The sequence below is a fragment of the Macrosteles quadrilineatus genome, unplaced genomic scaffold (genome assembly GCF_028750875.1).
Source record: "Macrosteles quadrilineatus isolate MER2022 unplaced genomic scaffold, UCM_ALF_1.0 Scaffold_9__3_contigs__length_116548681, whole genome shotgun sequence".
NCBI lineage: Eukaryota > Metazoa > Arthropoda > Insecta > Hemiptera > Cicadellidae > Macrosteles > Macrosteles quadrilineatus.
In genome coordinates, this window is record NW_026542602.1 from 85,830,227 (window position 1) to 85,902,315 (window position 72,089).

The 72,089-nt window shown below is 33.0% G+C and overlaps 1 long non-coding RNA gene across 1 annotated transcript; it reads right to left on the bottom strand.

Moving 5' to 3' along the window:
• Positions 1-34,949: 34,949 nt before the first annotated feature.
• LOC129002518 (uncharacterized) lies at positions 34,950-52,150 on the bottom strand. Its single transcript, XR_008491585.1, has 3 exons — positions 52,054-52,150; positions 48,829-48,934; positions 34,950-35,183 (listed from the first exon to the last, which is right to left on the bottom strand). It is a non-coding gene; the product is annotated as an uncharacterized LOC129002518 (long non-coding RNA).
• Positions 52,151-72,089: the final 19,939 nt, after the last annotated feature.

The window sequence follows — 72,089 nt, forward strand, 5'->3', positions numbered from 1 at the left end:
AGAGGCCAAAAACGCCATCTGTTCAAATTCATATGTATAATGTACGGTAGCGCGATAACTCGAGAAAAAATCATCCGATTTTGATGAAATTTGGTAAAAACGTGTATAACTAGGTTTATTCGAACGAGTTCGCAAACCAGCGTGATCGGACTATGGAAACAGGGGTTTTTGGGGTAAAAATTGGTTTTTCCCATTTTTGACCTTAAGATCATAAAATTTAACAACTTCTTTCCAAACCATTTTGTAGATCTTAAAGAAGCAAAGAATTTAGTATATTGAAGCGTTATTATGTGCCTAATGGCTATGGATAAAATTTTTTAAAAAATTGTAAATTAAAAATGTCCATGTTATTCTTATGGAGAATAAGTCAACTGTTGTAGTTTGCTTGTTTATATGCATATTTTGATCAAATTTGGAAAATGCATTTATTTCATACCAAACTATTACCATTAAAAAACACTTTTTTACCCTCCCTGTTGCGGCAAAGCTAAGTACTCTTTAAACTAATGCTCTTTAAATAGGGAATAAATGTGATGATTCTGTCCGGACAGTCCCGATTTTTCCCTTAGAGTGGCAACCCTGGGTTATGGGAACAGGTCTTCTGGTAATAATTGGTTTTCATAATTTTTGCCCATCAAAATATTGAATTTCCCAATTTGTTTCCAAAACAACCACAATTTCTTTAGTAGGTCTAAACATAAAGAAACAAATAATTTAGTATTTAAAGTGTTTTCCTACACAGTTATTTGTTCCTTAATAATAAAAAAAAATGTCTATGTTATTATTGGCAAATCTATTAATTTTATACTACTGTAAGCTATAAACAAACATGTTACTATAAAAATACACTTAATTACCCTACCTGTAGCAGAAAACCCAAGAACTTGTTAAAACCTTATGTTATGTAAATTGGAAGCAGCACTGAGAGGCTGAAGGGAAAATTTAAGTAAAAAATTTAATCAGGCAGATCAAAATTAATTTTGTCAGCAAGTTTGTCCGCAGGGGTATTTTTTACCAATATAATTGCTTATGAGTTTACCTAAAAAGGCTACTATGTAAGGAGTTTTGCTTCACATCACTGCCTTAATTGTGCATTTAAGTAGACTAACAGTGAAGACAATATTTCTTGCCTTATGCAAAGTTGTTTGGAATCAATTTTAAAGGTTATTATGAAAATGGTTTTTTTTATTTTCTTAAAAAATCAGCTAGTGTGCTTAGTATTTAAATTTATGTTTAAACTAATAACTTAAACTTACAACTTTTTGACGGAATATTGGTTCTTTCAATTTTTCTTAAAATTGGAGGAACTCCTCCTCAGTCTTCAGAGGTAGACTTTCAATAGGGAAAAATCCCTCTAAGGTGTTCTGAGGGATAGAGCGTTGCTCCCCTTGTCTGTCCAACGTCCTCTTAATATCTTCCACCTTTTTAGTCAAATCCATCACTGCTTCCCACAGCATGCCAATATGTTTGCAGCTTTGGACATCCTTGCAAGCAGAAAAAAAAACATAAAGTTAAGCTAAAATATTACAAGCTTTATTTAGTTAATTAACACAATACAGGATTTATAAGCTTATTATAGTGTTTTTTTTTCTAATGTAGAATTACATGAATAATAGAATTTCCCTAATATGGATGACAATGCAATATTATATGATTTAATTTTCATATTTCTCTTTGGCTACGCCCCATGGGCTTGATTTCATTAGCTCGCTTTCCTAAAAATTTTGATGTCAATTTTAAACAAAATTCCCGATGAGCTAGAGACTTGAAATTTGAAACATAGCTCACAAATGGATGACAATTCAATATTATATCATTTAATTTTCATATTTCCCTTGGGCTACGCCCCATCGGCTTCCAAAATTTCCTTGTTTACATTTTGAAAGCATGTAAATACTGTATATCAATTAATTTAAGTCAGCTGTAAATACTTAAATTTGACAGTTCGAAGAGCAGAGGTTAAGAGGTACAGGTTATGCTCCCAAGAGATTATATATACAAACAAACATTTCAAAATAAAGATAAACAATCTGATTGCAGATATAAAGGTGTTCGTTAATAATGTCAATTGTTATTTATTTAGTATTCTATAAAGTAAACAATAAATTTAATAGATTGATAATTTTATAGTTAGTAGGTAGGCCATACATTCAATCTAATACATAATTATACGAAAAGAAACTCAAATAAACCTTATATTTCCCACATTCCTCTATCTTAATATGATATAGATGCTTGAAATAGATTTAACATCCACACACATTCAAAACAAAAAGTAGAAAATAATTTATGAATTAACACTTATTTAAAACAAAGCTTTTTAAACACACTAAAAAGTAGAAAATAATTTATAAATATGTGAGGAGTATAAATACTTGTAAAATTTAAAATGAAAAACGTGGGGTGTTTGCAATTGATAATAATACATTAGTTCAATAGGTGAACGTAATTGTAAATTATCTATTGCATGCACCCCACGTTTTTTGTTTTAAATCTTACAAGTATTCATACTCTACACATATTTATAAATTATTTTCTACTTTTTAGTGAGTTTTTAAAAAGGTTTTTTTAAAGTTTTTATTCATAAATTATTATTTTATAGGCTGGTCAACTTTATTTGCACTAGGGACTGATAACATTCCTAACAAATACAGATAGCCCAAGGATATTAAAAAGAAAAAGAGGTTGCCTCAGTCACGCGTATGACGTCACCCGCCGACCCAGATCTGTTTACAAATAAATAAATGAAAAACAAACAACAATAACAAAGTACTTGACAGGTGACAGCTGTGTGAATTAAAAGCAGCACCGTCCGGGTCGGCGGGTGACGTCATACGCGCGACTGAGGCAACCTCTTTTTCTTTTTAATAGCCTTGCAGATAGCCTACACATAAAAATATTGAATTTTAGGTGATTAAAAATTTGCTGTGTCAGCTGGTAACTAAATAGAATAAACAAAAATTGAGAAAATCTACCAAAGATGAATTTAAAAGATCAAATGTTTGTAATATCAAACATTAGTTTTAAATAATACTTACCACCAACTATTGCATAGAGACTTGTTATGACAAAGGCTTTTTTATTGTTTCCAGTGATGGCTTTTCCTGTGAGAGAAAATGTCTCTGCCACATTGTCTGACAATATTTTTTTTTAACAGGTTTGCTGCCAGACTTTTAACACTGTTATCATTCAACGTAAGCAGCATCCTGGCCTAGATACAGAAACACAAATAAGTTATTAGTTTATATTTATTCATTCTAATGATGTAGGTATAACCTTTGACTAACAAATTAAATGTACAGTATACCCATTAAGAAAGCACCAAGATAATTGTAATGGATATCAAAGAGAAGGCTGTGAACAAATGGGATTGCTGTTAACTATCTTGTTTTTGCACCATATGTAACAAAGCAATTTTTTATAAAATTTTAGTTTTAGCGAATTTCCCATGAATGGAATTACTGTATAGGGAAAGCTCTTGGGTCTAACGGTATTACTTGGACCCTTTACTTTTTTGTTTTGAGATCCCTAGAGGCCAAAAACGCCATCTGTTCAAATTCATATGTATAATGTACGGTAGCGCGATAACTCGAGAAAAAATCATCCGATTTTGATGAAATTTGGTAAAAACGTGTATAACTAGGTTTATTCGAACGAGTTCGCAAACCAGCGTGATCGGACTATGGAAACAGGGGTTTTTGGGGTAAAAATTGGTTTTTCCCATTTTTGACCTTAAGATCATAAAATTTAACTACTTCTTTCCAAACCATTTTGTAGATCTTAAAGAAGCAAAGAATTTAGTATATTGAAGCGTTATTATGTGCCTAATGGCTATGGATAAAATTTTTAAAAAAATTGTAAATTAAAAATGTCCATGTTATTCTTATGGAGAATAAGTCAACTGTTGTAGTTTGCTTGTTTATATGCATATTTTGATCAAATTTGGAAAATGCATTTATTTCATACCAAACTATTACCATTAAAAAACACTTTTTTACCCTCCCTGTTGCGGCAAAGCTAAGTACTCTTTAAACTAATGCTCTTTAAATAGGGAATAAATGTGATGATTCTGTCCGGACAGTCCCGATTTTTCCCTTAGAGTGGCAACCCTGGGTTATGGGAACAGGTCTTCTGGTAATAATTGGTTTTCATAATTTTTGCCCATCAAAATATTGAATTTCCCAATTTGTTTCCAAAACAACCACAATTTCTTTAGTAGGTCTAAACATAAGGAATGTTATCAGTCCCTAGTGCAAATAAAGTTGACCAGCCTATAAAATAATAATTTATGAATAAAAACTTTAAAAAAACCTTTTTAAAAACTCACTAAAAAGTAGAAAATAATTTATAAATATGTGTAGAGTATGAATACTTGTAAGATTTAAAACAAAAAACGTGGGGTGCATGCAATAGATAATTTACAATTACGTTCACCTATTGAACTAATGTATTATTATCAATTGCAAACACCCCACGTTTTTCATTTTAAATTTTACTAGTATTTATACTCTCCACATATTTATAAATTATTTTCTACTTTTTAGTGTGTTTAAAAAGCTTTGTTTTAAATAAGTGTTAATTCATAAATTATTTTCTACTTTTTGTTTTGAATGTGTGTGGATGTTAAATCTATTTCAAGCATCTATATCATATTAAGATAGAGGAATGTGGGAAATATAAGGTTTATTTGAGTTTCTTTTCGTATAATTATGTATTAGATTGAATGTATGGCCTACCTACTAACTATAAAATTATCAATCTATTAAATTTATTGTTTACTTTATAGAATACTAAATAAATAACAATTGACATTATTAACGAACACCTTTATATCTGCAATCAGATTGTTTATCTTTATTTTGAAATGTTTGTTTGTATATATAATCTCTTGGGAGCATAACCTGTACCTCTTAACCTCTGCTCTTCGAACTGTCAAATTTAAGTATTTACAGCTGACTTAAATTAATTGATATACAGTATTTACATGCTTTCAAAATGTAAACAAGGAAATTTTGGAAGCCGATGGGGCGTAGCCCAAGGGAAATATGAAAATTAAATGATATAATATTGAATTGTCATCCATTTGTGAGCTATGTTTCAAATTTCAAGTCTCTAGCTCATCGGGAATTTTGTTTAAAATTGACATCAAAATTTTTAGGAAAGCGAGCTAATGAAATCAAGCCCATGGGGCGTAGCCAAAGAGAAATATGAAAATTAAATCATATAATATTGCATTGTCATCCATATTAGGGAAATTCTATTATTCATGTAATTCTACATTAGCAAAAAAAAAAACACTATAATAAGCTTATAAATCCTGTATTGTGTTAATTAACTAAATAAAGCTTGTAATATTTTAGCTTAACTTTATGTTTTTTTTCTGCTTGCAAGGATGTCCAAAGCTGCAAACATATTGGCATGCTGTGGGAAGCAGTGATGGATTTGACTAAAAAGGTGGAAGATATTAAGAGGACGTTGGACAGACAAGGGGAGCAACGCTCTATCCCTCAGAACACCTAGAGGGATTTTTCCCTATTGAAAGTCTACCTCTGAAGACTGAGGAGGAGTTCCTCCAATTTTAAGAAAAATTGAAAGAACCAATATTCCGTCAAAAGTTGTAAGTTTAAGTTATTAGTTTAAACATAAATTTAAATACTAAGCACACTAGCTGATTTTTTAAGAAAATAAAAAAAACCATTTTCATAATAACCTTTAAAATTGATTCCAAACAACTTTGCATAAGGCAAGAAATATTGTCTTCACTGTTAGTCTACTTAAATGCACAATTAAGGCAGTGATGTGAAGCAAAACTCCTTACATAGTAGCCTTTTTAGGTAAACTCATAAGCAATTATATTGGTAAAAATACCCCTGCGGACAAACTTGCTGACAAAATTAATTTTGATCTGCCTGATTAAATTTTTTACTTAAATTTTCCCTTCAGCCTCTCAGTGCTGCTTCCAATTTACATAACATAAGGTTTTAACAAGTTCTTGGGTTTTCTGCTACAGGTAGGGTAATTAAGTGTATTTTTATAGTAACATGTTTGTTTATAGCTTACAGTAGTATAAAATTAATAGATTTGCCAATAATAACATAGACATTTTTTTTTATTATTAAGGAACAAATAACTGTGTAGGAAAACACTTTAAATACTAAATTATTTGTTTCTTTATGTTTAGACCTACTAAAGAAATTGTGGTTGTTTTGGAAACAAATTGGGAAATTCAATATTTTGATGGGCAAAAATTATGAAAACCAATTATTACCAGAAGACCTGTTCCCATAACCCAGGGTTGCCACTCTAAGGGAAAAATCGGGACTGTCCGGACAGAATCATCACATTTATTCCCTATTTAAAGAGCATTAGTTTAACAGAGTACTTAGCTTTGCCGCAACAGGGAGGGTAAAAAAGTGTTTTTTAATGGTAATAGTTTGGTATGAAATAAATGCATTTTCCAAATTTGATCAAAATATGCATATAAACAAGCAAACTACAACAGTTGACTTATTCTCCATAAGAATAACATGGACATTTTTAATTACAATTTTTTAAAAAATTTTATCCATAGCCATTAGGCACATAATAACGCTTCAATATACTAAATTCTTTGCTTCTTTAAGATCTACAAAATGGTTTGGAAAGAAGTTGTTAAATTTTATGATCTTAAGGTCAAAAATGGGAAAAACCAATTTTTACCCCAAAAACCCCTGTTTCCATAGTCCGATCACGCTGGTTTGCGAACTCGTTCGAATAAACCTAACTAGGTTTATTCGAACGAGTTCGCAAACCAGCGTGATCGGACTATGGAAACAGGGGTTTTTGGGGTAAAATTGGTTTTTCCCATTTTTGACCTTAAGATCATAAAATTTAACTACTTCTTTCCAAACCATTTTGTAGATCTTAAAGAAGCAAAGAATTTAGTATATTGAAGCGTTATTATGTGCCTAATGGCTATGGATAAAAATTTTTTAAAATTGTAAATTAAAAATGTCCATGTTATTCTTATGGAGAATAAGTCAACTGTTGTAGTTTGCTTGTTTATATGCATATTTTGATCAAATTTGGAAAATGCATTTATTTCATACCAAACTATTACCATTAAAAAAACACTTTTTTACCCTCCCTGTTGCGGCAAAGCTAAGTACTCTTTAAACTAATGCTCTTTAAATAGGGAATAAATGTGATGATTCTGTCCGGACAGTCCCGATTTTTCCCTTAGAGTGGCAACCCTGGGTTATGGGAACAGGTCTTCTGGTAATAATTGGTTTTCATAATTTTTGCCCATCAAAATATTGAATTTCCCAATTTGTTTCCAAAACAACCACAATTTCTTTAGTAGGTCTAAACATAAAGAAACAAATAATTTAGTATTTAAAGTGTTTTCCTACACAGTTATTTGTTCCTTAATAATAAAAAAAAATGTCTATGTTATTATTGGCAAATCTATTAATTTTATACTACTGTAAGCTATAAACAAACATGTTACTATAAAAATACACTTAATTACCCTACCTGTAGCAGAAAACCCAAGAACTTGTTAAAACCTTATGTTATGTAAATTGGAAGCAGCACTGAGAGGCTGAAGGGAAAATTTAAGTAAAAAATTTAATCAGGCAGATCAAAATTAATTTTGTCAGCAAGTTTGTCCGCAGGGGTATTTTTTACCAATATAATTGCTTATGAGTTTACCTAAAAAGGCTACTATGTAAGGAGTTTTGCTTCACATCACTGCCTTAATTGTGCATTTAAGTAGACTAACAGTGAAGACAATATTTCTTGCCTTATGCAAAGTTGTTTGGAATCAATTTTAAAGGTTATTATGAAAATGGTTTTTTTTATTTTCTTAAAAAATCAGCTAGTGTGCTTAGTATTTAAATTTATGTTTAAACTAATAACTTAAACTTACAACTTTTTGACGGAATATTGGTTCTTTCAATTTTTCTTAAAATTGGAGGAACTCCTCCTCAGTCTTCAGAGGTAGACTTTCAATAGGGAAAAATCCCTCTAAGGTGTTCTGAGGATAGAGCGTTGCTCCCCTTGTCTGTCCAACGTCCTCTTAATATCTTCCACCTTTTTAGTCAAATCCATCACTGCTTCCCACAGCATGCCAATATGTTTGCAGCTTTGGACATCCTTGCAAGCTGAAAAAAAAAACATAAAGTTAAGCTAAAATATTACAAGCTTTATTTAGTTAATTAACACAATACAGGATTTATAAGCTTATTATAGTGTTTTTTTTTTTGCTAATGTAGAATTACATGAATAATAGAATTTCCCTAATATGGATGACAATGCAATATTATATAATTTAATTTTCATATTTCTCTTTGGCTACGCCCCATGGGCTTGATTTCATTAGCTCGCTTTCCTAAAAATTTTGATGTCAATTTTAAACAAAATTCCCGATGAGCTAGAGACTTGAAATTTGAAACATAGCTCACAAATGGATGACAATTCAATATTATATCATTTAATTTTCATATTTCCCTTGGGCTACGCCCCATCGGCTTCCAAAATTTCCTTGTTTACATTTTGAAAGCATGTAAATACTGTATATCAATTAATTTAAGTCAGCTGTAAATACTTAAATTTGACAGTTCGAAGAGCAGAGGTTAAGAGGTACAGGTTATGCTCCCAAGAGATTATATATACAAACAAACATTTCAAAATAAAGATAAACAATCTGATTGCAGATATAAAGGTGTTCGTTAATAATGTCAATTGTTATTTATTTAGTATTCTATAAAGTAAACAATAAATTTAATAGATTGATAATTTTATAGTTAGTAGGTAGGCCATACATTCAATCTAATACATAATTATACGAAAAGAAACTCAAATAAACCTTATATTTCCCACATTCCTCTATCTTAATATGATATAGATGCTTGAAATAGATTTAACATCCACACACATTCAAAACAAAAAGTAGAAAATAATTTATGAATTAACACTTATTTAAAACAAAGCTTTTTAAACACACTAAAAAGTAGAAAATAATTTATAAATATGTGGAGAGTATAAATACTAGTAAAATTTAAAATGAAAAACGTGGGGTGTTTGCAATTGATAATAATACATTAGTTCAATAGGTGAACGTAATTGTAAATTATCTATTGCATGCACCCCACGTTTTTTGTTTTAAATCTTACAAGTATTCATACTCTACACATATTTATAAATTATTTTCTACTTTTTAGTGAGTTTTTAAAAAGGTTTTTTTAAAGTTTTTATTCATAAATTATTATTTTATAGGCTGGTCAACTTTATTTGCACTAGATTCCTAACAAATACAGATAGCCCAAGGATATTAAAAAGAAAAAGAGGTTGCCTCAGTCACGCGTATGACGTCACCCGCCGACCCAGATCTGTTTACAAATAAATAAATGAAAAACAAACAACAATAACAAAGTACTTGACAGGTGACAGCTGTGTGAATTAAAAGCAGCACCGTCCGGGTCGGCGGGTGACGTCATACGCGCGACTGAGGCAACCTCTTTTTCTTTTTAATAGCCTTGCAGATAGCCTACACATAAAAATATTAAAAAAAAAATATAGAATAAGTCAACTGTTGTAGTTTGCTTGTTTATATGCATATTTTGATCAAATTTGGAAAATGCATTTATTTCATACCAAACTATTACCATTAAAAAACACTTTTTTACCCTCCCTGTTGCGGCAAAGCTAAGTACTCTTTAAACTAATGCTCTTTAAATAGGGAATAAATGTGATGATTCTGTCCGGACAGTCCCGATTTTTCCCTTAGAGTGGCAACCCTGGGTTATGGGAACAGGTCTTCTGGTAATAATTGGTTTTCATAATTTTTGCCCATCAAAATATTGAATTTCCCAATTTGTTTCCAAAACAACCACAATTTCTTTAGTAGGTCTAAACATAAAGAAACAAATAATTTAGTATTTAAAGTGTTTTCCTACACAGTTATTTGTTCCTTAATAATAAAAAAAATGTCTATGTTATTATTGGCAAATCTATTAATTTTATACTACTGTAAGCTATAAACAAACATGTTACTATAAAAATACACTTAATTACCCTACCTGTAGCAGAAAACCCAAGAACTTGTTAAAACTTATGTTATGTAAATTGGAAGCAGCACTGAGAGGCTGAAGGGAAAATTTAAGTAAAAAATTTAATCAGGCAGATCAAAATTAATTTCTGTCAGCAAGTTTGTCCGCAGGGGTATTTTTTACCAATATAATTGCTTATGAGTTTACCTAAAAAGGCTACTATGTAAGGAGTTTTGCTTCACATCACTGCCTTAATTGTGCATTTAAGTAGACTAACAGTGAAGACAATATTTCTTGCCTTATGCAAAGTTGTTTGGAATCAATTTTAAAGGTTATTATGAAAATGGTTTTTTTTATTTTCTTAAAAAATCAGCTAGTGTGCTTAGTATTTAAATTTATGTTTAAACTAATAACTTAAACTTACAACTTTTTGACGGAATATTGGTTCTTTCAATTTTTCTTAAAATTGGAGGAACTCCTCCTCAGTCTTCAGAGGTAGACTTTCAATAGGGAAAAATCCCTCTAAGGTGTTCTGAGGGATAGAGCGTTGCTCCCCTTGTCTGTCCAACGTCCTCTTAATATCTTCCACCTTTTTAGTCAAATCCATCACTGCTTCCCACAGCATGCCAATATGTTTGCAGCTTTGGACATCCTTGCAAGCTGAAAAAAAAAACATAAAGTTAAGCTAAAATATTACAAGCTTTATTTAGTTAATTAACACAATACAGGATTTATAAGCTTATTATAGTGTTTTTTTTTTTGCTAATGTAGAATTACATGAATAATAGAATTTCCCTAATATGGATGACAATGCAATATTATATAATTTAATTTTCATATTTCTCTTTGGCTACGCCCCATGGGCTTGATTTCATTAGCTCGCTTTCCTAAAAATTTTGATGTCAATTTTAAACAAAATTCCCGATGAGCTAGAGACTTGAAATTTGAAACATAGCTCACAAATGGATGACAATTCAATATTATATCATTTAATTTTCATATTTCCCTTGGGCTACGCCCCATCGGCTTCCAAAATTTCCTTGTTTACATTTTGAAAGCATGTAAATACTGTATATCAATTAATTTAAGTCAGCTGTAAATACTTAAATTTGACAGTTCGAAGAGCAGAGGTTAAGAGGTACAGGTTATGCTCCCAAGAGATTATATATACAAACAAACATTTCAAAATAAAGATAAACAATCTGATTGCAGATATAAAGGTGTTCGTTAATAATGTCAATTGTTATTTATTTAGTATTCTATAAAGTAAACAATAAATTTAATAGATTGATAATTTTATAGTTAGTAGGTAGGCCATACATTCAATCTAATACATAATTATATGAAAAGAAACTCAAATAAACCTTATATTTCCCACATTCCTCTATCTTAATATGATATAGATGCTTGAAATAGATTTAACATCCACACACATTCAAAACAAAAAGTAGAAAATAATTTATGAATTAACACTTATTTAAAACAAAGCTTTTTAAACACACTAAAAAGTAGAAAATAATTTATAAATATGTGGAGAGTATAAATACTTGTAAAATTTAAAATGAAAAACGTGGGGTGTTTGCAATTGATAATAATACATTAGTTCAATAGGTGAACGTAATTGTAAATTATCTATTGCATGCACCCCACGTTTTTTGTTTTAAATCTTACAAGTATTCATACTCTACACATATTTATAAATTATTTTCTACTTTTTAGTGAGTTTTTAAAAAGGTTTTTTTAAAGTTTTTATTCATAAATTATTATTTTATAGGCTGGTCAACTTTATTTGCACTAGGGACTGATAACATTCCTAACAAATACAGATAGCCCAAGGATATTAAAAAGAAAAAGAGGTTGCCTCAGTCACGCGTATGACGTCACCCCGCCGACCCAGATCTGTTTACAAATAAATAAATGAAAAACAAACAACAATAACAAAGTACTTGACAGGTGACAGCTGTGTGAATTAAAAGCAGCACCGTCCGGGTCGGCGGGTGACGTCATACGCGCGACTGAGGCAACCTCTTTTTCTTTTTAATAGCCTTGCAGATAGCCTACACATAAAAATATTGAATTTTAGGTGATTAAAAATTTGCTGTGTCAGCTGGTAACTAAATAGAATAAACAAAAATTGAGAAAATCTACCAAAGATGAATTTAAAAGATCAAATGTTTGCAATATCAAACATTAGTTTTAAATAATACTTACCACCAACTATTGCATAGAGACTTGTTATGACAAAGGCTTTTTTATTGTTTCCAGTGATGGCTTTTCCTGTGAGAGAAAATGTCTCTGCCACATTGTCTGACAATATTTTTTTTTAACAGGTTTGCTGCCAGACTTTTAACACTGTTATCATTCAACGTAAGCAGCATCCTGGCCTAGATACAGAAACACAAATAAGTTATTAGTTTATATTTATTCATTCTAATGATGTAGGTATAACCTTTGACTAACAAATTAAATGTACAGTATACCCATTAAGAAAGCACCAAGATAATTGTAATGGATATCAAAGAGAAGGCTGTGAACAAATGGGATTGCTGTTAACTATCTTGTTTTTGCACCATATGTAACAAAGCAATTTTTTATAAAATTTTAGTTTTAGCGAATTTCCCATCAATGGAATTACTGTATAGGGAAAGCTCTTGGGTCTAACGGTATTACTTGGACCCTTTACTTTTTTGTTTTGAGATCCCTAGAGGCCAAAAACGCCATCTGTTCAAATTCATATGTATAATGTACGGTAGCGCGATAACTCGAGAAAAAATCATCCGATTTTGATGAAATTTGGTAAAAACGTGTATAACTAGGTTTATTCGAACGAGTTCGCAAACCAGCGTGATCGGACTATGGAAACAGGGGTTTTTGGGGTAAAAATTGGTTTTTCCCATTTTTGACCTTAAGATCATAAAATTTAACTACTTCTTTCCAAACCATTTTGTAGATCTTAAAGAAGCAAAGAATTTAGTATACTGAAGCGTTATTATGTGCCTAATGGCTATGGATAAAATTTTTTAAAAAATTGTAAATTAAAAATGTCCATGTTATTCTTATGGAGAATAAGTCAACTGTTGTAGTTTGCTTGTTTATATGCATATTTTGATCAAATTTGGAAAATGCATTTATTTCATACCAAACTATTACCATTAAAAAACACTTTTTTACCCTCCCTGTTGCGGCAAAGCTAAGTACTCTTTAAACTAATGCTCTTTAAATAGGGAATAAATGTGATGATTCTGTCCGGACAGTCCCGATTTTTCCCTTAGAGTGGCAACCCTGGGTTATGGGAACAGGTCTTCTGGTAATAATTGGTTTTCATAATTTTTGCCCATCAAAATATTGAATTTCCCAATTTGTTTCCAAAACAACCACAATTTCTTTAGTAGGTCTAAACATAAAGAAACAAATAATTTAGTATTTAAAGTGTTTTCCTACACAGTTATTTGTTCCTTAATAATAAAAAAAAATGTCTATGTTATTATTGGCAAATCTATTAATTTTATACTACTGTAAGCATAAACAAACATGTTACTATAAAAATACACTTAATTACCCTACCTGTAGCAGAAAACCCAAGAACTTGTTAAAACCTTATGTTATGTAAATTGGAAGCAGCACTGAGAGGCTGAAGGGAAAATTTAAGTAAAAAATTTAATCAGGCAGATCAAAATTAATTTTGTCAGCAAGTTTGTCCGCAGGGGTATTTTTTACCAATATAATTGCTTATGAGTTTACCTAAAAAGGCTACTATGTAAGGAGTTTTGCTTCACATCACTGCCTTAATTGTGCATTTAAGTAGACTAACAGTGAAGACAATATTTCTTGCCTTATGCAAAGTTGTTTGGAATCAATTTTAAAGGTTATTATGAAAATGGTTTTTTTTATTTTCTTAAAAAATCAGCTAGTGTGCTTAGTATTTAAATTTATGTTTAAACTAATAACTTAAACTTACAACTTTTTGACGGAATATTGGTTCTTTCAATTTTTCTTAAAATTGGAGGAACTCCTCCTCAGTCTTCAGAGGTAGACTTTCAATAGGGAAAAATCCCTCTAAGGTGTTCTGAGGGATAGAGCGTTGCTCCCCTTGTCTGTCCAACGTCCTCTTAATATCTTCCACCTTTTTAATCAAATCCATCACTGCTTCCCACAGCATGCCAATATGTTTGCAGCTTTGGACATCCTTGCAAGCTGAAAAAAAAAACATAAAGTTAAGCTAAAATATTACAAGCTTTATTTAGTTAATTAACACAATACAGGATTTATAAGCTTATTATAGTGTTTTTTTTTTGCTAATGTAGAATTACATGAATAATAGAATTTCCCTAATATGGATGACAATGCAATATTATATAATTTAATTTTCATATTTCTCTTTGGCTACGCCCCATGGGCTTGATTTCATTAGCTCGCTTTCCTAAAAATTTTGATGTCAATTTTAAACAAAATTCCCGATGAGCTAGAGACTTGAAATTTGAAACATAGCTCACAAATGGATGACAATTCAATATTATATCATTTAATTTTCATATTTCCCTTGGGCTACGCCCCATCGGCTTCCAAAATTTCCTTGTTTACATTTTGAAAGAATGTAAATACTGTATATCAATTAATTTAAGTCAGCTGTAAATACTTAAATTTGACAGTTCGAAGAGCAGAGGTTAAGAGGTACAGGTTATGCTCCCAAGAGATTATATATACAAACAAACATTTCAAAATAAAGATAAACAATCTGATTGCAGATATAAAGGTGTTCGTTAATAATGTCAATTGTTATTTATTTAGTATTCTATAAAGTAAACAATAAATTTAATAGATTGATAATTTTATAGTTAGTAGGTAGGCCATACATTCAATCTAATACATAATTATATGAAAAGAAACTCAAATAAACCTTATATTTCCCACATGCCTCTATCTTAATATGATATAGATGCTTGAAATAGATTTAACATCCACACACATTCAAAACAAAAAGTAGAAAATAATTTATGAATTAACACTTATTTAAAACAAAGCTTTTTAAACACACTAAAAAGTAGAAAATAATTTATAAATATGTGGAGAGTATAAATACTTGTAAAATTTAAAATGAAAAACGTGGGGTGTTTGCAATTGATAATAATACATTAGTTCAATAGGTGAACGTAATTGTAAATTATCTATTGCATGCACCCCACGTTTTTTGTTTTAAATCTTACAAGTATTCATACTCTACACATATTTATAAATTATTTTCTACTTTTTAGTGAGTTTTTAAAAAGGTTTTTTTAAAGTTTTTATTCATAAATTATTATTTTATAGGCTGGTCAACTTTATTTGCACTAGGGACTGATAACATTCCTAACAAATACAGATAGCCCAAGGATATTAAAAAGAAAAAGAGGTTGCCTCAGTCACGCGTATGACGTCACCCGCCGACCCAGATCTGTTTACAAATAAATAAATGAAAAACAAACAACAATAACAAAGTACTTGACAGGTGACAGCTGTGTGAATTAAAAGCAGCACCGTCCGGGTCGGCGGGTGACGTCATACGCGCGACTGAGGCAACCTCTTTTTCTTTTTAATAGCCTTGCAGATAGCCTACACATAAAAATATTGAATTTTAGGTGATTAAAAATTTGCTGTGTCAGCTGGTAACTAAATAGAATAAACAAAAATTGAGAAAATCTACCAAAGATGAATTTAAAAGATCAAATGTTTGCAATATCAAACATTAGTTTTAAATAATACTTACCACCAACTATTGCATAGAGACTTGTTATGACAAAGGCTTTTTTATTGTTTCCAGTGATGGCTTTTCCTGTGAGAGAAAATGTCTCTGCCACATTGTCTGACAATATTTTTTTTTAACAGGTTTGCTGCCAGACTTTTAACACTGTTATCATTCAACGTAAGCAGCATCCTGGCCTAGATACAGAAACACAAATAAGTTATTAGTTTATATTTATTCATTCTAATGATGTAGGTATAACCTTTGACTAACAAATTAAATGTACAGTATACCCATTAAGAAAGCACCAAGATAATTGTAATGGATATCAAAGAGAAGGCTGTGAACAAATGGGATTGCTGTTAACTATCTTGTTTTTGCACCATATGTAACAAAGCAATTTTTTATAAAATTTTAGTTTTAGCGAATTTCCCATGAATGGAATTACTGTATAGGGAAAGCTCTTGGGTCTAACGGTATTACTTGGACCCTTTACTTTTTTGTTTTGAGATCCCTAGAGGCCAAAAACGCCATCTGTTCAAATTCATATGTATAATGTACGGTAGCGCGATAACTCGAGAAAAAACCATCCGATTTTGATGAAATTTGGTAAAAACGTGTATAACTAGGTTTATTCGAACGAGTTCGCAAACCAGCGTGATCGGACTATGGAAACAGGGGTTTTTGGGGTAAAAATTGGTTTTTCCCATTTTTGACCTTAAGATCATAAAATTTAACTACTTCTTTCCAAACCATTTTGTAGATCTTAAAGAAGCAAAGAATTTAGTATATTGAAGCGTTATTATGTGCCTAATGGCTATGGATAAAAATTTTTAAAAAATTGTAAATTAAAAATGTCCATGTTATTCTTATGGAGAATAAGTCAACTGTTGTAGTTTGCTTGTTTATATGCATATTTTGATCAAATTTGGAAAATGCATTTATTTCATACCAAACTATTACCATTAAAAAACACTTTTTTACCCTCCCTGTTGCGGCAAAGCTAAGTACTATTTAAACTAATGCTCTTTAAATAGGGAATAAATGTGATGATTCTGTCCGGACAGTCCTGATTTTTCCCTTAGAGTGGCAACCCTGGGTTATGGGAACAGGTCTTCTGGTAATAATTGGTTTTCATAATTTTTGCCCATCAAAATATTGAATTTCCCAATTTGTTTCCAAAACAACCACAATTTCTTTAGTAGGTCTAAACATAAAGAAACAAATAATTTAGTATTTAAAGTGTTTTCCTACACAGTTATTTGTTCCTTAATAATAAAAAAAAATGTCTATGTTATTATTGGCAAATCTATTAATTTTATACTACTGTAAGCTATAAACAAACATGTTACTATAAAAATACACTTAATTACCCTACCTGTAGCAGAAAACCCAAGAACTTGTTAAAACCTTATGTTATGTAAATTGGAAGCAGCACTGAGAGGCTGAAGGGAAAATTTAAGTAAAAAATTTAATCAGGCAGATCAAAATTAATTTTGTCAGCAAGTTTGTCCGCAGGGGTATTTTTTACCAATATAATTGCTTATGAGTTTACCTAAAAAGGCTACTATGTAAGGAGTTTTGCTTCACATCACTGCCTTAATTGTGCATTTAAGTAGACTAACAGTGAAGACAATATTTCTTGCCTTATGCAAAGTTGTTTGGAATCAATTTTAAAGGTTATTATGAAAATGGTTTTTTTTATTTTCTTAAAAAATCAGCTAGTGTGCTTAGTATTTAAATTTATGTTTAAACTAATAACTTAAACTTACAACTTTTTGACGGAATATTGGTTCTTTCAATTTTTCTTAAAATTGGAGGAACTCCTCCTCAGTCTTCAGAGGTAGACTTTCAATAGGGAAAAATCCCTCTAAGGTGTTCTGAGGGATAGAGCGTTGCTCCCCTTGTCTGTCCAACGTCCTCTTAATATCTTCCACCTTTTTAGTCAAATCCATCACTGCTTCCCACAGCATGCCAATATGTTTGCAGCTTTGGACATCCTTGCAAGCTGAAAAAAAAAACATAAAGTTAAGCTAAAATATTACAAGCTTTATTTAGTTAATTAACACAATACAGGATTTATAAGCTTATTATAGTGTTTTTTTTTTGCTAATGTAGAATTACATGAATAATAGAATTTCCCTAATATGGATGACAATGCAATATTATATAATTTAATTTTCATATTTCTCTTTGGCTACGCCCCATGGGCTTGATTTCATTAGCTCGCTTTCCTAAAAATTTTGATGTCAATTTTAAACAAAATTCCCGATGAGCTAGAGACTTGAAATTTGAAACATAGCTCACAAATGGATGACAATTCAATATTATATCATTTAATTTTCATATTTCCCTTGGGCTACGCCCCATCGGCTTCCAAAATTTCCTTGTTTACATTTTGAAAGAATGTAAATACTGTATATCAATTAATTTAAGTCAGCTGTAAATACTTAAATTTGACAGTTCGAAGAGCAGAGGTTAAGAGGTACAGGTTATGCTCCCAAGAGATTATATATACAAACAAACATTTCAAAATAAAGATAAACAATCTGATTGCAGATATAAAGGTGTTCGTTAATAATGTCAATTGTTATTTATTTAGTATTCTATAAAGTAAACAATAAATTTAATAGATTGATAATTTTATAGTTAGTAGGTAGGCCATACATTCCTATCTAATACATAATTATATGAAAAGAAACTCAAATAAACCTTATATTTCCCACATGCCTCTATCTTAATATGATATAGATGCTTGAAATAGATTTAACATCCACACACATTCAAAACAAAAAGTAGAAAATAATTTATGAATTAACACTTATTTAAAACAAAGCTTTTTAAACACACTAAAAAGTAGAAAATAATTTATAAATATGTGGATAGTATAAATACTTGTAAAATTTAAAATGAAAAACGTGGGGTGTTTGCAATTGATAATAATACATTAGTTCAATAGGTGAACGTAATTGTAAATTATCTATTGCATGCACCCCACGTTTTTTGTTTTAAATCTTACAAGTATTCATACTCTACACATATTTATAAATTATTTTCTACTTTTTAGTGAGTTTTTAAAAAGGTTTTTTTTAAGTTTTTATTCATAAATTATTATTTTATAGGCTGGTCAACTTTATTTGCACTAGGGACTGATAACATTCCTAACAAATACAGATAGCCCAAGGATATTAAAAAGAAAAAGAGGTTGCCTCAGTCACGCGTATGACGTCACCCGCCGACCCAGATCTGTTTACAAATAAATAAATGAAAAACAAACAACAATAACAAAGTACTTGACAGGTGACAGCTGTGTGAATTAAAAGCAGCACCGTCCGGGTCGGCGGGTGACGTCATACGCGCGACTGAGGCAACCTCTTTTTCTTTTTAATAGCCTTGCAGATAGCCTACACATAAAAATATTGAATTTTAGGTGATTAAAAATTTGCTGTGTCAGCTGGTAACTAAATAGAATAAACAAAAATTGAGAAAATCTACCAAAGATGAATTTAAAAGATCAAATGTTTGCAATATCAAACATTAGTTTTAAATAATACTTACCACCAACTATTGCATAGAGACTTGTTATGACAAAGGCTTTTTTATTGTTTCCAGTGATGGCTTTTCCTGTGAGAGAAAATGTCTCTGCCACATTGTCTGACAATATTTTTTTTTAACAGGTTTGCTGCCAGACTTTTAACACTGTTATCATTCAACGTAAGCAGCATCCTGGCCTAGATACAGAAACACAAATAAGTTATTAGTTTATATTTATTCATTCTAATGATGTAGGTATAACCTTTGACTAACAAATTAAATGTACAGTATACCCATTAAGAAAGCACCAAGATAATTGTAATGGATATCAAAGAGAAGGCTGTGAACAAATGGGATTGCTGTTAACTATCTTGTTTTTGCACCATATGTAACAAAGCAATTTTTTATAAAATTTTAGTTTTAGCGAATTTCCCATGAATGGAATTACTGTATAGGGAAAGCTCTTGGGTCTAACGGTATTACTTGGACCCTTTACTTTTTTGTTTTGAGATCCCTAGAGGCCAAAAACGCCATCTGTTCAAATTCATATGTATAATGTACGGTAGCGCGATAACTCGAGAAAAATCATCCGATTTTGATGAAATTTGGTAAAAACGTGTATAACTAGGTTTATTCGAACGAGTTCGCAAACCAGCGTGATCGGACTATGGAAACAGGGGTTTTTGGGGTAAAAATTGGTTTTTCCCATTTTTGACCTTAAGATCATAAAATTTAACTACTTCTTTCCAAACCATTTTGTAGATCTTAAAGAAGCAAAGAATTTAGTATATTGAAGCGTTATTATGTGCCTAATGGCTATGGATAAAATTTTTTAAAAAATTGTAAATTAAAAATGTCCATGTTATTCTTATGGAGAATAAGTCAACTGTTGTAGTTTGCTTGTTTATATGCATATTTTGATCAAATTTGGAAAATGCATTTATTTCATACCAAACTATTACCATTAAAAAACACTTTTTTACCCTCCCTGTTGCGGCAAAGCTAAGTACTCTTTAAACTAATGCTCTTTAAATAGGGAATAAATGTGATGATTCTGTCCGGACAGTCCCGATTTTTCCCTTAGAGTGGCAACCCTGGGTTATGGGAACAGGTCTTCTGGTAATAATTGGTTTTCATAATTTTTGCCCATCAAAATATTGAATTTCCCAATTTGTTTCCAAAACAACCACAATTTCTTTAGTAGGTCTAAACATAAAGAAACAAATAATTTAGTATTTAAAGTGTTTTCCTACACAGTTATTTGTTCCTTAATAATAAAAAAAAATGTCTATGTTATTATTGGCAAATCTATTAATTTTATACTACTGTAAGCTATAAACAAACATGTTACTATAAAAATACACTTAATTACCCTACCTGTAGCAGAAAACCCAAGAACTTGTTAAAACCTTATGTTATGTAAATTGGAAGCAGCACTGAGAGGCTGAAGGGAAAATTTAAGTAAAAAATTTAATCAGGCAGATCAAAATTAATTTTGTCAGCAAGTTTGTCCGCAGGGGTATTTTTTACCAATATAATTGCTTATGAGTTTACCTAAAAAGGCTACTATGTAAGGAGTTTTGCTTCACATCACTGCCTTAATTGTGCATTTAAGTAGACTAACAGTGAAGACAATATTTCTTGCCTTATGCAAAGTTGTTTGGAATCAATTTTAAAGGTTATTATGAAAATGGTTTTTTTTATTTTCTTAAAAAATCAGCTAGTGTGCTTAGTATTTAAATTTATGTTTAAACTAATAACTTAAACTTACAACTTTTTGACGGAATATTGGTTCTTTCAATTTTTCTTAAAATTGGAGGAACTCCTCCTCAGTCTTCAGAGGTAGACTTTCAATAGGGAAAAATCCCTCTAAGGTGTTCTGAGGGATAGAGCGTTGCTCCCCTTGTCTGTCCAACGTCCTCTTAATATCTTCCACCTTTTTAGTCAAATCCATCACTGCTTCCCACAGCATGCCAATATGTTTGCAGCTTTGGACATCCTTGCAAGCTGAAAAAAAAAACATAAAGTTAAGCTAAAATATTACAAGCTTTATTTAGTTAATTAACACAATACAGGATTTATAAGCTTATTATAGTGTTTTTTTTTTGCTAATGTAGAATTACATGAATAATAGAATTTCCCTAATATGGATGACAATGCAATATTATATAATTTAATTTTCATATTTCTCTTTGGCTACGCCCCATGGGCTTGATTTCATTAGCTCGCTTTCCTAAAAATTTTGATGTCAATTTTAAACAAAATTCCCGATGAGCTAGAGACTTGAAATTTGAAACATAGCTCACAAATGGATGACAATTCAATATTATATCATTTAATTTTCATATTTCCCTTGGGCTACGCCCCATTGGCTTCCAAAATTTCCTTGTTTACATTTTGAAAGAATGTAAATACTGTATATCAATTAATTTAAGTCAGCTGTAAATACTTAAATTTGACAGTTCGAAGAGCAGAGGTTAAGAGGTACAGGTTATGCTCCCAAGAGATTATATATACAAACAAACATTTCAAAATAAAGATAAACAATCTGATTGCAGATATAAAGGTGTTCGTTAATAATGTCAATTGTTATTTATTTAGTATTCTATAAAGTAAACAATAAATTTAATAGATTGATAATTTTATAGTTAGTAGGTAGGCCATACATTCCTATCTAATACATAATTATATGAAAAGAAACTCAAATAAACCTTATATTTCCCACATGCCTCTATCTTAATATGATATAGATGCTTGAAATAGATTTAACATCCACACACATTCAAAACAAAAAGTAGAAAATAATTTATGAATTAACACTTATTTAAAACAAAGCTTTTTAAACACACTAAAAAGTAGAAAATAATTTATAAATATGTGGAGAGTATAAATACTTGTAAAATTTAAAATGAAAAACGTGGGGTGTTTGCAATTGATAATAATACATTAGTTCAATAGGTGAACGTAATTGTAAATTATCTATTGCATGCACCCCACGTTTTTTGTTTTAAATCTTACAAGTATTCATACTCTACACATATTTATAAATTATTTTCTACTTTTTAGTGAGTTTTTAAAAAGGTTTTTTTAAAGTTTTTATTCATAAATTATTATTTTATAGGCTGGTCAACTTTATTTGCACTAGGGACTGATAACATTCCTAACAAATACAGATAGCCCAAGGATATTAAAAAGAAAAAGAGGTTGCCTCAGTCACGCGTATGACGTCACCCGCCGACCCAGATCTGTTTACAAATAAATAAATGAAAAACAAACAACAATAACAAAGTACTTGACAGGTGACAGCTGTGTGAATTAAAAGCAGCACCGTCCGGGTCGGCGGGTGACGTCATACGCGCGACTGAGGCAACCTCTTTTTCTTTTTAATAGCCTTGCAGATAGCCTACACATAAAAATATTGAATTTTAGGTGATTAAAAATTTGCTGTGTCAGCTGGTAACTAAATAGAATAAACAAAAATTGAGAAAATCTACCAAAGATGAATTTAAAAGATCAAATGTTTGCAATATCAAACATTAGTTTTAAATAATACTTACCACCAACTATTGCATAGAGACTTGTTATGACAAAGGCTTTTTTATTGTTTCCAGTGATGGCTTTTCCTGTGAGAGAAAATGTCTCTGCCACATTGTCTGACAATATTTTTTTTTAACAGGTTTGCTGCCAGACTTTTAACACTGTTATCATTCAACGTAAGCAGCATCCTGGCCTAGATACAGAAACACAAATAAGTTATTAGTTTATATTTATTCATTCTAATGATGTAGGTATAACCTTTGACTAACAAATTAAATGTACAGTATACCCATTAAGAAAGCACCAAGATAATTGTAATGGATATCAAAGAGAAGGCTGTGAACAAATGGGATTGCTGTTAACTATCTTGTTTTTGCACCATATGTAACAAAGCAATTTTTTATAAAATTTTAGTTTTAGCGAATTTCCCATGAATGGAATTACTGTATAGGGAAAGCTCTTGGGTCTAACGGTATTACTTGGACCCTTTACTTTTTTGTTTTGAGATCCCTAGAGGCCAAAAACGCCATCTGTTCAAATTCATATGTATAATGTACGGTAGCGCGATAACTCGAGAAAAAACCATCCGATTTTGATGAAATTTGGTAAAAACGTGTATAACTAGGTTTATTCGAACGAGTTCGCAAACCAGCGTGATCGGACTATGGAAACAGGGGTTTTTGGGGTAAAAATTGGTTTTTCCCATTTTTGACCTTAAGATCATAAAATTTAACTACTTCTTTCCAAACCATTTTGTAGATCTTAAAGAAGCAAAGAATTTAGTATATTGAAGCGTTATTATGTGCCTAATGGCTATGGATAAAAATTTTTAAAAAATTGTAAATTAAAAATGTCCATGTTATTCTTATGGAGAATAAGTCAACTGTTGTAGTTTGCTTGTTTATATGCATATTTTGATCAAATTTGGAAAATGCATTTATTTCATACCAAACTATTACCATTAAAAAACACTTTTTTACCCTCCCTGTTGCGGCAAAGCTAAGTACTATTTAAACTAATGCTCTTTAAATAGGGAATAAATGTGATGATTCTGTCCGGACAGTCCCGATTTTTCCCTTAGAGTGGCAACCCTGGGTTATGGGAACAGGTCTTCTGGTAATAATTGGTTTTCATAATTTTTGCCCATCAAAATATTGAATTTCCCAATTTGTTTCCAAAACAACCACAATTTCTTTAGTAGGTCTAAACATAAAGAAACAAATAATTTAGTATTTAAAGTGTTTTCCTACACAGTTATTTGTTCCTTAATAATAAAAAAAAATGTCTATGTTATTATTGGCAAATCTATTAATTTTATACTACTGTAAGCTATAAACAAACATGTTACTATAAAAATACACTTAATTACCCTACCTGTAGCAGAAAACCCAAGAACTTGTTAAAACCTTATGTTATGTAAATTGGAAGCAGCACTGAGAGGCTGAAGGGAAAATTTAAGTAAAAAATTTAATCAGGCAGATCAAAATTAATTTTGTCAGCAAGTTTGTCCGCAGGGGTATTTTTTACCAATATAATTGCTTATGAGTTTACCTAAAAAGGCTACTATGTAAGGAGTTTTGCTTCACATCACTGCCTTAATTGTGCATTTAAGTAGACTAACAGTGAAGACAATATTTCTTGCCTTATGCAAAGTTGTTTGGAATCAATTTTAAAGGTTATTATGAAAATGGTTTTTTTTATTTTCTTAAAAAATCAGCTAGTGTGCTTAGTATTTAAATTTATGTTTAAACTAATAACTTAAACTTACAACTTTTTGACGGAATATTGGTTCTTTCAATTTTTCTTAAAATTGGAGGAACTCCTCCTCAGTCTTCAGAGGTAGACTTTCAATAGGGAAAAATCCCTCTAAGGTGTTCTGAGGGATAGAGCGTTGCTCCCCTTGTCTGTCCAACGTCCTCTTAATATCTTCCACCTTTTTAGTCAAATCCATCACTGCTTCCCACAGCATGCCAATATGTTTGCAGCTTTGGACATCCTTGCAAGCTGAAAAAAAAAACATAAAGTTAAGCTAAAATATTACAAGCTTTATTTAGTTAATTAACACAATACAGGATTTATAAGCTTATTATAGTGTTTTTTTTTTGCTAATGTAGAATTACATGAATAATAGAATTTCCCTAATATGGATGACAATGCAATATTATATAATTTAATTTTCATATTTCTCTTTGGCTACGCCCCATGGGCTTGATTTCATTAGCTCGCTTTCCTAAAAATTTTGATGTCAATTTTAAACAAAATTCCCGATGAGCTAGAGACTTGAAATTTGAAACATAGCTCACAAATGGATGACAATTCAATATTATATCATTTAATTTTCATATTTCCCTTGGGCTACGCCCCATTGGCTTCCAAAATTTCCTTGTTTACATTTTGAAAGAATGTAAATACTGTATATCAATTAATTTAAGTCAGCTGTAAATACTTAAATTTGACAGTTCGAAGAGCAGAGGTTAAGAGGTACAGGTTATGCTCCCAAGAGATTATATATACAAACAAACATTTCAAAATAAAGATAAACAATCTGATTGCAGATATAAAGGTGTTCGTTAATAATGTCAATTGTTATTTATTTAGTATTCTATAAAGTAAACAATAAATTTAATAGATTGATAATTTTATAGTTAGTAGGTAGGCCATACATTCAATCTAATACATAATTATATGAAAAGAAACTCAAATAAACCTTATATTTCCCACATGCCTCTATCTTAATATGATATAGATGCTTGAAATAGATTTAACATCCACACACATTCAAAACAAAAAGTAGAAAATAATTTATGAATTAACACTTATTTAAAACAAAGCTTTTTAAACACACTAAAAAGTAGAAAATAATTTATAAATATGTGGAGAGTATAAATACTTGTAAAATTTAAAATGAAAAACGTGGGGTGTTTGCAATTGATAATAATACATTAGTTCAATAGGTGAACGTAATTGTAAATTATCTATTGCATGCACCCCACGTTTTTTGTTTTAAATCTTACAAGTATTCATACTCTACACATATTTATAAATTATTTTCTACTTTTTAGTGAGTTTTTAAAAAGGTTTTTTTTAAGTTTTTATTCATAAATTATTATTTTATAGGCTGGTCAACTTTATTTGCACTAGGGACTGATAACATTCCTAACAAATACAGATAGCCCAAGGATATTAAAAAGAAAAAGAGGTTGCCTCAGTCACGCGTATGACGTCACCCGCCGACCCAGATCTGTTTACAAATAAATAAATGAAAAACAAACAACAATAACAAAGTACTTGACAGGTGACAGCTGTGTGAATTAAAAGCAGCACCGTCCGGGTCGGCGGGTGACGTCATACGCGCGACTGAGGCAACCTCTTTTTCTTTTTAATAGCCTTGCAGATAGCCTACACATAAAAATATTGAATTTTAGGTGATTAAAAATTTGCTGTGTCAGCTGGTAACTAAATAGAATAAACAAAAATTGAGAAAATCTACCAAAGATGAATTTAAAAGATCAAATGTTTGCAATATCAAACATTAGTTTTAAATAATACTTACCACCAACTATTGCATAGAGACTTGTTATGACAAAGGCTTTTTTATTGTTTCCAGTGATGGCTTTTCCTGTGAGAGAAAATGTCTCTGCCACATTGTCTGACAATATTTTTTTTTAACAGGTTTGCTGCCAGACTTTTAACACTGTTATCATTCAACGTAAGCAGCATCCTGGCCTAGATACAGAAACACAAATAAGTTATTAGTTTATATTTATTCATTCTAATGATGTAGGTATAACCTTTGACTAACAAATTAAATGTACAGTATACCCATTAAGAAAGCACCAAGATAATTGTAATGGATATCAAAGAGAAGGCTGTGAACAAATGGGATTGCTGTTAACTATCTTGTTTTTGCACCATATGTAACGAAGCAATTTTTTATAAAATTTTAGTTTTAGCGAATTTCCCATGAATGGAATTACTGTATAGGGAAAGCTCTTGGGTCTAACGGTATTACTTGGACCCTTTACTTTTTTGTTTTGAGATCCCTAGAGGCCAAAAACGCCATCTGTTCAAATTCATATGTATAATGTACGGTAGCGCGATAACTCGAGAAAAAACCATCCGATTTTGATGAAATTTGGTAAAAACGTGTATAACTAGGTTTATTCGAACGAGTTCGCAAACCAGCGTGATCGGACTATGGAAACAGGGGTTTTTGGGGTAAAAATTGGTTTTTCCCATTTTTGACCTTAAGATCATAAAATTTAACTACTTCTTTCCAAACCATTTTGTAGATCTTAAAGAAGCAAAGAATTTAGTATATTGAAGCGTTATTATGTGCCTAATGGCTATGGATAAAAATTTTTAAAAAATTGTAAATTAAAAATGTCCATGTTATTCTTATGGAGAATAAGTCAACTGTTGTAGTTTGCTTGTTTATATGCATATTTTGATCAAATTTGGAAAATGCATTTATTTCATACCAAACTATTACCATTAAAAAACACTTTTTTACCCTCCCTGTTGCGGCAAAGCTAAGTACTATTTAAACTAATGCTCTTTAAATAGGGAATAAATGTGATGATTCTGTCCGGACAGTCCCGATTTTTCCCTTAGAGTGGCAACCCTGGGTTATGGGAACAGGTCTTCTGGTAATAATTGGTTTTCATAATTTTTGCCCATCAAAATATTGAATTTCCCAATTTGTTTCCAAAACAACCACAATTTCTTTAGTAGGTCTAAACATAAAGAAACAAATAATTTAGTATTTAAAGTGTTTTCCTACACAGTTATTTGTTCCTTAATAATAAAAAAAAATGTCTATGTTATTATTGGCAAATCTATTAATTTTATACTACTGTAAGCTATAAACAAACATGTTACTATAAAAATACACTTAATTACCCTACCTGTAGCAGAAAACCCAAGAACTTGTTAAAACCTTATGTTATGTAAATTGGAAGCAGCACTGAGAGGCTGAAGGGAAAATTTAAGTAAAAAATTTAATCAGGCAGATCAAAATTAATTTTGTCAGCAAGTTTGTCCGCAGGGGTATTTTTTACCAATATAATTGCTTATGAGTTTACCTAAAAAGGCTACTATGTAAGGAGTTTTGCTTCACATCACTGCCTTAATTGTGCATTTAAGTAGACTAACAGTGAAGACAATATTTCTTGCCTTATGCAAAGTTGTTTGGAATCAATTTTAAAGGTTATTATGAAAATGGTTTTTTTTATTTTCTTAAAAAATCAGCTAGTGTGCTTAGTATTTAAATTTATGTTTAAACTAATAACTTAAACTTACAACTTTTTGACGGAATATTGGTTATTTCAATTTTTCTTAAAATTGGAGGAACTCCTCCTCAGTCTTCAGAGGTAGACTTTCAATAGGGAAAAATCCCTCTAAGGTGTTCTGAGGGATAGAGCGTTGCTCCCCTTGTCTGTCCAACGTCCTCTTAATATCTTCCACCTTTTTAGTCAAATCCATCACTGCTTCCCACAGCATGCCAATATGTTTGCAGCTTTGGACATCCTTGCAAGCTGAAAAAAAAACATAAAGTTAAGCTAAAATATTACAAGCTTTATTTAGTTAATTAACACAATACAGGATTTATAAGCTTATTATAGTGTTTTTTTTTTGCTAATGTAGAATTACATGAATAATAGAATTTCCCTAATATGGATGACAATGCAATATTATATAATTTAATTTTCATATTTCTCTTTGGCTACGCCCCATGGGCTTGATTTCATTAGCTCGCTTTCCTAAAAATTTTGATGTCAATTTTAAACAAAATTCCCGATGAGCTAGAGACTTGAAATTTGAAACATAGCTCACAAATGGATGACAATTCAATATTATATCATTTAATTTTCATATTTCCCTTGGGCTACGCCCCATTGGCTTCCAAAATTTCCTTGTTTACATTTTGAAAGAATGTAAATACTGTATATCAATTAATTTAAGTCAGCTGTAAATACTTAAATTTGACAGTTCGAAGAGCAGAGGTTAAGAGGTACAGGTTATGCTCCCAAGAGATTATATATACAAACAAACATTTCAAAATAAAGATAAACAATCTGATTGCAGATATAAAGGTGTTCGTTAATAATGTCAATTGTTATTTATTTAGTATTCTATAAAGTAAACAATAAATTTAATAGATTGATAATTTTATAGTTAGTAGGTAGGCCATACATTCCTATCTAATACATAATTATATGAAAAGAAACTCAAATAAACCTTATATTTCCCACATGCCTCTATCTTAATATGATATAGATGCTTGAAATAGATTTAACATCCACACACATTCAAAACAAAAAGTAGAAAATAATTTATGAATTAACACTTATTTAAAACAAAGCTTTTTAAACACACTAAAAAGTAGAAAATAATTTATAAATATGTGGATAGTATAAATACTTGTAAAATTTAAAATGAAAAACGTGGGGTGTTTGCAATTGATAATAATACATTAGTTCAATAGGTGAACGTAATTGTAAATTATCTATTGCATGCACCCCACGTTTTTTGTTTTAAATCTTACAAGTATTCATACTCTACACATATTTATAAATTATTTTCTACTTTTTAGTGAGTTTTTAAAAAGGTTTTTTTTAAGTTTTTATTCATAAATTATTATTTTATAGGCTGGTCAACTTTATTTGCACTAGGGACTGATAACATTCCTAACAAATACAGATAGCCTACACATAAAAATATTGAATTTTAGGTGATTAAAAATTTGCTGTGTCAGCTGGTAACTAAATAGAATAAACAAAAATTGAGAAAATCTACCAAAGATGAATTTAAAAGATCAAATGTTTGCAATATCAAACATTAGTTTTAAATAATACTTACCACCAACTATTGCATAGAGACTTGTTATGACAAAGGCTTTTTTATTGTTTCCAGTGATGGCTTTTCCTGTGAGAGAAAATGTCTCTGCCACATTGTCTGACAATATTTTTTTTAACAGGTTTGCTGCCAGACTTTTAACACTGTTATCATTCAACGTAAGCAGCATCCTGGCCTAGATACAGAAACACAAATAAGTTATTAGTTTATATTTATTCATTCTAATGATGTAGGTATAACCTTTGACTAACAAATTAAATGTACAGTATACCCATTAAGAAAGCACCAAGATAATTGTAATGGATATCAAAGAGAAGGCTGTGAACAAATGGGATTGCTGTTAACTATCTTGTTTTTGCACCATATGTAACAAAGCAATTTTTTATAAAATTTTAGTTTTAGCGAATTTCCCATGAATGGAATTACTGTATAGGGAAAGCTCTTGGGTCTAACGGTATTACTTGGACCCTTTACTTTTTTGTTTTGAGATCCCTAGAGGCCAAAAACGCCATCTGTTCAAATTCATATGTATAATGTACGGTAGCGCGATAACTCGAGAAAAAATCATCCGATTTTGATGAAATTTGGTAAAACGTGTATAACTAGGTTTATTCGAACGAGTTCGCAAACCAGCATGATCGGACTATGGAAACAGGGGTTTTTGGGGTAAAAATTGGTTTTTCCTAGGGATGGACGGGTCCCGAAATTTCGGGAATTTTTCGGGAAAAAAATATTCCCGATTATCGGGACGGGATTACATTTGATTCGGGAATTTTTCGGGACGGGATTTGGTCCGATCGCCGGCGATTTTGCCGCTTCGCGAGTGCCGATGACGCCGCTATTGCGAGCGATAGGTCCGCGAACGCAGGAGACGAAGTCGTTTCGACGATTGCGCCGTGACCGCGGAGTCATACCGACGATCGCGCCGTGACCGCGGAGCCATACCGACGATCACGCCGTGACCGCGGAGTCATACTGACGATCACGCCGTGACCACGGAGTCATACCGACGATCACGTCGTGACCACGGAGTCATACCGACGATCACCCCGTGACCGCGGAGTCATACCGACGATCGCGCCGTGACCGTGAGTCATACCGACGATCATACCGTGACCGCGAGTCATACCGACGATCACGCCGTGACCGTGAGTCATACCGACGATCACCCCGTGACCGCGAGTCATACCGACGATCGCGCCGTGACCGTGAGTCATACCGACGATCATGCCGTGACCGCGAGTCATACCGACGATCGCGCCGTGACCGTGAGTCATACCGACGATCATACCGTGACCGCGAGTCATACCGACGATCACGCCGTGACCGTGAGTCATACCGACGATCACCCCGTGACCGCGAGTCATACCGACGATCGCGCCGTGACCGTGAGTCATACCGACGATCATGCCGTGACCGTGAGTCATACCGACGATCATGCCGTGACCGCGAGTCATACCGACGATCGCGCCGTGACCGCGAGTCCTTTCGACCGCGAGTGTCAAGTTTCTATAGGTACCTGAAAAATTGTTACCCATTTTTTTGGTTGTTATAGATCAGTGCCACAAACGGTAAAGATTGATTTTGTATGCCTTTTTTGGTAACTGCAATACTCAAGACTTTCTTTTTATGCACAGAAAAAAATCCCGTCCCGTCCCGTCCCGAAAATCGGGAAGGAAATAAAAATCCCGTCCCGTCCCGTCCCGAACTAAAAATTCAATCCCGTCCATCCCTAGTTTTTCCCATTTTTGACCTTAAGATCATAAAATTTAACTACTTCTTTCCAAACCATTTTGTAGATCTTAAAGAAGCAAAGAATTTAGTATATTGAAGCGTTCAGTGTTGGGGAAGCTACTTTTAAAATGTAGCTAGCTACAACTACTGCTACATTTCCAAAAAAGTAGCTTAGCTACAGCTACAGCTACAGTTCCGAAAAAGTAGCTAGCTACAACTACAGCTACAATGGAATGTAGCTATAGCTACAATTTTAGCTACTTTTCCAAAGACGTTACTTTTTATTCCACGCACATTAGGTAAATGTAAAATTAATTGCAACTACATAAACCTAACATTACGACAACAGAACCAAAATAAGTTAGTTGGGTGTTCCATCATATTATTACTTATTTTGAAATATTGCATTATTTGTAAGCATCTTATATGTAAATTTCATTAAGTTCAAAGGACATACAACCAAACTATATTTTAAAATCTCATTTTATTTCTTTAATATAGATTCATTTATAGATGTCTTATATCAACAATTAAGACCAATAAAACTGTAAAACGATTATTTAAAAATACTTTTTTGTGTTACAGAGCCTAGCCTACTGAAATTGGAGTTTATTGCCTTTTTTAGCGAATTTCCCATATAGGGAATAAGCTATTACCGTAGGTCTCATGGTAAGACCTAGACCCGGGACCGATTTACTTTTTCGTTTTGAGGTCCCCAGAGGCCAAAAACACCATCCGTTCATATATATATATATATATATATTTATATATGTGTCCGTTAGCGCGATAACTCGAGCAAAATTGATCCGATTTTGATGAAATTTGGTACATACGTGTAAACCTACATTTATTCGAACGAGTTCGCGAACCAGCATAATCGGACCATGGGATCAGGGGTTTATGGGGGTTTTTATGGGGTAAAAATGGGGTTTTCTCATTTTTGACCCTAAAAACTTTAAATTTCTTAATTTCTCTCTAGACCATTTTGAAGAGCTTAAAAAAACAAATAATTTAGTATATTGAAGTTTTTTTGAATGTTCATTGACTACGGAGAAAATTAAAAAAATTGTAAATTTAAAATTCCCATGTTATTCTTATAGAGAATAAATAAACTGTTCTAGTTTGCTTGTTTATGGATATATTTTAATCAAATTTGGCAATTTGTCTTATTTCATACTAACCTATCAATATTTCAATTGAAAAAACACCTCAACATCTTCCCCGTAGCAGCAAACCTAACTACTCACTAAAATTAATGTTATTTAAATAGGAAATAAATCTGAAAATTTATAGGGAATATTTTAGTAGAAATCAAGCCGGGTAAATGGAAATTCGCTTAGTATGCAGGTTTGCTGCGACGGGGGTATTTACTTTTAATGTTAAACACGACATTGCTATAACTTTTAACCATAATGATAAGTAATTTTTGTTCTATGAATAACACTTTTCAATGTCAAGAAATCGTCCTTTATTGTCATTATGCATTGGGCCAATTGTGCTTCAACCTAGTTGGTACAGAAAACAGTATTCAGCAACCTATTCTGAAATCGGCTTTTGATTTAAACATGTTGAAATTTGTAAATTAAAAATAACATGTAGGCCTACTTGGCTATGTAACAAGCTGGCTATAGTAGGCTTGTTCTTTCAAGGACTAAACAGATATATTCCTAATAATTGAACTTGGAACTTGGTATTCGTCTTAAATCATAGCATAGCCTAGGAATAGTCCTATACAAGAGCTGTTAGCAGGAGTAAACTATGCTATTTTTTCAATCTAAGTTTCATGTTATATGGATATTTTTTCGTTACAATTATCATGTAGTCTAGGCATATCTTAAATCTCATCAGGTAATTTCCTCTTTGTTAATTTAGTAAGCCTTTGAAAAATCTTCGTAATCTAACCAAGGAAGGGCTTGTGATGATGAACCACAAATCAACAGCTGAAGCTAGACCAGCTTTCTCATTATTTTAAGGTTTAGTGTTGGTTTCCATTAAAACCCAAGTTGAAACACTATCAATATAACCATGAAACTAAATTGATAACTAATTTCCCTGTTAATCACTTGCAAGCATTCAATAGCTTCTCTTGTCACCGGTAACGTTTGAACGTCGTCTGCAACTAGCGATTTTATTTTATCTGACAGTAATCATAGAGTAGCAAATTAAGGAAATGAGAGCCAAAAATGTGGATAACACTAATTTAATAGCCTCCATGTCCACACAACGTTGTAATAGGGAATGAAACGGCTGCAACCAGCTGTATAAAGCCAAGAAAGTAGGCCTATTTTTTTTTAAATCTCAGTTTGAAAGAGGTTGTTTCACGTAAGGTTGAGGTTATGATAAAAATCACTATCTCAAACAGAGTTAATGTAGCGAGAAAAGTAGCTAAAATTCCGCTACAGCTACTTTAAAAATGTAGCTAGCTACAGCTAAAGCTACAAAATCTTAAAAGTAGCGTAGCTACAGCTAACGCTACAAAAAAGTAGCGTGCTACTGTAGCGTCGCTACTTGTAGCGCGCTACTTCCCAACACTGGAAGCGTTATTATGTGCCTAATGGCTATGGATAAAAATTTTAAAAAAATTGTAAATTAAAAATGTCCATGTTATTCTTATGGAGAATAAGTCAACTGTTGTAGTTTGCTTGTTTATATGCATATTTTGATCAAATTTGGAAAATGCATTTATTTCATACCAAACTATTACCATTAAAAAACACTTTTTTACCCTCCCTGTTGCGGCAAAGCTAAGTACTCTTTAAACTAATGCTCTTTAAATAGGGAATAAATGTGATGATTCTGTCCGGACAGTCCCGATTTTTCCCTTGGAGTGGCAACCCTGGGTTATGGGAACAGGTCTTCTGGTAATAATTGGTTTTCATAATTTTTGCCCATCAAAATATTGAATTTCCCAATTTGTTTCCAAAACAACCACAATTTCTTTAGTAGGTCTAAACATAAAGAAACAAATAATTTAGTATTTAAAGTGTTTTCCTACACAGTTATTTGTTCCTAAATAATAAAAAAAAATGTCTATGTTATTATTGGCAAATCTATTAATTTTATACTACTGTAAGCTATAAACAAACATGTTACTATAAAAATACACTTTATTACCCTACCTGTAGCAGAAAACCCAAGAACTTGTTAAAACCTTATGTTATGTAAATTGGAAGCAGCACTGAGAGGCTGAAGGGAAAATTTAAGTAAAAAATTTAATCAGGCAGATCAAAATTAATTTTGTCTGCAAGTTTGTCCGCAGGGGTATTTTTTACCAATATAATTGCTTATGAGTTAACCTAAAAAGGCTACTATGTAAGGAGTTTTGCTTCACATCACTGCCTTAATTGTGCATTTAAGTAGACTAACAGTGAAGACAATATTTCTTGCCTTATGCAAAGTTGTTTGGAATCAATTTTAAAGGTTATTATGAAAAGTTGTTTGGAAAAAACCTTATGGTTTTTTTTTATTTTCTTAAAAAATCAGCTAGTGCGATTAGTATTTAAATTTATGTTTAAACTAATAACTTAAACTTACAACTTTTTGACGGAATATTGGTTCTTTCAATTTTTCTTAAAATTGGAGGAACTCCTCCTCAGTCTTCAGAGGTAGACTTTCAATAGGGAAAAATCCCTCTAAGGTGTTCTGAGGGATAGAGCATTGCTCCCCTTGTCTGTCCAACGTCCTCTTAATGTCTTCCACCTTTTTAGTCAAATCCATCACTGCTTCCCACAGCATGCCAATATGTTTGCAGCTTTGGACATCCTTGCAAGCTGAAAAAAAAACATAAAGTTAAGCTAAAATATTACAAGCTTTATTTAGTTAATTAACACAATACAGGATTTATAAGCTTATTATACTGTTTTTTTTTTTGCTAATGTAGAATTACATGAATAATAGAATTTCCCTAATATGGATGACAATGCAATATTATATAATTTAATTTTCATATTTCTCTTGGGCTACGCCCCATGGGCTTGATTTCATTAGCTCGCTTTCCTAAAAATTTTGATGTCAATTTTAAACAAAATTCCCGATGAGCTAGAGACTTGAAATTTGAAACATAGCTCACAAATGGATGACAATTCAATATTATATCATTTAATTTTCATATTTCCCTTGGGCTACGCCCCCATCGGCTTCCAAATTTTCCTTGTTTACATTTTGAAAGAATGTAAATACTGTATATCAATTAATTTAAGTCAGCTGTAAATACTTAAATTTGACAGTTCGAAGAGCAGAGGTTGACAATGACGCAGCGTTATTGCTGCTCGTGTACAGCACTGAACTTTTAGTTCAGCGTCGGCGTTTTATCTGTCGCAATCTTGCTGTCCGTATAACATGGGCCTAAGTTAAGTAGCATATAGTATAGTTACCTATTATTCATTTGTAAATAAACAAACCGTCTAACAAAAACTGGACAGGTTCAAAAACCCTTAGCCAAAAAATAATCTCTTGATAATTTAACATTTAAGGAAGCATATAATTAGTTGCATTAAAATCTTAGTGTAGGCCTGGGAATTACCATTACTGTAGACATAGACATAGACATAGACTTTATTTGCACAAAACATTCCATACATGTCATAACATTAAGAATAGGTGCATTGTCAAAATTAAATCCATACATAAAATATTTAACATTAAAACTTTTAACTTAAAATTAAACACTTAAAAAAAATTTCTAAGTTGTAGTTCTGTAAAAATCTTCAATTAAGTAAAAAGCCTTGTCAATAAGAAAATTATCTATTGTATCTTTAAATTTGGTTTGCTTAATGACTAATGGTTAAATGCTTAATGGTTTAGCATGGCAGAAGCACATTGTACAATCTCAGCCCAGCATACAATGGAGATTTTACATATAGGGTCACACGGTGTCTGGGGAGTCTAAATATGTTTTCATTTTGGGTTTCATACCTGTGATTAAAATGTATTGTTTCTGGTAGCTAGTTTTTAACTGAATGTATGTAATTTAATAATTCTAGAATATACAACCCCGTTAATGTATGAATTCTTAAATTTTGAAAATGTTCATTTGTAAATAAACAAACCGTCTAACAAAAACTGGACAGGTTCAAAAACCCTTAGCCAAAAAATAATCTCTTGATAATTTAACATTTAAGGAAGCATATAATTAGCTGCATTAAAATCTTAGTGTAGGCCTGGGAATTACCATTACTGTAGACATAGACATAGACATAGACTTTATTTGCACAAAACATTCCATACATGTCATAACATTTAGAATAGTTGCATTGTCAAAATTAAATCCATACATAAAATATTTAACATAAAAACTTTTAACTTAAAATTAAACACTTAAAAAAAATTTCTAAGTTGTAGTTCTGTAAAAATCTTCAATTAAGTAAAAAGCCTTGTCAATAAGAAAATTATCTATTGTATCTTTAAATTTGGTTTGCTTAATGACTAATGGTTAAATGCTTAATGGTTAAGCATGGCGGAAGCACATTGTACAATCTCAGCCCAGCATACAATGGAGATTTTACATATAGGGTCAAACGGTGTCTGGGGAGTCTAAATATATTTTCATTTCGGGTTTCATACCTGTGATTAAAATGTATTGTTTCTGGTAGCTAATTTTTAACTGAATGTATGTAATTTAATAATTCTAGAATATACAACCCCGTTAATGTATGAATTCTTAAATTTTGAAAATGTTTCTTACAAGAACTGCGTGGATGAGAGTTGGTAATAATACAATAATACGTTTTTGTAACCTGAATAAAGTTTTAATACCAGTAGCTTGACCCCATAAAATTATGCCATATCTTAACACTGACTCCACATAAGTATGATAAAAGTGTCTCAATAGAAACACAGTCCCTTAAATGTATGAATAAAGATGATATCGACCTAATTTTGTTACGTAAATAATTCAAATCTGAATCCCATTTAACTGCGTCATCTACGTAAACCCCTAAGAATTTATGAGCTTCAACTAAATTAAAGGAACAGTTTTCCATATTTTTGTGTCTAGTAGAAAATTTAATAATATTTGTTTTTTCAACATTAAGTTTTAACCCATTTTCTAAAAACCATTGCTCCATGTCCCTTACCAAACTTTGCAGAGAAGAAAACATTTCAGCTGTATTATTATTTTTGATCAAAGCAGTAGTGTCATCGGCTAAAAGAATTAGTTCTTTATTAATAGCTTTTGGAAGATCATTAATGTAAATAAGAAAAAAAAGTGGGCCCAATACTGAGCCTTGGGGAACGCCTGTGGATATAATTTCCCATGGTGAATAATGTTTGTTGTTATCTTCTAAAATTAAAGTTCTTTGTTTTCTTTTAGAAAGGTAAGATTGTATTAAAGAAAAGCAACTTCCCCCAATCCCATAATCAATAAGTTTTAGCAACAGGAGTGAGTGACCCACACAATCAAAAGCCTTAGACAGGTCACAGAAAACACCTGCTGTGGTCTGAGACCTGTCCAAGGCCCTGCAATCTCATTAACAAACTGAGTAAGAGCAGAAACTGTGCTTAAGTTTTTTTCAGAAACCAAATTGTTTATTGTAAAATAAATTATTACTTTCAAAATAATTAACTAGTCTATAGCTTATTACTTTTTCAAATATTTTAGAAAAATTACTTAATACTGATACTGGACGGTAGTTATTAATATCTGATTTTGAACCTTTCTTGAAAACGGGAGAAATTTGGGAGTACTGTAAATTTTAAAAAAATCAAGCGTAACTTAAAACACAGAGGATACTCGTCCAGTAATCGGACGTGGATTAACTTAGGCGTCCGGCAGTGACGTCACAGGGTTGTGAGGGTCCGGAACGCCATTACCACAACGATACGATGTACAACCATCGGTGTTTGTGGTGTAGTGGATATTGCTAGGCTGAGTAATGCAAGAGGTCCCTGGTTCGAATCACATCGGTAACTTTAACTTTTTGTCAAAGATTTTGCTTTGAATGCCATTAACTGTACATCTTTTGTTAGAATTTTTGACATTTATAATTTTATTTTATGAACATAATTTAACCTTCATTCAGGTAAATTATTTTTCATTATCAGCAAGTTTGGTTGGTTAGGTTAGGTTATGACAGTAACTGCTGGACGCCTAATCTACGTCCAGTTACCGGACGCGTATCCTCTGTGAATTTTAAAAACCCTGTAACTTAGGCCTCATAATGTGCTATTTAATGGGAGTAACTTAAGTTAGTTAATAAAGTAGGCCTACTTGATAAAATCTTGGCTGCACTTTAGTTTCTGTCCTACATTTAAGTTACTCACATAGGTAACTTAAGTTACCTAGTACTTACTGCATGTTTGGTTAAGGCTAAGTTAAGTTTAGAACATTTTCATCAGCTGGTAGCACAAAAAGGCCTACCTATTTGTGTAGTACCTAAATAGGTACTAGAAAAAATCCTTATATATAATACGTGAAGGCGATTTTTACAAAACACTACTCCTCCGTTAATAATGGACGGATTTTTACAAATGACGTGTCAAAATAAAGTAATTTTTGTGTAGACGCCCCCTTTCACCAATTCCTGTAATAAAAATCCTCGGGCTTTGCCCCACAGGCCATCAAAGTTGGAGTTTTTCCCATAAGATTAACATGGGGGAATCTAAATATTTAATTGGAAACTTTGTCCCCACTAATTTGAGAGAACGGCTGGGCGTAGAAACTTGGTAGAGGTGTCCAAAGAAAGGTCTTGGTCTGTAGATGAGTTATCAAAAGAAAAACTAATCAAAATCCCTTAGGACTCTGCCTCAGAAGCCTTTAAAGATCCCTCCACAGAGTTGTTTACATTTTGGCCATGTGAATAATATATTAATGAAACAGCTGTTCATTTTTAAATTGTATTTCAAACCACACAAGTTACTGAATTCTACCAAATAAGTTTTTGCAATGTTATTTTCTGATTTTAAAATTGATTTTATTCTTTATCATGTCATGTTTTGCAATATAACATTCCATTACGAAATCAGTGGAAAATCCTTTTATCACAGCAATTCTTAAATTATTTCTTATTGAACTATCTTATATCTATTGTACGGGTTGGTGCCTGCCTTTTTCACCACTTTTTCCTACATTTTATCATATTATTGTACACATATAAAATATTTATGTAGAGATATCTGCTCTTATCATGTCTAATAAAATCTAAACATAGAAACTTTGTCTAAAATGGTACCCATCTTGACAAATTATTTGCACCTGCCTATATTACGGACTTTGGCGCACTGGTTTGGTAACATTATTGAAAATAACACGACATTTTGGCTGTAAAAGATGGTACAAAGAGAAAATACTATTTAAGCAGCTACTGTCATGACAGAAAGGTCATATTCCTTTTAAACTGTAGATCACATAATCCTTTATAAGATACGTTGATTAATAATATGTAAACGTCAATATATAAGTAACAACAGTATTTTTGCTTTTTGGAAATGTCCCATTGCTATATCATTTGTATTATTTGTTGCCTATGAAGCCGCACGAGCATATAAACGAGGAGGCCCCTAACAGTACAAGAATAAAAGCCAACTGCACTTCAAGTATTCCACTACACCTAACATTCTGTGGAGAGATTATATTGACAACTTTATGTTATTGATAAGGCTGAGACAACTGACATCACCCATGTCAAGGAATTCCAGCTTTAACAGTAACCCCACAATCAATAATTTCTCAAAACTATGCTAGAGGGTTCATTCTGGCACAGAAGTAGCCTACCTACTGTAGTATATGAACTGACGCGACGTGACGTAGGAAAAATCAAACTTTTACGCTGTAACGGATATACCTCCCCCTTTGAAGTTAGAATATGTCTTCCCAAAAAAAATTTCTTTTGAAATAAAATCAAATTACACTGATGAAATCACGAAAGTGTTTAACTACAAAAGATCCATCAATACAATTTTAATACTATTTAAACGTTCTTCCAAAGGAAGATATACCTTATAACATACTAATAATAACTCCGATGACGTACGGTATGAGGAATATTTTATTCATTGAATGATCAACCAAATTTGGCAACTAACGCAATTAATATAATTATTGTTTTCACACTTATTACTCTTTAAACAATGATAAATGCTCAAAATATGTATATTTCACCCAATTTATCGCAGTTAGATGAATTAACGTAAGCCTTGAAAGTAACCGTCGATTTCGACAGGTTTCACCTAGTGTTCTAACTTAGCTAGTATTCGTGGCTGGTAGTGGGGAAGCGCCAAGGTCCGCGGCCAACAAGGTCTACTACCACCAACCTGACCTACGACTGGTGGTGCGAAATGTCCGAGCTGAACCAGTTCCGTGACGGGTGAAGGGGATGTAGTCCTGTTTGCTGCCGGTAGACCTTGTTGCTAGTGGCCAACGCATCCGTTAGGCTGGTGCGGTCAGGACAAAGTCTCCTTTATATAACTAATATGCATTTGTTTATTGATACTATCATTGTTATAGTATTTAAATGTGATAAGGTTTTAATTACTAATACAAAAGTAACCCGTGCTTTATATTTGTATAGCATTTTTGCTACTAAAATAAATAAATCTAGTTTCTGCTTATTTTCTTAGAATAAAAAAAATCCTTTTGTATTTTTTGAACTTAATTCTCCTATAGTAGGTGAATAGTTTACTTTAAACTTTGTAATGTTAAATAAATATTTTAAAATCAGAACGATAATTAAACTTTAGGCCAAAATGATATCATAATTAAGTTTCATTTTTAAAAAAGGCGACTTAAATTTTTGAGAAATGCTACTGTATTAATTTTAATAATCTTACTACACTAATATTAACAATTGAGTTACATTTTACAAGTAAATTAATGTAACAATAAAGCTTGTTATACATAGCCGGCACTTATTGTATTGTTACGGCTGAGTACCACACGAAACAACGCCTGCAAAAACTAGTATACCTCTTGCAAACTCTGCTGTATTGCGGGATGACAGGAACGCCTTTTCCATTCATTAAATCAATGGATTGTTAATCTTTGTTGCTTTTAATAATATTTTATTTATGCACCACTATGTTGCAGTTTTGTAAAATTTTTCAAAACAACACCATATTTTCAGTAGTTATATAGTTATACTAGAGAACCCGTGCGGGTCAATGAGCCGTATAGTATGAAACATAACGCAGAGGAAAACATTACGCTTAAATTCGAGTAGTTTTAGTTACATCTTAGAGTAGTTTGAAAACTTGTTAGAAACTAATTTTAAATATCTCTATTTGCGTCGTTAAGGCTCACCTACATTATTTCTGGTCTCAGTTTTAACTGATGACTTCTAATTATTATCAATTATCAATTATCAATAATTTAAGATGGGGACGCCACTATGTGCGTATTTTAACCCAAATATGAGTGAAGGATGAGTGTAGGATGAGTGGCGCGATCTTGTAGTCTTGTTAGTGACTAAGGCCGACATGTTCCTTAGACACAGCTGTTAATTAATAGCCCTTACAGCTAATGGCAACTAAGGGACCTACAGTTTATAGTGGAATCCGAACCACATTTTTTCCTTGTAATTTACGAATTGGTCTAATTATCAGGATAGTACTGCGGATAGTTGTAGTACTCACTAGTGCGGACGTTAATCCACACCAGGGAGCATCGCATCCACAGAGAATCCCTATAAATATCCACAATTCGTGACCTCCTAGTAGCTGGATTACAGGACGACGCCACCCGTCCCTGAATGCTAAACGACCTGCTTCAATTCGAGGTACAGTAACATGTTGCAACACGAGTTTTTCCAGCATCGAGAATTTATTAAAACCTTACCCTGCCCTACTGATAATAACAATCCAAACATTAGACGAAAAACCTCGGTAAGTTTGGATATAATATGTTCAGCCGTTATGAGACCAGTGAGATTAAGTGTTATAAAGACTAGTTACCCACGGGCTTCACCCCGTTTGACTTTTTAAGTATTTATAAAACTATTGATTGGTTAAGTTAAGCTGAAATAAGCAAAACAGAATACAGTAATACAAAAAATCACACCTGATTTTAAATAAAAATGTAATAAGTTGAAAGAATAACAAACAAATAAGTACAGTTGAGGTATTTTTAATATATAAGATGAATTACGACCTTAAAGGACAATTTATGAAATAATGGATTGTTATGTGTGAGATTTCTCGTCATTACGAACATTTTAAGTATATCGTTTGTGGGGGGTGTGACTTGTAGTTTTCTCAAAAGCTCATGGGCTTTATATAAGGATTGCATTGAAGTTGATGCAATCCATATAAATAACATACTTCTCTTGGCTTCCCTTCGCTCCACTCAATAAATCAGTAGATAAGTTATTTTAATTTATGCTATTGCTACAATTGAAATTTGCCCTAGCAGTGGCCAATGCTAGAGGTGGGAAATCGCTTTTTAATGCTATTGTATATTATAGAACCAATTTGTAAAGTTGAGACAGATGACTAAATTCTTTAATTCCTTTTAAATATGAATACTCATAAGGTTAACACGGGGAACTGCAGAGCCACTGGGGCGGAGTCCGAAAGGAATTTTGAGATAAGAATAGTCCTATATGTTAATTGGGAATGTTAGCTTTCATCATGCCAAATTTCAGCCCAATTCGTCCTGTAGTTATTGCGTGATTGAGCGACACAAAAACACAAACTTTCAGATTTATAATATTAGTTAGATGGTTCTCCACAAATATTTAAGACTAGCTGTGTGCCCGTTCTACGCACGGGGATCTTATCATAGTCAGTTAAAACCTTATAAAGCACAGCAGTTGGTTTGCATACTTTCAGATATGCTGACAAAACTATTCCTTCGCAAATACAGTATCTGACAGTTTCAAGCCAAAACTAATGCTTCCCAATTAAATGTCACCCGGATCTTGTTGATCCTTATGTTATATCCAATGATTAAACTAAATAAATGGTATCAGCATTCTGACACATACTTTCTCCCATAAGTTTGTCAACAACCTTTATCATGTGTAAGCGGTGAGAGTAAATATACGGAAATGAGATTTGTACAATTTTGTTCAGAATTTAAAGGACTATAACATAATGGTTAAAAGTATTTAAGGTACTACCTCAACCTCTTAATTTAACACTTTATTCGGGTTGACATTTTCATTATCAAGGCGCTCTTGTCCTTTCCGTGAAACATTGAGAAACAAGGACATTAATGCGTTACCATCATACATACACACAAAAATACCGAACTTAATTAGGGAATCTGCTACGCTTTAAGCATAAAAAAGTACATATAAAATTAGTACTTGAAATCTTCGTTAATGCCATAAAATTTGATCATAACAATTTATATTTGCTTGGACCGGAGATGACTCGAAATTCTGACGAAATGCTATCTGAATTGGTTTGCTATATGAAATGAAGAACAGTAGGCCTACTATAGACGATTTAGATTGGTAATTTGTAATAAAAATAACCAAAATAGGCCACGAACTATTGATACATAAACAACGTTCAAAGTGTTTGAACAATTCATGATGGTTTGCTGAATAAATTTTTTACTAAAATGCGTTATAGTTTTCTTAGCATAACATTTTGGAATCCAGACAGAAAAAGCAAAAATTATACAGTTAAGACATCAATTAAATTGAATAGGCCTACGCCTGTAATAAATAAGGTGCAACACCAACGATAACTAATTTGTAAATTACTGTGATGTGTTGGTACGTAAAAATGATTCTTGCTGCTACTAAAGGTTAAAAGGAAAAGAACCAGTACCGTACCAAAAACCAACGTTTACAGTTCAGAACTGACAGCCGACCAATTATATGCGTTAATCAAGGTTATTGATCTCTTGGTTTTGGATTTTCTCGTAAAAAGTTATCGGCAGTCAAAGTTAATTCCCATTAGTTGCTTTATTTGTACACAACTCTTAATGTAAACTTATCGGTGTCAGTTTGAAAAAAAAAACAACCTTAGACAACATAACTTTCTGTTATTTAATAGATTATGTATTCTCTAAACAGTGGTTGCTGGTATATATATTAACATTATAAGGAAATGTGACAAAAATCACACAACGTTGGGTTTTTGGACGTTTGTAATTTTATTTCTTAAGTACCTAGGTAGGCCGTGTATTCTATGGAAAAGTACCGGTATCAAGGATCGTTGTCGAAAGGGTTGTTATAAATAATTGGGTAAGCATACGTACCACACGTACCCAAGAGAAGGGCTATGGGCCTATTGGCTGTATGGTCCAGCGATTGCATCACACGGTGAGTAGGAACTATTGACTTTATATAGTCAATGGTAGGAACAAAAAGTGACACATTGGAAAATCGAGTTCAGCATCATCCGTAAGACTCTGTTACAATCACCCACTACAATTGTAATTTTTTTTTTTTTGCTTTACACTTTACACAACCGCCATTGAAGAGCCGCCAATGAGTGGAACATTGTTTCTAAGCTATTGGCGACGGTCATTAGTAAATTTAAGTTTCCCAGCCGTATACAACACTGATTCAATCTTGATTCAATGTCTTCTTTCTGGTTATCAAAACTCCAAAACAATTTTATACACATATTTCTGGTTCCTGACCTGGATGATGCCTAGTTATTTAATTTACGGTTACACTATATAATTCCACTTGCGATTAATTAAATCCTTTATGTAATAAAAACGTTTTTAATCTCACTTGGATGGGATTTGCCTTCAAAACGTGATCGGAAATGGTTGTGGTATTTGTAAACAAAAACAACATTTGTAAACATTTCAGTGACAGCTAGAAAAAATAATCTTGATCCGAACAGCTGTTCGTTGTTTCATAGATGTTTATGTGATACAAATTGGAAGAAAACTTGACAAAAATCGCACAAAACTGCATTTTTGAACGTCCGTAATTTTAATTACAAAGTAGTGAGACCATATTTTAATGGCTAAAGACACTCTCGCCAATCCAGTGAATACATTAAAATGACTTGGGTCTTGATAGGTACTCTCGTTTTCCTGGAGAAGATTGCGTAAAATGCCATCTTGAGTGTGTCAGACAGACAGACAGACAGACAGAAATTTAGATGAGACTTGTTTCGGATTCTTTAATGTATAAAACGTAAAAATAACCTAAAAATGTATGATTCTGAGCAATGTACAGACAAAACTCTAATTTTTATTTATATAGATACTAGGGATGGTCAAGTCTCGCAATTTCGGGAAATTTTCGGGAAATTTTAAATCTCTTTACACGAGACGAGATTTCTTTTTGGCCAAGATTTTTACCGAGACGAGAATAAAAAAAAAAAAAAAAAATTAAAAACGCCTGCAGAAAGTCAATGCAATACCCGGTGCATTACAGGATCGTGTTGTAGTTGCGTTTCCTTTGTGAAGGCGTTCTTATTTAATTAATTCTTTAAATGTAAAAATTACTTTAATTATTTTAATAATATTACTTTAATAACATTTGAGAAGTTTTGTAAAGTGTAAGCAGAGTGAGGAATGTTTTATTACTATAAAAAGTCAAAACAAGTAACTATTTTATAAAAATTAATATTGCTTTTATGTTATGATTTATTTTATTTTAGGATAAGTTGAACTCTATCCTAACTGATATCACTATGTTTCCTAATCGTAGGCATTTTTAATAATTTAGGCGTGATTAATAAAAAAATGTTATGCTGATGTTTTTTAATAAAAGATTGTAAATATTCTTGCCTATTATCATTATTTTTGTATTTAAACAGTCATCTAACAATGTTACAAAATCAGGTAAAAATTTTGAACGTGAATTTCCCGTTGTGTATGAGAAGGGAAATCCCGTCTCGATCTCGTCTCGAAATTTTATGAGAAATAAAAAATCTCGTCTCGTCTTGTCTCGAACTAAAAATCCAATCTCGTCCATCCCTAGTAGATACATTCCAAATAGGTTTTCAAACATCTGCTAATAATCTGTTGTGTTTACAGAAGGGCTAATTGCTACTAAAATATTTATTCCGCCCGAAATGTGATATAGTACTTCTTTTTTATGTATAGGAAACTTTGGTATTTCTTTTATCAATTTATACCTATAAAATGCAAAGCCCACACTGACTCACTCATCACTAATTCGTCAACTTACCATTTACCTAGAAGAAATTTGGTACACTGATTATTTAGGTATTAATTAAGAAAACTAAGTAGTTTTTTTCTGATCTGACTTTCGGGCTCCGCCCCAGTGGCTCTGGAGTTTCCCATGTTAACCTTAAACTAGGGATGGATGAGATTGGATTTTTAGTTCGAGACGAGACAAGATTTTTTATTTCTCATAAAATTTCGAGACGAGATCGAGACGGGATTTCCCTTCTCATACACAACGGGAAATGCACGTTCAAATTGTTACCTGATTTTGTAACATTGTTAGATGACTGTTTAAATACAAAAGTAATGATAATAGCCAAGAATATTTAAAATCTTTTATTAAAAAACATCAGCATAACATTTTTTTACTAATCACCCCTAACTTATTAAAAAAGCCTACGATTAGGAAACATAGTGATATCAGTTAGAGTTCAACTTATCCTAAAATAAAATAAATCATAAAATAAAAGCAATATTAATTTTTATAAAATAGTTACTTGTTTTGACTTTTTATAGTAATAAAACATTCCTCACACTGCTTACACTTAACAAAACTTCTCAAATGTTATTAAAGTAATATTATTAAAATAATTAAAGTAATATTTACATTTAAAGAATTAATTAAATAAGAACGCCTTCGCAAAAGAAACGCAGCCCATTGTGGTTAAATACAACGGTCTCTAGTAAAATAATGGTTGTGAAATACATACACCACTTTACTCACTAATATTATGGTACAGATTAAGCACATAACATTAGAATCGCATACTTAACATAAGGAACTCACTTTAAACACAAATTGTGAACAACATTTAATCAAAGAAAAATAAATTAAATAACAATTTAACAATAAGCTGTTAAATTATTAACACATGTTTCGTATGTTTAGATTATGCATACTGGTAAACCAATTATTGCCATCTATAAAAAATATTGGGTTTTCTTATCCGAGTTGGGTTAAAGGTCTTCTACCCGACCGATTTTCAAAATTTTGTCCTTAAACTAAAGGTATGCAAGCACACATTTGTCATCAAGCATCATTATTAATTTATCTAATGTATTACTCAACAAAAAAATATAAATTGGATTTTTTTGATTTTTTTACTTCAATTAAAGATATAGGCCTATTCTAGCAGTTGTAATCACATTACCCTATATGGTCTAAAAACCTTTAGTGAAATACCAGCTTTCATTTGAGCTATTGATTATTGAGATTCCGATCTTAATAATCCTACCTAAAGCACACTGCTGAATATAACAAATAAACAATAATTATAATCGTTTTAGTACTTATCTTCAATCAATGATACGTAACTCAAGTTTTATTTTAGTTATTTTATATTTCTTTGTCTTAAAATACTTAAAAGGTTTTCACTTGAGATTTTTATAGATTGTGAATCAGTTAAGTTAAAGATATACTGCATCGCTCAATCAGAAAATATAAAATTGATCATATCTTGGATTGCAAGGTTTTAAAAGCTTGCATATACGGACACAATTTATCCACAACACGGAAAATTTGACGATTAAAGTGTACAGTATACATGATTAGCGCTGTCAAATATGTTACAACATAGCAGGTAGTCCGCGTGGCGCTCACGCCACCCGGCGCTCGGACCACACAGCGCTCGTGCCATGTAACCACGAGCGAGCTACGCGCCGTAGGTACCGTGGGGCCTTGTTGGGGCGGCTTGACCAGGCTCGCCCCTTCCCATAAATTGGCGGTACACACATGAGCATCAAAGGCACAAGCGTATATAGCATGAGCCGGCACAAAAGCCATTCAAACAAAGGCGCGGGGTCGCATCAGACCTGAAAAAATTCAGTTGCCATCTGAACTTCGTTGGATCACACTGTTTTGTTTTTTTTTAATTTAGTGAATATGGAGTGGAGGAATGGCGTGTTGTGATATTTTATATTAAATTATTTGCTTGCTGTTTAATTGTTACTGGCCCGATTGGACCAAATAAATATAAAAATCAAAATTGACTATTGCCATTCGACAAAAATGCTCAAACATTCTGGATGGCTCTTTTGTTAAATCCACCAGCATGTCACTGTCATTGTATATAAAATAAAAATAAAACAAATATAGAAACTGTGATTTCATATGCTTTAGATCTGCAAGGGAATGAATGGCTCGTGAGAAATCGGCTGTTTTGTCTCCCAACCCACGCCATGCGCCGTGGGCCACCCCAGGCGTGCATCTCACACAAGCTTGGTAGCTCAACCTGCGCCTCAAAACACATGCGTCATGGGAACGAGGCTTTAAATCCCTTCCCAGCATTGGGAAGACGTGGCTTGCTACGTAATAATGTAAATCAGCTCCCTTGTTAAAAAATATATAGCCTACATTTTACTATTTTACTCACTTGCTAGAATTTCTCAACCTTCTTATTTTAGCCTGGACAAGCCATCGTGCTATCACTTGGTCCACTTCTTTTACCGTAGCCTCTTTAAGTTGGAGTTTTACTGAGTCTGGAATTACAAAATAACCATCAGACATAATATTGTGCAAGTGTAACTTTTAGAATTAATCAGGGTGACTCATCCTTATACGTAAAGAGGAGTAACAGTTTTCAAGAAAGATATATTCCTCTCCACTTCCAGACAACCAATTTTCTAAAAAATAATCGGATGAGTCATCTTCTGCATCAACATCGCTGTCACAAGAAAGCTGTAATTTTCAAAATTCCTATGAATCTTACTTGTACGTAAATGCAAGTGAGCCGTAAACAACAACACAGTCGAAGTCGGCGTGATCAGCTGTTAAGTTGTTGTCGTAATACTTTGTCAATTTGTATTTGTATTTTATTATTGTGTATTCGAATAATACTTTATATACAACATGTTTTTAAAAAAAAATTAAAGGTGCAGTCACAACCGTTTGCTGAGGATAGCTCAGCCTACAATGGCTGGGTAAAGTTCCAGGGTCTGCGATAAGGTCAGGGAAACCACTAGGCCAAAAGCCGGGTCTAACCGGTATAGGACTGGCTCATACACGGGCACTGTGAACAAGTCAAAAACAAGTCATCAAAACAAACGTGCAATAATCACCACCAGGCCTAAGCCGATTCTCCACTCTCCTAGGGGGTCGTTGCTGACGGGTCCGCGGAATTGGCTAACTCTGGAACTCGCTAACCCCATGTTAAAAGCCCTATCTTCAAATTTGGTCGATGAGAGGAACTCGCTAACTTGTTCGGTTTCGGAATTGGCTATCCCCGGAACCCGCTAACCCGCTCTAGAGCCGGGTTAGCGAATTCCGTCCTCGTACGGAAGTCGCCAACTCGGTCCCTCGCAGAACTCGCTAACTCCCAATCAGAAGCCTCGCGGGCCGTCCAATGGGAGCCAAGCACGAATATTTTCGGCCAGTGTTACCGAAAGTGTAGTACCTATATAGTATCGGTACCGGTACCATAATGTCGTATCCTACGATTAATTAGGAGTAAGAGCAACGTAGTTGATCAAATAAATATATTGAGAAGTATGTTTAACATTATTCTCATGATTATTAGGGTGGAAAATGCATTATAGTCTTACCATAGACTAACCAACACAAGTAAACTTTATATCCCATTGTAAACTTTGAAGCTTGTTTTTCGCGTCTAGTTCATGTCCGGTGACACTGATCGCTAGTGTCGACAAAATTGTGTTTCTATTATTTCTATCGTTAACTTCATAATTTGCTCTTTACAATTTGATTATATAACTAGGGGACGTGTATTAGTTGTGATTAGAACGTTTTATGTGGTTAAAAGAGGTTTTAAATGACTGGAAACAAGAAACAATTGTAAACAAAACACAACCTCTAAAGACAGTGAACCGGACAGAACCAACAATAAAACTGTTTTCAGCTGATCCATAAGGATTAGAAATATACTAATATAAGGGAGTATGTTTTATATTTGGGCTTCTTACTTAAATAGTAGCTTTATGGTATGCAAAGAGATAAAAATGTACATTTAATTTGGATCTTTTTCATGTTATGAAATATCTATTTTCATAGTTCGCCATTTGTTTCTTTTATTCGAATAAATACAATTTTTTGAACTTCTGCAAATAAATTATTGAGTTCGTATTTTATATACTGGGCTTGTAACCTTGAATCATAAATCATGATAAAATTTACACGTTAAACGTCAGTCCAGAAATACATTGTAGTGGTAATGTATTTTTAAATAGAGCTATTGAATTTAAATACATATTTATCAATACAATATAAAGTTGTAGGCCTAATTTATTCATAGATTGCATTAAAAATGAGTCTATGCATAAATACAACTTGTAAATTTCTTTTATCGTAGGCTATTAGTATAGAACCCGGGTCATCCTCTTAATTTTGTTTAATTCATATTAATTTTACGTCTTTCAGTAGGCCTACTTTTTAAAAGTCTGGAGTTTTTCTTCAGGCTGGTTCTAAATCGGCCCAGGCGTTCTTGTTTGTTACAATTCTTATGAATGGTGGCCATACCTAAAATTACTTGATCTTGTCCAAAAACAAAGCTATTGTCTATTGAGTAGCTCAGTACCGGGGAACGGTGAACCGAGCAATGGCTTGGTATAGTTTATTTCGATTGTGAAACCAATGTAAAGGAAACCCAACTAAGAAAATCCGTTTTCAACTATTTATTAGGCAACTATTTACTATGGCCTACAGTGCTTTGGCTTAAACTATTAGGCCTAGATAAAAGCTTAGTCTAATGTCATATTTTTACACGTAAGTTGGGCGATTCAACGACGAACATTTAATTTTAAATCTATGAATTAGTTATGAAAGTTACGATGTTTGATGACATTACGATTAAATTTGTTTTCCGTGTCTGAGAACTAGCGTGTATTTTAGCTTAATTTCGTAGGGGTTTAATTATTTTTCAATATTTTTCAACTCTATTATTTTCTTTTATACTTATGGCATTTATATTTAAGATCGAAATCATAAACATTTAACTGGCCATTGTAGAGTTAAATAAAAAAAAACACTTTTCATGAATTTTTAATAATTGTCTTTGAATTACTTTGGGCTAGTTATCTGTTAAAAGTGAAATTGATAACAAAAACAATTACATTTACTGTATCTTCATTGACACTGATATTTTGAAATACGGTAATGTACGATTATTTTGTCGTGCAAGGTTGGCAACGCTCCATGCAGTGGGCGCGGCCGGGTTAGCGACTTCCAGAGTTAGCGAATTCCGCCACGAGACAAAATCGAGTTAGCGGGTTCCGGAGTTAGCCAATTCCTGACTGAGACGGTTAGCCAGTTCCAGAGTTAGCCAGTTCCGACACACGACCGAGTTAGCGAGCTCCTGAGCTAGCCAATTCCTACTCTCTCTCTTGCTTACTTGTCTCTTGCTGACTACACAACTCGGGCTTCGTCCTAACTATCCAATAGTTAAGCCCAGAGTGCCTAAAACACAGTGAGTTCCACGACGACTTGCCAATAACAACCACAACGCGAGTTATCACCAGTCACGCGGCCAAATAGCGAAATTATACCCCCCTAGGAAAAATAACTCGTTACAACCTTAATCACAATAACAACACACCAAACAATCTCCTCGCGCCAATAAATTGTAAATAGAAAAAAGTGTACTCACTGAGAACTGCTTTGTAGAGAGCAAGTTGCTTGAACAAACTTTTCTATCTCCCTAACAGGCTGTAACGTCCTGCAACATCATTCGTCATTATCCTTTTAAGGACTCTGGCCGTTATGTCTAGAATACTGTTCCCTCCAAGAGATCGTAACATAGCCACCTAAAAATTGAAAAATCAAATGTAGGCTAATAAAACAGTTACCGGTAGTAAAATATGTGACAGTACTTATATTTTCAGTGCAATTATTGAAAAAGTCAACGAATCAAATGCAAGGTAACTTCAAGTCAGGCCGATACGCTGGCTGTACCGGTATATGGATGGATATAAATACAATACAATACAATACAATACAATACAAATCATCTTTATTCATCAAGTATTTTACAGCAAATACATGAACTGCGTCACAGAAAGGAAAAGATAAGCAAAAAATTAGGTATACAAGTATCCTAAATAATAGATTACAAACATAAATCATAACATAACATATTTCTAATCATTTAAATTCCAAAACTCTTCAATTGAATATAATGATTTAGATTGCAAATAGTTTTTCAGTAGTTTTTTAAAGCTACTGTAATTATGTTCATTGAAAATATTTTTGGGTAGGCTAAATAAAAATTTTTTGCCAATGAAACTGGTTTTTTTCTCAAATAACTTCAATCTGTGTTGTTCTACATGCCTGGTGTTTCGTAAATTATAACTGTGGAAATTTTTAGTTTGATAATCTGAACTTTTTACATGTAGAATAGTTTCAAAAATGTATAAATCATAGATGGTCATTATACCCAATTTAGAAAAATATTTTTTAACTGATTCTCTGTTTTTTATACTAAAGATAATTCTAAGAGCTTTTTCCTGTTGACGTAGAATTTTGTCTAGGTTTTTTTTTGTGGTACCACCATATAAAGCTATTCCATAAGCTATATGTGAATTTATCAAAGCAAAATAAATAGTTTTAAGAGTTTCAATGCTTGAGACACGGGACATTTGTCGCAAAGCATAAATACCAGCTGTAGATTTTTTTACCACATGTTTCACATGCTCATCCCAGGTTAAATGCTGGTCTAATATTAGACCTAGAAATTTAGTGTGCTCCACTTGATTTAATTTTGAACCATTAAGATATATATCTGGTTGTAATTTTAATCTTGATTGCCTTGTGGAGAAAGATAAAATATTAGATTTATTTGAATTTATTAGTAGATTTTTGTTATTTGTGAATTCATTTACTGACAATAAATTTAAAAAAGACTTTAGTTCCACTTCTTCTTGAGATTTACCTGTAATTGTTATGTTTGTATCATCTGCATACAGACATACAGATCCTCCAGCATTTACAACTCCTGGAAACCCCCTTATGTAGCAAAGAAACAACAAGGGACCCAGTATAGATCCCTGTGGGACACCATACTTTACTGTTTTAAAGTTGGACAAGACATTTTGGGTGTATGCATATTTGCAATTTGGATAGTATGAGGTATGTCGAATTTGAACACATTGTTTCCGATTGTTTAAATATGGTCTGAACCAATTATATTCTTTATTATTTATGTTTAGGCCATGAAGAATTTCAAGTAATTTATCATGTGAGACACTATCAAAAGCTTTAGAAAAATCCAAAAATATTCCAACAACTTTTTCATTGTTGTTAATTGAGTTGATAACTGATTCAATGAAGTTAATGCTAGCAGTGGTTGTGGATCTTCCTGGTCGAAAACCATATTGCTCTTGATCCAGCAACTGGTTTGATTCCAAAAAATCCAACAACTGGTTGTATACAACTTTTTCAAGGATTTTTGAAAAAACTGGTAGCAATGATATTGGTCTGTAACTAGAAGGATCATTGGCATCCCCCTTTTTAAAGACCGGTAAATTGTTGTCAACTAACACCTTGTGTCATAAACCAAAACTGCATCAATCCATCAACAATTTGAATGGTGTAAACGCGCACGCTTAACACACTGTAGAATTATCTATCTAGCATTCAGCGTTGAGTAGATGTCAACAATCAGTTCATTGACCCGTAGCGCAGTCGACAGTCAGCTGTTGCCGATGGAGTGGGCGGGGGCGGGGGACATTGTTGTGGTGAACGGCCCGATGTCTGCCTGTCTGTGCGGGTAGGTTCTACTCTCGCCCCACCACAGCTGGAACGTGACCTCTGTTGGCCAGCCTTCATGTCGCTCACAGTGGTTACATAACATGACTCAGATGATTCATTGTTTCTCAAAATATGTAATTATGAAAATGTTTAAAACAATTGACTTCAGTTTGACTCTATTTACCCAAAATTGAAAACTATTGCACATGTAAATATAAATGTAAATATAAATAATCTCTGTACGAATATGACACAAATAAATAAACAAGTAAACAAACACAGAAATATCAATGTGGATAATTGCCTTAGAGATAACAACTGATACCCTTATCAATGCCAACCTGCCATGGTAGTAATGCCAATCTGCTTCCTTGTTACCAGACCTCTCAAATTAGTGCTACCACTTTTTGTAAAGAAAAAAAAAACAATTAAAGAAAATAGCTCTTTACTTGTTACTTCATTTCATCAAATAAAATCACCTCACACCTTTATGTAATGCAATTTGGCTATTCCATACAGGTGTGAGTATAACAAAAAGTTGCCCCCTGGTGGGGTTTTAATGAATTTAATTTACACTTTTAATTGAACTACTGAGGACATTACAATCACAGAGCTGCGCAGTGGAAATAAAGATGTTAAGTGTGGGCCCTGTAATTAAATATCCCAGAAGTCCGATTTATGGACCGTGAGAGGTCTGATATGTTGTCCTCCTTCACACCTTCTTCAGCTTAATTCTAACACTTCTTAAAACTAATAGATGTGTCTATTTGATCACTCCATGAAATAAAATGTGCTGTTCTGATGAAAGATTGTGATATGAATTGATACTCTGTAAAACTGTAAAATTGCAAATAATAATATTGAAATATTGATTGAAAATATTTATGAAACTGTTTGTTCAGAAACTATTTATCAAAGTATGACTTCAAGATGTTTATATATACTGGATTCGGTTAAGCCGATTATTCATGAATTCACCAACTTGATATTAAAAAATGTGATCATCAACACTCATTGTGTATACTTTGTATACTTCTTCAGTTAAACCAATACTCTTAAATTTACCAGTATAATATTAATAATATAAGCTAAAACACAGGATAATGATAAGATGGATTTTTGTAATAACACTGTATAATGAATCAGAATTGAGCTGTGATACAAATTAAACATAAACAATGCAGTTACATTTTGTGCACAATAATTAACGGTTTGAGAGAGAGTGAGAGAGTTGATTGTAAGCTTTGGTGGTTTGCCACATTTTGAAACTACAAAGTCTCGGGATGACCTAGCATTGATGATTTTATTTATTTGTTTTGGATCACCAGACTCCCCAAAGATGTTCGTAATTATCAAACTGGCCAGTTACAATTTAATCAAACAGGGACTATTATGTAGGTTTGTGATCTACATCACTCCTTGCTGATCAGTGCAACGGGGCCAATCGACTGCTGAGTCGATTATTTGACAATTTTTATTTAGTATTTAATATTTATGAATTTAATGGGAGTCTATCCTCATGACCTTTTGTTAACCCTAGCCTTCGACCGAGCACTCTGTTACCCCCATTTACGTTACACAATCAAACTCTCACTATTAAAAAATGTAATACTGTTCAAAATTATTCTACACATGAAATACAAACGTTTTAAATAATAATACTGATGATGATAGAATCTGACTTTACATAGAATACAAAATAATAATATCACAGATAAACATTGCTCTTTAAATTAATATACCATTTCAATTCAATAAATAATTTTCATTTGACTAGGTTCACTATTATAACTTAAATTCTTTGTATGACATGACCAAATTTAATAAAACATTTTATCCTGAATCGTGACCATGTGCTCTAAGTAGACCAAATGAAACATGAAAATCTCAGACCAAACAAAACATGATTCATAACTTGTAAAACGAGTGGTACATGTGAAAAAATGTGGCAGATTGGCAAGACTATTTTAATACTAAAACACAAATAACACAAACATTTACTTACGTACACATGTCGACACATACACTTTCATCCCAACGAAGTTTCACGCATACAGAACACTTAAAAACTGACTCGTGGTTTGGTGACTTTTTGTCTGACCGAGCGGAATATCACGACACGGTTTTTTCTGGTGTAGGACTTATTAATTCTTGTTTTTCCGAGCTGGCGTTTAATGATTCAATTGAAAATACCGTCACGACGATCCGCGATTCGCTAGAAACTGACATTTGCTATCGATATGATGCATGTACGAATTTTCATCACGAACGCGAACAATCAATCCGGCATCTCAACTGTCTCGACTTAATACTAATAAAACACACCCCCAAATGCAATTCGGCGAAATTTTGACAATTGCGATCGTTTGATGCACGTACAATTTCCGCCCGAACGCTAATTTCCGAGCTACGAACTAAGATATTAATAAATTCGTCCTACACCAGCGACAAAACGCGACTTCACATGTTGACTACGCGATTACTGAACCACGAGTGACGACGAGACGTTTGCACACGGCACGGCTCCCAACGGTCTTCCAGTTCGTATCCTTCCGCGTTACGTCATGTTGGACTGACTTGTCCATTGCCTGGCGCGGATTTTAAATCTTTGAATTTAAAATCGGCACAGAAATCTCCCCTGCCAAAAGAAATTGGCCCGAGCGACCTTCAGGTCCGCACGAAGGCCTTTTCCATCCCGGGACAATTTCGACCCGGCGCGACGACGCTTGACGTGGCAACAGACGCTTCATTCATACGACACATTTTTTTGTTCATTCTTTTCCATTGATTTACATTTAATACATTTAACACAAAACAATTTTACACATAAACATTTGAAATTTGAATAACAAAATAGAAAATCTGAAACTTTAACAATAATAAACATTTTGCTTTGAGGTCGGTACTGAGAAATTAAAAATTGTTGTCAACTAACACCTTGTGTCATAAACCAAAACTGCATCAATCCATCAACAATTTGAATGGTGTAAACGCGCACGCTTAACACACTGTAGAATTATCTATCTAGCATTCAGCGTTGAGTAGATGTCAACAATCAGTTCATTGACCCGTAGCGCAGTCGACAGTCAGCTGTTGCCGATGGAGTGGGCGGGGGCGGGGGACATTGTTGTGGTGAACGGCCCGATGTCTGCCTGTCTGTGCGGGTAGGTTCTACTCTCGCCCCACCACAGCTGGAACGTGACCTCTGTTGGCCAGCCTTCATGTCGCTCACAGTGGTTACATAACATGACTCAGATGATTCATTGTTTCTCAAAATATGTAATTATGAAAATGTTTAAAACAATTGACTTCAGTTTGACTCTATTTACCCAAAATTGAAAACTATTGCACATGTAAATATAAATGTAAATATAAATAATCTCTGTACGAATATGACACAAATAAATAAACAAGTAAACAAACACAGAAATATCAATGTGGATAATTGCCTTAGAGATAACAACTGATACCCTTATCAATGCCAACCTGCCATGGTAGTAATGCCAATCTGCTTCCTTGTTACCAGACCTCTCAAATTAGTGCTACCACTTTTTGTAAAGAAAAAAAAAACAATTAAAGAAAATAGCTCTTTACTTGTTACTTCATTTCATCAAATAAAATCACCTCACACCTTTATGTAATGCAATTTGGCTATTCCATACAGGTGTGAGTATAACAAAAAGTTGCCCCCTGGTGGGGTTTTAATGAATTTAATTTACACTTTTAATTGAACTACTGAGGACATTACAATCACAGAGCTGCGCAGTGGAAATAAAGATGTTAAGTGTGGGCCCTGTAATTAAATATCCCAGAAGTCCGATTTATGGACCGTGAGAGGTCTGATATGTTGTCCTCCTTCACACCTTCTTCAGCTTAATTCTAACACTTCTTAAAACTAATAGATGTGTCTATTTGATCACTCCATGAAATAAAATGTGCTGTTCTGATGAAAGATTGTGATATGAATTGATACTCTGTAAAACTGTAAAATTGCAAATAATAATATTGAAATATTGATTGAAAATATTTATGAAACTGTTTGTTCAGAAACTATTTATCAAAGTATGACTTCAAGATGTTTATATATACTGGATTCGGTTAAGCCGATTATTCATGAATTCACCAACTTGATATTAAAAAATGTGATCATCAACACTCATTGTGTATACTTTGTATACTTCTTCAGTTAAACCAATACTCTTAAATTTACCAGTATAATATTAATAATATAAGCTAAAACACAGGATAATGATAAGATGGATTTTTGTAATAACACTGTATAATGAATCAGAATTGAGCTGTGATACAAATTAAACATAAACAATGCAGTTACATTTTGTGCACAATAATTAACGGTTTGAGAGAGAGTGAGAGAGTTGATTGTAAGCTTTGGTGGTTTGCCACATTTTGAAACTACAAAGTCTCGGGATGACCTAGCATTGATGATTTTATTTATTTGTTTTGGATCACCAGACTCCCCAAAGATGTTCGTAATTATCAAACTGGCCAGTTACAATTTAATCAAACAGGGACTATTATGTAGGTTTGTGATCTACATCACTCCTTGCTGATCAGTGCAACGGGGCCAATCGACTGCTGAGTCGATTATTTGACAATTTTTATTTAGTATTTAATATTTATGAATTTAATGGGAGTCTATCCTCATGACCTTTTGTTAACCCTAGCCTTCGACCGAGCACTCTGTTACCCCCATTTACGTTACACAATCAAACTCTCACTATTAAAAAATGTAATACTGTTCAAAATTATTCTACACATGAAATACAAACGTTTTAAATAATAATACTGATGATGATAGAATCTGACTTTACATAGAATACAAAATAATAATATCACAGATAAACATTGCTCTTTAAATTAATATACCATTTCAATTCAATAAATAATTTTCATTTGACTAGGTTCACTATTATAACTTAAATTCTTTGTATGACATGACCAAATTTAATAAAACATTTTATCCTGAATCGTGACCATGTGCTCTAAGTAGACCAAATGAAACATGAAAATCTCAGACCAAACAAAACATGATTCATAACTTGTAAAACGAGTGGTACATGTGAAAAAATGTGGCAGATTGGCAAGACTATTTTAATACTAAAACACAAATAACACAAACATTTACTTACGTACACATGTCGACACATACACTTTCATCCCAACGAAGTTTCACGCATACAGAACACTTAAAAACTGACTCGTGGTTTGGTGACTTTTTGTCTGACCGAGCGGAATATCACGACACGGTTTTTTCTGGTGTAGGACTTATTAATTCTTGTTTTTCCGAGCTGGCGTTTAATGATTCAATTGAAAATACCGTCACGACGATCCGCGATTCGCTAGAAACTGACATTTGCTATCGATATGATGCATGTACGAATTTTCATCACGAACGCGAACAATCAATCCGGCATCTCAACTGTCTCGACTTAATACTAATAAAACACACCCCCAAATGCAATTCGGCGAAATTTTGACAATTGCGATCGTTTGATGCACGTACAATTTCCGCCCGAACGCTAATTTCCGAGCTACGAACTAAGATATTAATAAATTCGTCCTACACCAGCGACAAAACGCGACTTCACATGTTGACTACGCGATTACTGAACCACGAGTGACGACGAGACGTTTGCACACGGCACGGCTCCCAACGGTCTTCCAGTTCGTATCCTTCCGCGTTACGTCATGTTGGACTGACTTGTCCATTGCCTGGCGCGGATTTTAAATCTTTGAATTTAAAATCGGCACAGAAATCTCCCCTGCCAAAAGAAATTGGCCCGAGCGACCTTCAGGTCCGCACGAAGGCCTTTTCCATCCCGGGACAATTTCGACCCGGCGCGACGACGCTTGACGTGGCAACAGACGCTTCATTCATACGACACATTTTTTTGTTCATTCTTTTCCATTGATTTACATTTAATACATTTAACACAAAACAATTTTACACATAAACATTTGAAATTTGAATAACAAAATAGAAAATCTGAAACTTTAACAATAATAAACATTTTGCTTTGAGGTCGGTACTGAGAAATTAAAAATTGTTGTCAACTAACACCTTGTGTCATAAACCAAAACTGCATCAATCCATCAACAATTTGAATGGTGTAAACGCGCACGCTTAACACACTGTAGAATTATCTATCTAGCATTCAGCGTTGAGTAGATGTCAACAATCAGTTCATTGACCCGTAGCGCAGTCGACAGTCAGCTGTTGCCGATGGAGTGGGCGGGGGCGGGGGACATTGTTGTGGTGAACGGCCCGATGTCTGCCTGTCTGTGCGGGTAGGTTCTACTCTCGCCCCACCACAGCTGGAACGTGACCTCTGTTGGCCAGCCTTCATGTCGCTCACAGTGGTTACATAACATGACTCAGATGATTCATTGTTTCTCAAAATATGTAATTATGAAAATGTTTAAAACAATTGACTTCAGTTTGACTCTATTTACCCAAAATTGAAAACTATTGCACATGTAAATATAAATGTAAATATAAATAATCTCTGTACGAATATGACACAAATAAATAAACAAGTAAACAAACACAGAAATATCAATGTGGATAATTGCCTTAGAGATAACAACTGATACCCTTATCAATGCCAACCTGCCATGGTAGTAATGCCAATCTGCTTCCTTGTTACCAGACCTCTCAAATTAGTGCTACCACTTTTTGTAAAGAAAAAAAAAACAATTAAAGAAAATAGCTCTTTACTTGTTACTTCATTTCATCAAATAAAATCACCTCACACCTTTATGTAATGCAATTTGGCTATTCCATACAGGTGTGAGTATAACAAAAAGTTGCCCCCTGGTGGGGTTTTAATGAATTTAATTTACACTTTTAATTGAACTACTGAGGACATTACAATCACAGAGCTGCGCAGTGGAAATAAAGATGTTAAGTGTGGGCCCTGTAATTAAATATCCCAGAAGTCCGATTTATGGACCGTGAGAGGTCTGATATGTTGTCCTCCTTCACACCTTCTTCAGCTTAATTCTAACACTTCTTAAAACTAATAGATGTGTCTATTTGATCACTCCATGAAATAAAATGTGCTGTTCTGATGAAAGATTGTGATATGAATTGATACTCTGTAAAACTGTAAAATTGCAAATAATAATATTGAAATATTGATTGAAAATATTTATGAAACTGTTTGTTCAGAAACTATTTATCAAAGTATGACTTCAAGATGTTTATATATACTGGATTCGGTTAAGCCGATTATTCATGAATTCACCAACTTGATATTAAAAAATGTGATCATCAACACTCATTGTGTATACTTTGTATACTTCTTCAGTTAAACCAATACTCTTAAATTTACCAGTATAATATTAATAATATAAGCTAAAACACAGGATAATGATAAGATGGATTTTTGTAATAACACTGTATAATGAATCAGAATTGAGCTGTGATACAAATTAAACATAAACAATGCAGTTACATTTTGTGCACAATAATTAACGGTTTGAGAGAGAGTGAGAGAGTTGATTGTAAGCTTTGGTGGTTTGCCACATTTTGAAACTACAAAGTCTCGGGATGACCTAGCATTGATGATTTTATTTATTTGTTTTGGATCACCAGACTCCCCAAAGATGTTCGTAATTATCAAACTGGCCAGTTACAATTTAATCAAACAGGGACTATTATGTAGGTTTGTGATCTACATCACTCCTTGCTGATCAGTGCAACGGGGCCAATCGACTGCTGAGTCGATTATTTGACAATTTTTATTTAGTATTTAATATTTATGAATTTAATGGGAGTCTATCCTCATGACCTTTTGTTAACCCTAGCCTTCGACCGAGCACTCTGTTACCCCCATTTACGTTACACAATCAAACTCTCACTATTAAAAAATGTAATACTGTTCAAAATTATTCTACACATGAAATACAAACGTTTTAAATAATAATACTGATGATGATAGAATCTGACTTTACATAGAATACAAAATAATAATATCACAGATAAACATTGCTCTTTAAATTAATATACCATTTCAATTCAATAAATAATTTTCATTTGACTAGGTTCACTATTATAACTTAAATTCTTTGTATGACATGACCAAATTTAATAAAACATTTTATCCTGAATCGTGACCATGTGCTCTAAGTAGACCAAATGAAACATGAAAATCTCAGACCAAACAAAACATGATTCATAACTTGTAAAACGAGTGGTACATGTGAAAAAATGTGGCAGATTGGCAAGACTATTTTAATACTAAAACACAAATAACACAAACATTTACTTACGTACACATGTCGACACATACACTTTCATCCCAACGAAGTTTCACGCATACAGAACACTTAAAAACTGACTCGTGGTTTGGTGACTTTTTGTCTGACCGAGCGGAATATCACGACACGGTTTTTTCTGGTGTAGGACTTATTAATTCTTGTTTTTCCGAGCTGGCGTTTAATGATTCAATTGAAAATACCGTCACGACGATCCGCGATTCGCTAGAAACTGACATTTGCTATCGATATGATGCATGTACGAATTTTCATCACGAACGCGAACAATCAATCCGGCATCTCAACTGTCTCGACTTAATACTAATAAAACACACCCCCAAATGCAATTCGGCGAAATTTTGACAATTGCGATCGTTTGATGCACGTACAATTTCCGCCCGAACGCTAATTTCCGAGCTACGAACTAAGATATTAATAAATTCGTCCTACACCAGCGACAAAACGCGACTTCACATGTTGACTACGCGATTACTGAACCACGAGTGACGACGAGACGTTTGCACACGGCACGGCTCCCAACGGTCTTCCAGTTCGTATCCTTCCGCGTTACGTCATGTTGGACTGACTTGTCCATTGCCTGGCGCGGATTTTAAATCTTTGAATTTAAAATCGGCACACATTCTGGATGGCTCTTTTGTTAAATCCACCAGCATGTCACTGTCATTGTATATAAAATAAAAATAAAACAAATATAGAAACTGTGATTTCATATGCTTTAGATCTGCAAGGGAATGAATGGCTCGTGAGAAATCGGCTGTTTTGTCTCCCAACCCACGCCATGCGCCGTGGGCCACCCCAGGCGTGCATCTCACACAAGCTTGGTAGCTCAACCTGCGCCTCAAAACACATGCGTCATGGGAACGAGGCTTTAAATCCCTTCCCAGCATTGGGAAGACGTGGCTTGCTACGTAATAATGTAAATCAGCTCCCTTGTTAAAAAATATATAGCCTACATTTTACTATTTTACTCACTTGCTAGAATTTCTCAACCTTCTTATTTTAGCCTGGACAAGCCATCGTGCTATCACTTGGTCCACTTCTTTTACCGTAGCCTCTTTAAGTTGGAGTTTTACTGAGTCTGGAATTACAAAATAACCATCAGACATAATATTGTGCAAGTGTAACTTTTAGAATTAATCAGGGTGACTCATCCTTATACGTAAAGAGGAGTAACAGTTTTCAAGAAAGATATATTCCTCTCCACTTCCAGACAACCAATTTTCTAAAAAATAATCGGATGAGTCATCTTCTGCATCAACATCGCTGTCACAAGAAAGCTGTAATTTTCAAAATTCCTATGAATCTTACTTGTACGTAAATGCAAGTGAGCCGTAAACAACAACACAGTCGAAGTCGGCGTGATCAGCTGTTAAGTTGTTGTCGTAATACTTTGTCAATTTGTATTTGTATTTTATTATTGTGTATTCGAATAATACTTTATATACAACATGTTTTTAAAAAAAAATTAAAGGTGCAGTCACAACCGTTTGCTGAGGATAGCTCAGCCTACAATGGCTGGGTAAAGTTCCAGGGTCTGCGATAAGGTCAGGGAAACCACTAGGCCAAAAGCCGGGTCTAACCGGTATAGGACTGGCTCATACACGGGCACTGTGAACAAGTCAAAAACAAGTCATCAAAACAAACGTGCAATAATCACCACCAGGCCTAAGCCGATTCTCCACTCTCCTAGGGGGTCGTTGCTGACGGGTCCGCGGAATTGGCTAACTCTGGAACTCGCTAACCCCATGTTAAAAGCCCTATCTTCAAATTTGGTCGATGAGAGGAACTCGCTAACTTGTTCGGTTTCGGAATTGGCTATCCCCGGAACCCGCTAACCCGCTCTAGAGCCGGGTTAGCGAATTCCGTCCTCGTACGGAAGTCGCCAACTCGGTCCCTCGCAGAACTCGCTAACTCCCAATCAGAAGCCTCGCGGGCCGTCCAATGGGAGCCAAGCACGAATATTTTCGGCCAGTGTTACCGAAAGTGTAGTACCTATATAGTATCGGTACCGGTACCATAATGTCGTATCCTACGATTAATTAGGAGTAAGAGCAACGTAGTTGATCAAATAAATATATTGAGAAGTATGTTTAACATTATTCTCATGATTATTAGGGTGGAAAATGCATTATAGTCTTACCATAGACTAACCAACACAAGTAAACTTTATATCCCATTGTAAACTTTGAAGCTTGTTTTTCGCGTCTAGTTCATGTCCGGTGACACTGATCGCTAGTGTCGACAAAATTGTGTTTCTATTATTTCTATCGTTAACTTCATAATTTGCTCTTTACAATTTGATTATATAACTAGGGGACGTGTATTAGTTGTGATTAGAACGTTTTATGTGGTTAAAAGAGGTTTTAAATGACTGGAAACAAGAAACAATTGTAAACAAAACACAACCTCTAAAGACAGTGAACCGGACAGAACCAACAATAAAACTGTTTTCAGCTGATCCATAAGGATTAGAAATATACTAATATAAGGGAGTATGTTTTATATTTGGGCTTCTTACTTAAATAGTAGCTTTATGGTATGCAAAGAGATAAAAATGTACATTTAATTTGGATCTTTTTCATGTTATGAAATATCTATTTTCATAGTTCGCCATTTGTTTCTTTTATTCGAATAAATACAATTTTTTGAACTTCTGCAAATAAATTATTGAGTTCGTATTTTATATACTGGGCTTGTAACCTTGAATCATAAATCATGATAAAATTTACACGTTAAACGTCAGTCCAGAAATACATTGTAGTGGTAATGTATTTTTAAATAGAGCTATTGAATTTAAATACATATTTATCAATACAATATAAAGTTGTAGGCCTAATTTATTCATAGATTGCATTAAAAATGAGTCTATGCATAAATACAACTTGTAAATTTCTTTTATCGTAGGCTATTAGTATAGAACCCGGGTCATCCTCTTAATTTTGTTTAATTCATATTAATTTTACGTCTTTCAGTAGGCCTACTTTTTAAAAGTCTGGAGTTTTTCTTCAGGCTGGTTCTAAATCGGCCCAGGCGTTCTTGTTTGTTACAATTCTTATGAATGGTGGCCATACCTAAAATTACTTGATCTTGTCCAAAAACAAAGCTATTGTCTATTGAGTAGCTCAGTACCGGGGAACGGTGAACCGAGCAATGGCTTGGTATAGTTTATTTCGATTGTGAAACCAATGTAAAGGAAACCCAACTAAGAAAATCCGTTTTCAACTATTTATTAGGCAACTATTTACTATGGCCTACAGTGCTTTGGCTTAAACTATTAGGCCTAGATAAAAGCTTAGTCTAATGTCATATTTTTACACGTAAGTTGGGCGATTCAACGACGAACATTTAATTTTAAATCTATGAATTAGTTATGAAAGTTACGATGTTTGATGACATTACGATTAAATTTGTTTTCCGTGTCTGAGAACTAGCGTGTATTTTAGCTTAATTTCGTAGGGGTTTAATTATTTTTCAATATTTTTCAACTCTATTATTTTCTTTTATACTTATGGCATTTATATTTAAGATCGAAATCATAAACATTTAACTGGCCATTGTAGAGTTAAATAAAAAAAAACACTTTTCATGAATTTTTAATAATTGTCTTTGAATTACTTTGGGCTAGTTATCTGTTAAAAGTGAAATTGATAACAAAAACAATTACATTTACTGTATCTTCATTGACACTGATATTTTGAAATACGGTAATGTACGATTATTTTGTCGTGCAAGGTTGGCAACGCTCCATGCAGTGGGCGCGGCCGGGTTAGCGACTTCCAGAGTTAGCGAATTCCGCCACGAGACAAAATCGAGTTAGCGGGTTCCGGAGTTAGCCAATTCCTGACTGAGACGGTTAGCCAGTTCCAGAGTTAGCCAGTTCCGACACACGACCGAGTTAGCGAGCTCCTGAGCTAGCCAATTCCTACTCTCTCTCTTGCTTACTTGTCTCTTGCTGACTACACAACTCGGGCTTCGTCCTAACTATCCAATAGTTAAGCCCAGAGTGCCTAAAACACAGTGAGTTCCACGACGACTTGCCAATAACAACCACAACGCGAGTTATCACCAGTCACGCGGCCAAATAGCGAAATTATACCCCCCTAGGAAAAATAACTCGTTACAACCTTAATCACAATAACAACACACCAAACAATCTCCTCGCGCCAATAAATTGTAAATAGAAAAAAGTGTACTCACTGAGAACTGCTTTGTAGAGAGCAAGTTGCTTGAACAAACTTTTCTATCTCCCTAACAGGCTGTAACGTCCTGCAACATCATTCGTCATTATCCTTTTAAGGACTCTGGCCGTTATGTCTAGAATACTGTTCCCTCCAAGAGATCGTAACATAGCCACCTAAAAATTGAAAAATCAAATGTAGGCTAATAAAACAGTTACCGGTAGTAAAATATGTGACAGTACTTATATTTTCAGTGCAATTATTGAAAAAGTCAACGAATCAAATGCAAGGTAACTTCAAGTCAGGCCGATACGCTGGCTGTACCGGTATATGGATGGATATAAATACAATACAATACAATACAATACAATACAAATCATCTTTATTCATCAAGTATTTTACAGCAAATACATGAACTGCGTCACAGAAAGGAAAAGATAAGCAAAAAATTAGGTATACAAGTATCCTAAATAATAGATTACAAACATAAATCATAACATAACATATTTCTAATCATTTAAATTCCAAAACTCTTCAATTGAATATAATGATTTAGATTGCAAATAGTTTTTCAGTAGTTTTTTAAAGCTACTGTAATTATGTTCATTGAAAATATTTTTGGGTAGGCTAAATAAAAATTTTTTGCCAATGAAACTGGTTTTTTTCTCAAATAACTTCAATCTGTGTTGTTCTACATGCCTGGTGTTTCGTAAATTATAACTGTGGAAATTTTTAGTTTGATAATCTGAACTTTTTACATGTAGAATAGTTTCAAAAATGTATAAATCATAGATGGTCATTATACCCAATTTAGAAAAATATTTTTTAACTGATTCTCTGTTTTTTATACTAAAGATAATTCTAAGAGCTTTTTCCTGTTGACGTAGAATTTTGTCTAGGTTTTTTTTTGTGGTACCACCATATAAAGCTATTCCATAAGCTATATGTGAATTTATCAAAGCAAAATAAATAGTTTTAAGAGTTTCAATGCTTGAGACACGGGACATTTGTCGCAAAGCATAAATACCAGCTGTAGATTTTTTTACCACATGTTTCACATGCTCATCCCAGGTTAAATGCTGGTCTAATATTAGACCTAGAAATTTAGTGTGCTCCACTTGATTTAATTTTGAACCATTAAGATATATATCTGGTTGTAATTTTAATCTTGATTGCCTTGTGGAGAAAGATAAAATATTAGATTTATTTGAATTTATTAGTAGATTTTTGTTATTTGTGAATTCATTTACTGACAATAAATTTAAAAAAGACTTTAGTTCCACTTCTTCTTGAGATTTACCTGTAATTGTTATGTTTGTATCATCTGCATACAGACATACAGATCCTCCAGCATTTACAACTCCTGGAAACCCCCTTATGTAGCAAAGAAACAACAAGGGACCCAGTATAGATCCCTGTGGGACACCATACTTTACTGTTTTAAAGTTGGACAAGACATTTTGGGTGTATGCATATTTGCAATTTGGATAGTATGAGGTATGTCGAATTTGAACACATTGTTTCCGATTGTTTAAATATGGTCTGAACCAATTATATTCTTTATTATTTATGTTTAGGCCATGAAGAATTTCAAGTAATTTATCATGTGAGACACTATCAAAAGCTTTAGAAAAATCCAAAAATATTCCAACAACTTTTTCATTGTTGTTAATTGAGTTGATAACTGATTCAATGAAGTTAATGCTAGCAGTGGTTGTGGATCTTCCTGGTCGAAAACCATATTGCTCTTGATCCAGCAACTGGTTTGATTCCAAAAAATCCAACAACTGGTTGTATACAACTTTTTCAAGGATTTTTGAAAAAACTGGTAGCAATGATATTGGTCTGTAACTAGAAGGATCATTGGCATCCCCCTTTTTAAAGACCGGTATTATTTTAGCAATTTTTAGTTTAGAAGGAAAGATACCGCTAATTAAAGATGAATTAATAATGTGTGTTAATGGTCTTGAAATAATTGGGAAAACACGCTTAACAAGGGTAATTGGAATATCATCTACTCCTGTTGAAAATTTATTTTTGAGTAATTTAACTATCTTTTCAATATCTTTTTCATTGACTTCTTTAAATTTGAAACTACTCTTAGGCTTTTGTAAATTTATTAAGTTTGATTGTGAAGTTGTATTTATGTTAATATTAGGAAGAACTTGATCTTCCACAAGGTTTGTGAAGAAATCATATGTTTCCTACACATGTGGGGTCCGATTCACACTTGCCATTTAATACTACTTTAATGTTTTTTTCTTGTTTTGTTTTGTTGTTAATCTCAGAATTGACAATTTTCCATGTTGATTTAGACTTGTTGGTTGAATCAGATATTTTCCTGTCAAAATATTGCTTTTTCTCGTTTAATATTTGGAATTTCAGTTCTTTTTTTAACTGTTTGACTCTATGTTTTAGGGAATCCGTTTTTAGATTTCTGTATTGCTTTTCCAAATCCGCTATATATCCTTTTTTATGTTTTATATCATAGGAAATCCAAGCATTTTTATTGTTATTAATTTTTTCAGCCCTTAATAATTTAGGAAAAGTTGTTTCAAATGCATAAGAAAACACAGAATGAAAGGCATCATATTTAGCATCTACTGGGGCTTGGTACACCTCCAACCAGTTTTCATTGGCTAACAAAGTTAAAAATATATCCACATTAGTGTCTGAGTAACACCTCCTATTAACTTTATTTACACATTTGGGTTTATCATTTACACCTAGAATTTCAAACATCTGTCCATCATGATCTGAAATACATGTTATAATACCAGATATATTTGTTTTTTTATCAGTTATATTTTGTAATAATGTTGTCAATGGCAGTTTCTGACTCTGACGCCACTCTAGTAGGGAAATCAACTTTATATTTCAAGTTATATGATCTTAAAACATTAGTAAAAGCAGAATAAATTTTATCTTTTTTTAATACATTGATATTAAAATCGCCTACAATAACAATATTCTTAAATTTACTAGTTAAAATACTACACATAGAATCAAGCTTATCCAGAAAACTTTCAGTCAAGCATTGTATTGGGGATCTATAAATACAAACCAGTACAAATGTAAAGTTAGTAACATTTATCTCAGATAAACAACATTCAAACTCCTTTTCCATGACGAGGTTTTGAATAGCAGGAATTTTAAGATGTTTACTTTTAATGTTTATAATATCATTTCTAACTAGTATTAAGACCCCCCCTCCTAGGGAACAATTTCTTGTAAAAGAGGAGCATCTTTTGTATCCCTCGATATTTAGAGAGAGAATTTCGGACTGATTCATTTTATGCTCAGATAAGGCTATTATATCTGGCTTTAATTCTTCCAAGTTAATTTTTAAGATATTTAAACGTGATGACAGATGTTGTACGTTTTGGTGAAATATTTTTAGATTAGGAGGTTGAATGTTATTTGGGGGTTGTAAATTATGGAGATCTAATTGAGCCTGAGAATGTTTTGATTTAGATTTAGTTTGACAATTTTGTAGTTGCAATTCTTTTTGAGAATTTTCCAATTGGGTTTTGGTTGAAGAATGTGAAATGTAACTATTGATTTTCTTTTCCTCACTATTTATATGGGTAAAGTAATTTTTTAATGCTGAACTAATTTCATTGTCATAATAATCTAGTTTAAATCTAAAACCGCTGTAGGCATGCACATTTCACCAACACTAGATTGCCCATGATTTTTTTCACTACCACCAGACACAGCTTCATGTGCAACTTTGTTTGCACTTTCTTGATTTGAAGATGAAGATGAAGATGAAGAGGGCTGCTGGGACTCAGATGAAACAATTAACCTCAGGTTGGTGTTGAACTCGCTGTATGTGAGACCATTCCACAGTGTGCGTGAAGACTGCTGATTGTAAGTCACAATATCCACAGTAGCTCCAGTAAGGAGCTAGTTATATAAATATTAACTGGATGTATTAGTTTTAGCTTTTAAAGACCTAAGACCATGATGACTGTTGAAATTTGAACTACAGTAGAGTCCCGCAAACTCGGCACTCGAAAACCCGGCAGTCTGGATAACTTGGCCATCACTTGGCTCAGAAAATCAGTGATATTTTGAGTCCGAGTTAAACATGGACTCAAGCCAGCTCGAGTAAAATCATTCACAACTCGTACCAAGGATTTTTTGTACTATATCTGATGACTTATAAATCATCCATCCAAATTAATCTACTAATAAGATAAGTTAACAATTTTTAAGTGATGTGAAACACTTTCTTGAACAAAATAGGCCTAGGCCTATATAGGCCTACTGCAAGTTAACTTAAAGTGAAGGATCTATTAGCCTACCAGGAAATTAGGCTTTTGCAGAGTTATGCGGCGTGGCTAGCTATGGTTCCACAGGATGCGGAATCTCCGCCATGCGGAAAATTACGCAGCCAAATATCTAGAAGGGTGGTTCTACAGACTGCGAAAATAACGTTGCGGAGATTCAGTTCTGTCCAAACTAGCGACTAGTATGGATAGAAAGAGGAAAGCCCTTTTGGCTTTGATGCTAGGTATATGATGCCATTGATGATAATATTGTCGATCTTTTATCTTTCTTTTTATTTAAGAATCGAGACAGTGAAGGGGCCTATTTTTGCTATTTATTTAACAAAACTTAAGGCGTTTCAATCACGAGATCCCGTTTAACACTTGATACCCAAACATCTCAGGATAATTGTTCGTCAGGTCTACCATTTTCGACAGTTTATGTTAAATGTATTAGGCCTATTTTAATTTATTTTAACAGTAAGTTTGTTGAAAATCGGTGTTGCGATTATAGGTGTTACTTTATAATCGTTTATCTATAACTCTTTTTACAGCACAAGACACAATGAAACTGCACGGTCACAATATTTGAAGGCTCTTCTCCGCTGGCGGAATCCGCACTGCTACTGCTCTCAGACCAGTATGATTTCTCCGCCATGCGGAACGGAAATTTCGGGATGCGGAATCGCAAGTCAGTGGAACCGCATACATGGGAACTCCATTAAACCAGTGTCGTTTTAATTCCGCAGCGGAAAAAATCGCACCGCACGGCGGAGATTCCGCAACCTGTGATACCAGGCCTTTATTCCCCACAATAATTGAGAAAGTTCAGATTCTTTAAGAACAAAACATGGCAGCAGTTTAGTTTACACCCAACACTCATTCTATTGAAAATTTCAATAAAAACTATTGAAATATTTAATATTTTATTCGATTTTGAAAGACTTGATGTAGGCTAGGTAACAAACATTTCATTTAATGTTTCTATTGATCACCTACCAGTACTACATTATTCTTTTTATTGTTGTTGTTACCTAACATTTAAAAGTGTTTAACTGAGCCTATGCCAAAAGTTTTGTAGAAATTAAAAAAATGTGTCTAAGTAACATGAGTCTGCAGAGTGCTATATGGAAAAAATTCCTTTAAAAGCTAACCTACCTTCTCAAATAAAATAAAGTAGGCTA